Genomic DNA, 72,089 nt, shown 5'->3' with positions numbered 1-72,089 from the left:
TATACAAATGTATTTTCAGGGGTTTGGAATGGTTACCTAGACTAAAATAGGTTCAAAGATGTTGAAATCAGACCTTCCCAGCCAAAATCAGCATCTTCGATTGATTGGAGTTGGGTTCCAATCGATTGAACCCTGCTGAATCGATCCACTGATCGATTCAGTCTTCTTGGATCGATCGGCTGATCGATCCAGCGAGCTTCTGCTCGCTAGAATTGCCTTTTGAATCGATCCACTGATCGATTCAGACACTCCAATCGATCCATGGATCGATCCGAGCTCTGATAGTTGCTGAATTTCAAATTCAGCCAACTTTAGAAACCCCTAGAAAATTCTACAAAAATCTAAAAATCATGAAATTTTGTGTAGACATTATTTAGGGCATACTTTATCATGAAAAAATAGTTTTCTATGAAAATACATCATATTTTCAAAGATTGACACAAACCTGAGAACTTGCAAAAACTTTAGTGTTTTCTTTAAGTTTGTGTATAACTATTCAATGGTGATTACTATCAAAAGATATCCTTCACCAAGGTTTTCCAAAATTATTTTTAAAAATATTTTCAAAACCAATATCCCACCATGTTCCTTGGGCTTAATGCACATGACTTGTACATTAGCTTTCCCAATGATGGGAAACACACATAACTATGTGTTTTGATGAATTTAAAACTCAAAAGAATGCACTAAATCAACATATTGAGTTTTGTTCATCATCCTAACATCTCACTTGTATCTAATGTGCACAAAACACATACAAGTCATCTTATAGGTCTTTGTGAGATGTAAATTTTGGTTTTGCCCTAATCTAGGGATCATGCATATCTTTCTAGGCATTTTGAGTGGTAAACATCCAACAAGGATGTTACTTGTTGATTCCACTTGTTTATAAATGTCATTTGTTTATACCACTTGTTGTAACGACCCGGCCCTTTGGCCTCTTGGGCGGCCCTTATGTCGTCGGCCCATTTGGCGACCTCTCTTGTCGTCGACCGATGACTCTTTGGCCGTGCCGTTACTCACTAGGACTCTCCACCCCTGACAGTGGATTTTTGCCTCTCCCAGGATTCGAACTCTAAACCTCCAGGCTTAAGTATTAGAGTTTATGAATCCTGGTAACCAAGTGAGATCATCTCACTTGGTTACTAGGATTCATAAACTCTAATACTTAAGCCTGGAGGTTTAGAGTTAGAATCCTGGGGGAGGCAAAAATCCACTGCCAGGGGTGGAAAGTCCTAGTGAGGAACGACACGGTCAAAGGGTCGTCGGTCGACGACATTAGAGGTCGCTAAATGAGCCGACGACATAAGGGCCGCCAGTTGGGCTGCCACAAGGGCCGCCCAAGAGGCCAAAGGGCCGGGTCGTTACAATAAAAAGGCGCCTTTTGTTGTAACGACCCGGCCCTTTGGCCAGTTGGGCCGCCACCCGCCTTCTACTAACTAGGCTATAAGGTCGATCGTCACATTATGCTCTGCTAAACTATTCCCTGACCATTACTAAAGACATATGCGGAAGCTGGACTAATTAAAATTTTACTAAACTACTGGCATTTCTTGGTTCTATACATGCTAAGGGAGGTAAACTAACTACTCATAACATGTTTTACCTTCCCCATGGCCAAGGAACTGAACTTAGACACTCCCCCACTGATACCAGACCTCCCAATCGATCCACGGATCGATTGGAATAGTCGGATCGATCCAGTGATCAATCCAGCCGGCTACTGTATGCGGAACATAGGTTGGATCGATCCAATGATCGATCCAGCACGCTACTGTGCTCGGGCAATATTCTGGATCGATCGGCTGATCGATCCAGACTGATCAATCGATCCAGTGATCGATCCCAGAGCCTTCTGTTCGCGACGGAATTGGCTGGATCGATCGACCGATCGATCCAGAAGCCTACTGTTCACGAAACCAGGTGCCCAGTTGATCCTTCGATCGATTGGAAACTCTCGAATCGATCAGCTGATCGATTCGAGTTTCTGATTCCGTGCCAAAGGTCTGATTTCAGCACTGTTTCGTGCCTCAATCACATTACAAGTACTAAAATGACTAGGAAACACTCCAACGACAACAACTAACATTCTGACAACATAAAAGAGGTGTTCTAAGCATAATAAGGTGCATAGTTAACTAATTCATAGCGATTAACATACTAAAGTGCAAGATGACAAAAACACTGAAAAGTTCTAATGTTTGAAACAAAGCTTGCTAAGGTTCCCTAAGATCTCTACTCCAAGTTCCTGCCCACACACATCTTCGTAGCATTGCCCTCCAGCCTCCGCTAATCCATCCTTCCTTTACCTTTATCTGCAGTATAAGGAAAAAGTATCTGTAAGCTTAAAGCTTAGTAAGAAACCATCTACCTCACTAAAACATGCATACGATGCAAATATGTTTTGAAATCATGTTGTTTAAAAGGTTATGCTAAGTATACTGAATAAACTAAACATGGCATGGCATATAAGCATATGAATCAATGAAGATCACTGAACTGAACATATAATAGGCTAAACTATAGCTAAACTGATACTGAATTCCAACTCAACTAACATAACTAATTTGAGCTTTGAAAATTAATTCATAATAAGTGAAAATACATAATCATGCTGTTTGGGCCCGGCAACTGTACTTGCTGTGCGCGCATCCCTAACTAGACCCGGGTTTGCAAGTCCCGAATTTAGTAGGGTTAACTAGGTTATCTAAACCTAGGGACGACTGTGGGAGTCCAATCCAATGGATATCTGATCCAGTACAGTGCCACTGAAAGTAAAATACTGAATATAGCTAACTGTTTTAACTTGCTGTTTCTAGGTTATCTGAACCTGGAGCTAGGTTGTCTGAACCTAGAGGCGACTGTGGGAGCCCACCCATTGGACCGTAGTCCCATATAAACTAAAATAATCTGATTTACTGATTTAAATGCTTCTAATGCATTTAACTGAGCTATTAAAATGCCTAATTTGCATTTTAACTTAACTAGCTATTTTATCGAACACATAGTGTGCCCCAACTCTCCCCTCTATTAGGGAGACCACTTCTAGGCACCCGACAACGTCTAGGAACCCCCACTGAAGAGGGAATATGTGTTCGGCCCATCTAGAAGTACTCACTAAATCCCTAAATCTGCGAGGAGGGTCAAATTCACCCTATGCGTCGATAAAAACAGCATATAGCTAAACTAGTGCGTATAAAACCAAACGGAGCTACTTATACTGCAGGTGAGGGGTTTCTTACCTTGTGTGCTAGATTTCTTACAAATCTAATCGCTAGGAATTCCGGTGGAGACGACTTCTCGACGATTCGCTCGCGTCCACGTGCTCTACTCGCGGAGGGGAACGTCCTTGTGCTGAAATCGTCGCCGGAAAGTGACCTTGAGACCCTAGGGATGGAACCCTAGTTCTCCTTATGGTTGGCGCCGAGAGAGGGAGGAGAGGGAGAGGTGTTCGGCGTGAGGGTTTGGAGGGGAAGAGGTTGCCAAACCAAACTCCAAAATAACCCAAACCAACTTAAGTTTTTAATTTATATTAAGTGGGTAACTAGGCCCAACTCCAATATACATATAAATGTTTCCCTTCTCTTTCAGCATGGCCCTGCTGGGTTCACCGGTTCTAAGGCTAACTAAAGGTTTAGCAGACCCGAGAGGTCCCGAGTTCGATTCCCGCTTAAGCCATTTTACTTTTCTATTTATTTTTGCTACTTCCGATACTCCAAAAATTCCAGAAAAATATCTAATAATTTCAAAAAAAATCATAGAATATTTCTAAAATAGTTTTGAGAATTTTCGGGTGTTACAATCCCCCATACCTTATAAAAAGTTCATCCTCGAACTTAGAATAATTCTGGGTTCTTCTGTCTCATGCTGGCTTCTGTCTCCCAAGTTGCCTCTTCTGCTGTGTGATTGTGCCAAATGACTTTGACTAATGGCACCTCCTTGTTCCGCAATTTCTTAACTGCTCGGTCTATTATCTGAATAGGCCGACTATCATAACTGAGGTCTTCGCGGATCTGTACCGACTGGGGCTCAATCACCTGGGTGGCATATGGGGTATGCTTCTTCAGCATAGAGACATGAAATACGTTGTGGACAGCTGACATTTCCTGGGGTAGCTCTAGCTCATATGCTACCTTGCCCACTCTTCTGCTGATAAGGTATGGTCCCACATATCTGGGACTAAGCTTACCCTTCTTCCCAAAACGCATCACTCCCTTCATGGGAGCTACTCTGAGGAACACTGTATCCCCGACTGAAAACTCTAAGGGTCTGCTGTATAGCTAGCTTTTGTGGCTCTGAGCTCTCTCTATCCTCTGGCGGATCCTGTGGTATCTGCTACTAGATCTGTCTGAAGTTCTAGTTCTTTCTGCTCACCACTCTCATACCAGCAGATTGAGATCTACACCTCCGCCCATAGAGAGCCTCGTAAGGTGCCATACCGATAGTGGCTCGATAGTTGTTGTTGTAAATTCCGCTAGACTCAGATATTTGCACCAACTTCCTTTGAAATCTAGGGCACATGCTCGGAGCATATCTTCGAGTACCTGATTTACTCGCTCCGTCTGACCATCTGTCTGAGGATGGAATGCTGTGCTGAACTTTAACTTAGTGCCCAACGCTGACTGTACACACTCCCAGAAGTGTGATGTGAATCTGCTGTCTCTGTCTGAAATGATGGTTCGTGGGACTCCATGTAGTCTGACGATCTCCTGGAGATACAACTGAGCTAGCTTCTCCATGGAGTAGGATATCTTGATAGCTAAGAAATGGGCTGATTTAGTCAACCTGTCGACTATTACCCAGATGGCGTCAAAACCATTCGTGGTTCTGGGCAGTCCCACTATGAAATCCATAGAGATATCCTCCCACTTCCATTCTGGAATCTGTATAGGCTGCAGAACTCCTCCTGGTCGCTGATGTTCTGCCTTGACCCTCTGACAGGTGAGGCAGATGCTAACATATCTGGCGATGTCTCGCTTCATCCCGGGCCACCAAAAATGGTTCTTCAGGTCTTGATACATTTTGGTGGAACCTGGATGCATCGCATAGGGAGTCTTGTGAGCCTCATCTAAAATCTGTCTCCGTAGCTCCTCCTGATCTGGAACATAGAGTCTGTCACCAAAATACAACACCCCGCTATCGGACACTCTGAATTCTCTACTTTCTGATTCCGCCCTTGCTTGATTTTCTGAATTTGAGGGTCCTGTCCTCAGGTGACTGAATATCACCAAGCAAGGTAGACTCTAAGGTCATAGTAGAGAGCTGTCCAACGATGAGTTCAAGACCGAAATCTACGATCTCCTTCTGTAGGGGCGGTGACATGGCTGTAAGAGATAATAAGGTAGCACTGGATTTTCTGCTAAGTGCGTCGGCTACCTTATTGGCTTTCCCTGGATGGTAGAGGATGTCTATATCGTAGTCTTTGACCAGCTCAAGCCATCTGCGCTGTCGCATGTTCAGATCCTTCTGAGTGAAGAAGTACTTCAGACTCTGATGATCTGTATACACTCTGCACTGAACTCCATATAAGTAATGTCTCCAAATTTTGAGAGCGAACACTACTGCTGCAAGCTCAAGGTCATGAGTAGGGTAATTCTTCTCATAATCCTTGAGTTGTCTGGAGGCATAGGCGATCACCTTGCCGTTTTGCATCAGTACTGCTCCTAGTCCCAACTTAGAGGCATCACTATAGATGTCAAAGCTGCTGGTGTTGTCTGGTAGAGCCAAAATGGGAGCACTGGTCAATCTCCTTTTTAGCTCGCTGAAGCTGTTCTCGCAGTCCTCTGTCCACTGAAATTTCCTGTTCTTTCTGGTGAGAGCTGTCAGTGGGGAGGCTATCCTGGAGAAGTCCTCTACAAACTTTCTGTAATATCCTGCTAATCCCAGAAAGCTCCTGATTTCGCTGGCGTTCTTAGGTCTCTTCCAGTTACTTACTGCTTCTATCTTGCTGGGATCTACCATAATACCATCCTTTGAGATGATGTGACCCAGGAAGGACACCTGATCTAGCCAAAATCCATATTTCGTGAACTTGGCGTATAGCTGGTTTTACTGAAGGGTCTGCAACACTAGTTTCAGGTGCTCTGAGTGTTCTTCCTGAGTTCCTGAGTAGATAAGGATGTCATCGATAAACACAATAACAAACTTATCCAAATACTCTCTGAATACTCTGTTCATGAGATCCATGAATGTAGCTGGAGCATTGGTCACGCCAAAGGGCATGACTACGAACTCGTAGTGTCCGTATCTGGTTCTGAATGCTGTCTTGGGTATATCCCCTTCTTTAACCTTTACCTGATGATAACCTGATCTGAGATCTATCTTAGAGAACACTGCTGCTCCCTTCAGCTGAACAGATCATCAATTCTGGGAAGGGGATACCTGTTCTTGATCGTGACTTGGTTCAGTGATCTGTAGTCTATGCACAGTCGCATGCTTCCATCCTTCTTCTTCACGAACAATACAGGCGCTCCCCACGGTGAGTGACTCGGGCGTATGAAACCCTTGTCAAGCAGCTCCTGTAGTTGCTCCTGAAGTTCCTTCAGTTCTGCTGGAGCCATGCGATAAGGCGCTTTGGAGATAGGATTCGTACCGGGAATGAGCTCTATCTCAAAGTCAATCTCCCTGTCTGATCAGGGAAGACTGTTGGGTAGTCACATACGACTCGAACCTCTGCTAACTGTTGGTTCTTGTCCTGGCTGGCGTTGACTACGTGTGCTAGGAATCCTGTACATCCTGAATCCAGTAGCTTCTGTGCTTTCATAGCTGAGAGAAACTTCTTGGCCTTTCTCTTTGGTTCTCCGCTGTATTCAAACTGCACTGCCGCTTCAGGTTGGAAGATGACTTTCTGTTTACGGCACTCTATGGTAGCATCGTATCTGACCAGAAAGTCCATTCCAAAGATCACGTCATAGTCGGTCATCTCTAGCACTATCAGATCACAAAAGAGCTCTCTGTCTGCTATAATGACCGGCACTGCTCTGAGCCAGTGCGTGGATGTCATGATCTCTCCTGAAGGTAGTGCCGTCAAAAACTGGCCACTGAGTACCTCTGAGGGTCTTTCTAATTTTTCGGAGAACATCCTGGCTATATATGAATGAGTTGCCCCAGTATCAAATAGAACAGTAGCACTATACTGTAAAATGCTAATCTGACCTGTGACAACTGTCGAGGCATTGGCTACGTCCTCTCTGGTGAGTGAGTAGATCCTCGCATTCGCCATAGCTGGAGGGGCTTCTAATCTGCCCTGGCTGATAAGTGGACCTTCTAGAGCGGCCTGCATCTGATATAACTAAGCTGGCTGGCCTGCATACTGAATCTGCTGTGGCTGAGGAAGACCGGTCTTGTTCGGGCACTGCTTGGCCATGTGCCCTTCTTGTCCACATTCAAAGCATCCTCGTGTGCCCTTGCGACAAACCCCTGGGTGGAATTTCCCACAAGTAGCACACTTTGGATAACTGGGTCGCTTGCTAGATGGTCCTCCTTTTGATTCACTCCCTGACTTGCGCTTGCCGCTGGAGTTCCCTTTCCAGTTAGAGCTGTGGCCTTGCTGTTTTTGAGTGTGAGGGTTTCCTTGGCCTTTGGACTCTGAGGAGACTTGCTTCTGCTGTTCTGGTAATGATCTGTGGTCAAGGCACTACTCACTAACTCCTCTGTGGTTTGTGGCCTATGTATGCCACCAGCCACGTTCACTGCTATCTCTGGCCTCAGCATCTTGAGCATCAACCGGATTCGTTCCTTCTCTGTGTTGACTAGCTCTGGGCATAGACGAGCCAACCTGTTGAATTTCTTCACGGCTTCCTTAACTGAAAGGTTGCCCTGACGAAACTCAGTGAACTCGTCGTAGTGGCGGTTCGTAACCCGTATGTGAAAGAACTCCTCGAAGAACTCTTTCTCGAAGTCAGCCCATGACATCTGGTTCACTGGGCGCTTCGTTCTGATTCTTTCCCACCACATGCGTGCGTCTCCTGTCAGGCAGAAGGAGGCACACTTCACCTTCTCGTGTTCTAGCCAGTCCAGAAGCTCCATCGTGCTCTCCAGTGTTTTGAACCAGGCTTGTGCATCCCATGGTTCACTAGTGCCTGAGAAGTTCTCTGGCTTGACTCGCTGCCACTGGATCAGATAGGCTTCCTTTCTTGGCTCAGCTGCTGGGACTGCTGGTGCTGGTACTGGTGCTGGCGCTGGCGCTGTAGGATGGCTATTTCCTGTCGCTGTTCAGCTAGCTGCTGCTGTAACTGAGCCACTAATGCTGTAAGGTCGGGAGGAGGCACTGAACTGCCTGCCTCTTGCTGGGGCTCAGTAGCTAGTGCCCTTCTAGCTGGGCGTCCTCGTGCCATTGCTAAAGACATAGAGGACAGAACATGAATAACTATTACAATCATAATTGTATAACTATCGTTATCATGTTATATACTATCACATACTATCATGCAGCAGTTTATCTATAAACATGAGCTATACAAGAAAGCAAGAAACATAAATAAAGTATAGGTATTCTTACTTGGAAGCTGCAGGTTCAATGCTGATGTGTGTGTAGGAAGTATGGAACCTCGCTCTGATACCACTCTGTAAAGACCCGCCTTCTACTAACTAGGCTATAAGGTCGATCGTCACATTATGCTGTGCTAAACTATTCCCTGACCATTACTAAAGACATATGCGGAAGCTGGACTAATTAAAATTTTACTAAACTACTAACATTTCTTGGTTCTATACATGCTAAGGGAGGTAAACTAACTACTCATAACATGTTTTACCTTCCCCATGGCCAAGGAACTGAACTTAGACACTCCCCCACTGATACCAGACCTCCCAATCGATCCACGGATCGATTGGAATAGTCGGATCGATCCAGTGATCGATCCAGCAGGCTACTGTATGCGGAACATAGGTTGGATCGATCCAGTGATCGATCCAGCACGCTACTGTGCTCGGGCAATATTCTGGATCGATCGGCTGATCGATCCAGACTGATCAATCGATCCAGTGATCGATCTCAGAGCCTTCTGTTCGCGACGGAATTGGCTGGATCAATCGACCGATCGATCCAGAAGCCTACTGTTCGCGAAACCAGGTGCCCAGTCGATCCTTCGATCGATTGGAAACTCTCAAATCGATCAGCTGATCGTTCGAGTTTCTGATTCCGTGCCAAAAGTCTGATTTCAGCACTGTTTCATGCCTCAATCACATTACAAGTACTAAAATGACTAGGAAACACTCCAACGATAACAACTAACATTCTAACAACATAAAAGAGGTGTTCTAAGCATAATAAGGTGCATAGTTAACTAATTCATAGCGATTAACATACTAAAGTGCAAGATGATAAAAACACTGAAAAGTTCTAATGTTTGAAACAAAGCTTGCTAAGGTTCCCTAAGATCTCTACTCCAAGTTCCTGCCCACACACATCTTCGTAGCATTGCCCTCCAGCCTCCGCTAATCCATCCTTCCTTTACCTTTATCTGCAGTATAAGGAAAAAGTATCTGTAAGCTTAAAGCTTAGTAAGAAACCATCTACCTCACTAAAACATGCATACGATGCAAATATGTTTTGAAATCAGCTGTTTAAAAGGTTATGCTAAGTATACTGAATAAACTAAACATGGCATGGCATATAAGCATATGAATCAATGAAGATCACTGAACTGAACATATAATAGGCTAAACTGTAGCTAAACTGATACTGAATTCCAACTCAACTAACATAACTAATTTGAGCTTTGAAAACTAATTCATAATAAGTGAAAATACATAATCATGCTGTTTGGGCCCGGCAACTGTACTTGCTGTGCGCGCATCCCTAACTAGCCCCGGGTTTGCAAGTCCCAAATTTAGTAGGGTTAACTAGGTTATCTAAACCTAGGGACGACTGTGGGAGTCCAACCCAATGGATATCTGATCCAGTACAGTGTCACTGAAAGTAAAATACTGAATATAGCTAACTGTTTTAACTTGCTGTTTCTAGGTTATCTGAACCTGGAGCTAGGTTGTCTGAACCTAGAGGCGACTGTGGGAGCCCACCCATTAGACCGTAGTCTCATATAAACTAAAATAATCTGATTTACTGATTTAAATACTTCTAATGCATTTAACTGAGCTATTAAAATGTCTAATTTGCATTTTAACTTAACTAGCTATTTTATCGAACACCTAGTGTGCCCCAACTCTCCCCTCTATTAGGGAGACCACTTCTAGGCACCCGACAACGTCTAGGAACCCCCACTGAAGAGGGAATATGTGTCTGGCCCATCTAGAAGTACTCACTAAATCCCTAAATCTGCGAGGAGGGTCAAATTCACCCTATGCGTCGATAAAAACAGCATATAGCTAAACTAGTGCGTATAAAACCAAACGGAGCTACTTATACTGCAGGTGAGGGGTTTCTTACCTTGTGTGCTAGATTTCTTACAAATCTAATCGCTAGAAATTCCGGTGGAGACGACTTCTCGACGATTCGCTCGCGTCCACGTGCTCTACTCGCGGAGGGGAACGTCCTTGTGCTGAAATCGTCGCCAGAAAGTGACCTTGGGACCCTAGGGATGGAACCCTAGTTCTCCTTGTGGTTGGCGTCGAGAGAGGGAGGAGAGGGAGAGGTGTTCGGCATGAGGGTTTGGAGGGGAAGAGGTTGCCGAACCAAACTCCAAAATAACCCAAACCAACTTAAGTTTTTAATTTATATTAAGTGGGTAACTAGGCTCAACTCCAATATACATATAAATGTTTCCCTTCTCTTTCAGCACGGCCCTGCTGGGTTCACCGGTTCTAAGGCTAACTAAAGGTTTAGCGGACCCGAGAGGTCCCGGGTTCGATTCCCGCTTAAGCCATTTTACTTTTCTATTTATTTTTGCTACTTCCGATACTCCAAAAATTCCAGAAAAATATCTAATAATTCCAGAAAAATCATAGAATATTCCTAAAATAGTTTTGAGAATTTTCGGGCGTTACACTTGTTGGTAAAACACTTGTCCTTAATTTTAAGGAAATAAACATAATGCATGATAATGTTATGACATACATCAAAAAGAAATAGCTTTCAAAAGAAAGATTCCAATAACTACATGATGTATGTATGACATGACATGGTATTTTTATATTTTTCATAATAAAACATGAATACAAAAATAGACATGATGTCATGGCATATGATGGGCAAACAATCATGGCAAGGTTTAGCATAAATAAAATGTACCTAGATTTCCTTTTTAAGTATCCTTAACCACTTAGCTAACTCAAAATATACCACTTGTTTTAACTTAAAACGTTAAACCTAGATTGCCCTAAATGCTTCAAAGAAATGCCAAAACCTAAATTGACATTTCTATTTCTCTTGATTTGTTTATGCCACTTAAAAATTAAGCATATCCTCAAATGTTTGCATATTCCATTTTTCCTCAAGAGTAATCACATAAATCAAGATCCGGATTGCCTTAAATTTCTAAGAGAATACCAAAATCCCAACTTGGTATTTCTCTAGGTTTTCCCAATTTATGTCATTTTAAGATAAAATCAATTTTTCACCATTAGGCACATTTTACTCTTTCAAGGAGTAAATAATAATTCCATTTCATTTTCAAAGGTTAACAACAACCTTGAAAATTCTCCTTGAGTGTCAATTTCCTCTAAGTTGGGTTAACTACCCTTCTAATCAGAGTTGACACTCTCTAACCCATCTATGGGGTAGAGAAGATGCTCCTAGGAACCCAACACCTATTGGTGCTCCTTGGATGCTTTAGGTACTCACTAGGGATAACTTCCCTAGATACCTTCCTAGTGACCTTGTTGGGCTTCTTAGAAGCCTTGGTCACATTTTCTAGGTCAACTCTAGGGATAGCCTCCCTTGTGACCTTGTTAATGACTTTCTTAGACTTCTTAGAAGTCTTAGTCACTTTGGTTGCAAAGATACTTCTAGGGATATCTTCCCTTGTATCCTTGACTTGACCTCTAGACTTAGGGTTTGTTCCATAACTATATGGAACCCTATGATAACTAGGTACATCATTTTTTACTTTGGTTTTGTATCCCAAACCTCTATGGCCATTTGATGGCTTTTGTACCCCTAAACCTAGGTTATGCTCATTTTGCCCTAATAGAATATTTTCCAATCTTTTTAGGGTCTTTTCTAATTTATCAAGTCTTGACCTCAAGATTTGATTTTCCCTCACTAAGTTCTTAGTATTTGATTTTTCATTTAATCCATGAGCATTTTTATTCTTGGGCTTGTATCTATTATCCTTAGTGTTCTTTCCCAAATGTCTATCTACCTTCCTAATCTTAGGTTGGGTAGTCTTGGCATGTAGGGCCACATGCTTTTCCTTAATGCCTTCATGCTTTCTATTCTTATGGTAAATTGCATTAAAATGATAAAAATTAGAACTATCATGCTTTTTACCATAACGTAAAGGGGTAGGCTCAATAAATGTTACCTTCTTCTTTACCTTGGAGGCTCCCCCTTGACTAGTGCCTCCTTGAGCCTTGACCATCTTCTTCCCCTTGGGGCATTGACTTCGGTAATGCCCTTTTTGTTGACACAAGAAGCACACAATGTGCTCCTTGCTCTTCCTTGTCCCGGGGGTGGTCTCCTTGGGCTTCTCCTTGCCCTTTTGTGTCACTTGACCCTTCTTCTTGGCCAAGTTGGGACATTTGCTCTTGTAGTGCCCACTTTCCCTACACTCAAAACATATTATATAATTTTTATTTTTAATTGAAACATTCATACCTTCTTGTGTAGGGATGGCACTTGCTCCTCCATTTGATATTTCTTGAATTTTGGAGGTGGAACCATCTTCTTCTTCTTCACTTGACCCGGATGTGGAGGCCTCTTCTTGCTCCGGGTTCATTGATCTACACTCCCCCTCAATCCTAGAGGTGGAGGCTTCATCATCTTGTACATGGAACAAGGAGTATGCTCCCTCCTTGTTCTCTTCATTGCACTCCCTTGAAGATGAAGCTTTTTCTTGGACTTCTTCTTCGGAGGTTGAGCATCTCTCAACCTCGGAGTCCTCCTCTTGGTCTTGCTCCAAAGAGTCACCCTCTCTGGATTCTTCTTGCTCTTGTACAGTGGAGGGGATCTCTTTATGAAGCTTGGCCAATTTACTCCATAATTCCTTTGCATCTTCAAATTCTCCAATTTTATAAAGGATGGTGCTTGGCAATAAATTGACCAAAAGCTTGGTCACTTTGTCATTTGCCTCGCACCTTTGGACTTGCTCTTGGCTCCACTTGCTCCTCTTGAGAACTTTGCCCTTTGAGTTTGTTGGAGTCTTGAAGCCTTCCATAAGAGCAAACCATTGCTCTATCTCCATCATAAGAAAATTTTTGATTCTTGATTTCCAAGAATCGAAGCTCGTGGAAGTGTATGGTGGAGACACCCTCGTGTCGAATCCGAGCCCATCTCGGAATTCCATTGTAGAAGTTGAGCTTTTGAATTTCTTTGACTTTGGCAATTTTGCTTCAACTTCTTCACCCTCTAGCTCTTCTTGTTATGCTTGACCCTTCCGGCGATGATTCCGGTGAAGAGCGGCCTCGCTCTGATACCAGTTGTTGGGACCGAAAAATAGCTAGAGGGGGGTGAATAGCTCGTCGCGTGCTTGTTGCTCGGCGTTGCTTGTTTCTTCAAAGATGCGCAGCGGAAAATACAGAAACAAACCACACAACGCTAACACGGTTGGTTTACTTGGTGTCCACCTCACAAGAGGTGACTAGTCCAAGGATCCACACCTACACACACACCCTCCACTAATAAAACTCTCCTTTATGGTAACTACCAAGGGCGGAGAAGCCCTACAAGACTCAATACAAGAAGAAAGGGAAAGGTAATGAAATACAAGCTTACAAGCTTACAATGAGAGCAAAAACCCTAACCCTAGTTTCTTCTTCTTGCTTTGATCCGCCTCTTGACTTGGAAGAACCTCCAAGAGCCTTCAAGAACTAGCGATCTCGAGCTTGGGAAGAGCTGTGGAGAAGCTAGTGAAGATCTGAAATGAATCGGTGAAGAGATGCCGCAACCATCGCACGCCTGCAGCTCAAATACGACGCAACGGTCGGATCCCGATCGATTCGAAAACTCCCAATCGATCGGGGAGGCTTTGGATCGATCCACGAATCAATCCAGAGCGCCTCTGTGCTCTGGGAAAACGCCTGGATCGATCCACGGATCGATCCAGCGCTTATCGCGTGAACCAGCAGCGTCCCAATCGATTGGCTGATCGATTGGGAGCTCTGGATCGATCCACTGATCGATCCAGAGGCTCTCTGTTCGCTGGAAAAGGCCTGGATCGATCCACTGATCGATCCAGAGGCTTTCTGTTCGCTGGGGAAAAGCCTGGATCGATCCACTGATCGATCCAGCTCCTGGATCGATCCACTGATCGATCCATCTCTTGGTTTTTGCCCAAAACCAAGTCCCAAGCCTCTCAAACCAACATTCGGTCAACCTTGACCTGTTGGTACATCATGCCTAGCATCTGGTCAATCCCTTTGACCCACTTGGACTTTTCTTTTCTTGCCAAGTATCCGGTCAATCCCTTGACCTACTTGGATTTTCACCAGATGTCTGGTCAACCTTGACCCCTCTGGATTTCTCCTGCCTGGCTTCACTCACCAGGACTTTTCCAATTGCCTAGCTTCACTCACTAGGTCTTTCACCTGGCTTCACTCACCAGGATTTTCCTCCTACCTAACTTCACTCACTAGGACTTCCCAATTACCTAGCTTCACTCACTAGGTCTTTCACCTGGCTTCACTCACCAGGATTTTCCCTTCTGCCTAGCTTCACTCACTAGGACTTTTACCTGGCTTCACTCACCAGGATTTTTCCTTCTGCCTAGCTTCACTCACTAGGACTTCCTTTCTGCCTAACATCCCAGTTAGGACTTCCCAGTCAAGTATTCGGTCAACCTTGACCTACTTGTCTCTTTTTCATCCAACCTGATCAGAGGGGAATTGCAACAGACAATCTCCCCAAATGCACAACTGCATTGTCAAACATCGAAACTCAAACCAAGACTCAAGCTTGGTTAACCAGGTCAGCCTTGACCTGAGGGATATTACACCAACATATAACACACGAGATTACCGAAGCCTTCCCCTAATCGCCCACCCCGCTCCCCGGAGTGGTCGTCGTCGATCACCATCGTCCGACAGGCGACAACGCCACCATGAAGCCGATCGGAGGATATCCAGAAAGTCTCCCGAGCGGTATCATCCTCAGGGGCACGAGGACAATCCCCGGGTATCTAAGGAGCGGCCTAGGTCGTCCGCCTGGGAGGAAGAAAATAGAAGCAACACGTCCCGGGGCGAAATCAACATCATCTCTGGCGGACCGACCGGAGGCGACTCCAACAGAGCAAGGAAGGCGAGTGTCAGGCAGCTCAAGATCCATGCGGTCGGCTGCAGTCAAGAACGGGCGAGCGGGCCGGAAATCAACTTCAGGCCCAGGGACCTTGAGGGAGTCGAAGTGCCACATGACGACGCCCTCATCATCAAAGCGGTAATAGCTAACTATACTATTCACCGCATTTTCATCGATACAGGCAGCTCGGTCAACATTATATTTAAAAAGGCTTTCGACCAACTGCAAATTGATCGACCTGAGTTGCTTCCCATGACAACCCCCCTATACGGATTTATGGGCAATGAAGTTCTACCGGTCGGACAAGTCCGACTGGCTATTTCGCTTGGAGAAGAGCCGCTTAGAAGGACGCTGACTGCCAACTTCGTCGTGGTCGACTCTCCCTCAGCATACAATGTTATTCTGGGGAGACCAGCGCTCAGTGAGTTCCGAGCAGCCGTCTCCAGCTTCTACCAGAAAATTAAGTTCCCGGTTGAAGATAAAGTTGGAGAAGTGCGAGGAGACCAGCTGGCGGCTCGGCGATGCTACGTCGAAATGGTCCGAGCCGAAGCTAATTCCGCGCGGAAGACGCCACGGATCGATGTGAACGCCATAACCGAAAAACCACCTTCTTTGGTTTATGAAGAAAAAGAGGAGGTGTAGATCCACCTGACCCGATCGGAGGCCACCACATTCATTGCGGCCGATCTGGAGGCAAGCTAGAAAAAGGAGGTGATCATATGTCTCCAGAGAAACTACGACATCTTCGTTTGGTCGACGCATGAGCTGCAGGGAATTTCGCCAAGTATAGCATAGCATGAGCTTCACGTCCGACCGGACGCTCGACCGGTGAAACAAAGGAAGAGGGACTTTAGCGCCGAATAAAACGCCATCATCCGAGTGGAAGTCGAGAAGCTCCTGGAGGCCGGCCATATAAGGGAGGTCCAGTTCCCGAGCTGGCTCGCAAATGTAGTGCTAGTCTCCAAGCCGGGCAACAAGTGGAGGGTTTGCATCGATTTCCGGGATCTCAACAAAGCATGCCCAAAGGATTTCTACCCTCTGCCCCGGATTGATCAACTGGTGGACTCCACAGCCGGGTGCGAGCTGATATACATGCTAGACGCCTATCAGGGCTACCATCAAGTGTCGCTCGCCCGAGAAGATCAAGAGAAGGTCAGCTTCGTCACAGCCGACGACACTTACTGTTACAATATAATGCCGTTCGAACTGAAGAAAGCGGGAGCCACCTACCAGCGCTTAATGAACAAGGTATTCAAGGAGCAGATCGGACATAATTTAGAAGTGTACGTAGATGATATTCTCATTAAGTCTATCCGAGCGGCTGATCTTTTTACGGACATGGAGGAGACCTTCCAAACGCTGAGGAAGTATGGAGTCAAGCTGAACCCTCAGAAATGTTTCTTCGGAGCAAAAGGCGGACGTTTCTTGGGCTATATAGTGACCGAGCGGGGCATAGAGGCAAATCCCAGCAAGGTAAAAGCGTTGCAAGATATGTCGTCCCCAAGAAATATGAGGGAAGTACAGCGCCTGACCGGGCGGATAACTGCATTGTCAAGATTCATCTCTAAGACTGCCGACCGGAGTCTCCCTTTTTTCAAGATCCTACGCAAAGCTACTAAGTTTCATTGGGACGAAGAATGCGATCGAGCGTTTGAGGAGCTGAAGACATACCTAAACTCCTTGCCCGTGTTAGCCAAGCCAGCTGTAGGTGAGCCGCTCTGTATTTATTTATCTTCAACCGAGCGGGCAGTAGGCTCGGCATTAGTGAGGACGAGCGGTGAAAAACAACCCGTGTACTTCTTGAGCCATGCATATTCTAAAAGATGCTGAATCTCGCTACACTGGACTTGAGAAGCTGGCTTTTGCTTTGGTCCTCGCCGCTCGGAGACTACGTCCTTATTTCCTGGCACATACAATCATCATCCGGACAAATAGCCCATTGGGAAGAGTGCTGCTGAATCCAGAAGAGTCCGGACAGCTCATCAAATGGACAACGGAGTTGAGTGAATTTGACATTCAGTATCAACCCCGTTCGGCGATAAAGGCACAGTCCTTAGCAGATTTTGTTACCGAAGTGCAAAATCCTGAACCCGAAGCTATCTGGAAAATATTTGTGGATGGATCGTCCACTCGGCGCGGGAGCGGAATTGGTGTGCTATTACTCTCCCCCAAGAAGAACGGATGCACCTATCTGTCCGGCTGGACTACAAAGCCACAAATAATGAAGCGGAGTATGAGGCCCTCTTAGCCGGCTTGCAGGCAGCCCGGCATGTAGGAGTCGGTCGGGTGACACTCCATTCAGACTCCCAGCTGGCCGCTCAGCAGCTCTCAGGCACTTTTGAGATTAACAACGTTCGGCTCAAGCTCTATGCTGAGGCCTTCGAAAAGCTCAAGGCCCACTTCAGAGAAGTCATTATCCAGAAGATACCCCGAGCAGAGAACCAGGCGGTAGATGAGTTAGCCAAGCTCGCAAGTTCAATATCACCGGTCATCATCCAGCAGCCGATTGAGCAAGTATCCTTGGTGGCTCACATTGACCGGATGGAGGGCCTCGCATTCCCGAGCGATTGGAGGACAGCCATCATGGAGTTTCTGCGCTCGGGTGCAACACCGTCCGATCGGGAAGAAGCCCAGCTATTGAGGAGGAGAGTCGGTCAGTTCACACTCGTTGGAGACCAACTCTACAAGAAGGCTTTCTCCCGCCCACTTTTGAAGTGTGTGAGCTCGGAGGACGCGGAGTACATCCTCCAGGAAGTGCACCAAGGATCATGTGGAGGACATCCGGCCGGACGATCGCTGGCTAGGAAGATCCTGCTGGCCGGGTACTTCTGGCCAACCCTGCAAGCAGATGTCGCTCGGACTGTCGCGACGTGCCTCTCCTGCCAGAAGTACCACAACGTCTCCCACCAACCAGTGGAGGAGATGAAAGCATCTACTGTGTCCTGTCCATTCGTTCAGTGGGGAATGGATATTGTAGGTCCGTTCCCTATGGCGACCGGTCAGCGGAAGTTTCTTCTAGTGGCGGTCGATTACTTTTCCAAATGGGTGGAGGTCGAGCCACTGGCCAAGATCACCGAGCAGATGGTCAAAAGGTTTATCTGGCAGCATATAATTTGTCGGTTCGGCATTCCTCGCCGGCTCATATCTGATAACGGGCGATAGTTCGTCGGAAAGCAGCTCGAAGAATGGTGCAAAAGTTATGGTATCGAACAACACTTTACTTCCGTGGCGTATCCCCAGAGCAACGGTCAAACTGAAGTAACCAACCAAGAAATTCTCAGAATTCTTCGGGCTCGACTTAACCACACAGGAGGAAGCTGGGTGGACGAGCTGCCGGGCATCCTATGGGCTATCCGCACGACCCCAAAGGAGGGAACGGGCGTCACGCCATTCCATTTAGTGTACGGCGGTGAAGCAGTTATCCCAATTGAAGTCGGCGTAGAGTCCGTCCGGATCTAGAACTATGATGATGACAATGCCGAGTGGAGGAAGATGGAGTTGGACCTGATCGACGAAGAGCGACCCAAGGCGTCCGTCCGGCTGATGGCGTACCGGCAGAGAATGAAGCAGAACTACAACCGACGCGTGATCCCTAGAGCATTCCAGGTCGGCGAACTAGTGTGGAAGAAAGTAAAGCCAGTCGGGGGCGTTGGCAAGCTGGAGGCTCCTTGGGCGGGCCCCTTCAAAGTCATCGAAAAGCTCTGCTCGGGTGCCTATTATCTAGAGGATGAAGACGGACGGCAACTGAATCAACTATGGAGCGCGAACCACCTCCAGCTTACCGGGCGGGATGAAAGGTGCGCCAATGTAATGTATGTTGTATACTTTCCGTTCGGTTGTATACTTGAAATGCAGGAGTAAAAAATCAGAAAATTAGCGCAAGTATAGGGCATCGTCAGCCGAATCGGAAGACCGTCGAGCTCCGACGTTAAATATCGAGAGTCGAACCGGTGACTATAAACCCTCCGGTCGGAAGACCGTCAAGCTCCGACGTTAAATATCGAGAGTCGCGCCGACGACTATAAACCCTCCGGTCGGAAGACCGTCGAGCTCCGACGTTAAATATCGAGAGTCGTGCCGGCGACTATAAACCCTCCGGCCGGAAGACCGTCAAGCTCCGACGTTAAATATCGAGAGTTGCGCCGGCGACTATAAACCCTCCGGCCGGAAGACCGTCGAGCTCCGACGTTAAATATCGAGAGTCGCACCGGCGACTATAAACCCTCCGGCCTGATGACCGTCGAGCTCTGATGTTAAATATCGAGAGTCGTACCGGCGACTATAAACCCTGCGGCCGGAAGACCGTCAAGCTCCGACGTTAAATATCGAGAGTCGAACCGGCGACTATAAACCCTCCGGTCGGAAGACCGTCGAGCTCCGACGTTAAATATCAAGAGTCGCGCCGGCGACTATAAACCCTCCGGCCGGAAGACCGTCGAGCTCCGACGTTAAATATCGAGAGTCGCACTAGCGACTATAAACCCTCCGCCCTGAAGACCGTCGAGCTCCGACGTTAAATATCTAGAGTCGCGCCGGCGACTATAAACCCTCCGGTCGGAAGACCGTCGAGCTCCGACGTTAAATATCGAGAGTCGCGCCGGCGACTATACTCCGCGGGGAAGACCGTCGAGCTCCGACGTTAAATATCGAGAGTCGCGCCAGCGACTATAAACCCTCCAACCGGAAGACCGTCGAGCTCCAACGTTAAATATCGAGAGTCGCACCGGCGACTATAAACCCTCCGGCCTGAAGACCGTCGAGCTCCAACGTTAAATATCGAGAGTCGTACCGGCGACTATAAATCCTCCGGCCGGAAGACCGTCGAGCTCCGACGTTAAATATCGAGAGTCGAACCGGCAACTATAAACCCTCCGGTCGGAAGACCGTCGAGCTCCGACGTTAAATATCGAGAGTCGCACCGGCGACTCTAAACCCTCAGGCCTGAACACAGTCGAGCTCGGACGTTAAATATTGAGAGTCGTACCGGCGACTATAAACCCTCCGGCCGGAAGACCGTAGAGCTCCGACGTTAAATATCGAGAGTCAAACCGACAACTATAAACCCTCCGGTCGGAAGACCGTCGAGCTCCGACGTTAAATATCGAGAGTCGCGCCGACGACTATAAACCCTCCGGCCGGAAGACCGTCGAGCTCCGACGTTAAATATCGAGAGTCGAACCGGCGACTATAAACCCTCCGGTCGGATGACCGTCGAGCTCCGACGTTAAATATCGAGAGTCACGCCAGCGACTATAAACCCTCCGGCTGGAAGACCGTCGAGCTCCGACGTTAAATATCGAGTGTCGCACCGGCGACTATAAACCCTCCGGCCTGAAGACCGTCGAGCTCGGACGTTAAATATCGAGAGTCGTACCGGCGACTATAAACCCTCCGGCCGGAAGACCATCGAGCTCCGACGTTAAATATCGAGAGTCGAACCGACAACTATAAACCCTCCGGTCGGAAGACCGTCGAGCTTCGACGTTAAATATCGAGAGTCGAACCGGCGACTATAAACCCTCCGGCCGGAAGACCGTCGAGCTCCGACGTTAAATATCGAGAGTCGTACCGGCGACTATAAACCCTCCGGCCGGAACGAAAGACGCTTGAAGATAAGCGGCAAGGGAAAGTAGTGACAAGTCGTACGCCACCTATGCCCGCTCGGGAGGCCTAGTTGGTTGAGTTGTGTGTCATAGGCCCCGACCAATCACCCACAAGCATGCAAAGTAAAAACGAAATTGCACAAAGATAAATTTTTCATTGAAATTAGAGAAATCAAGGCCGAGCAGCCGAATTACAAAAAAGGAAGATTTTGGCCGAACGGCCGAATTACATAAAGACTTCTATTGCAGAAACTCATAAAGGTCCTTAGGGATGTTGCTAAGGAGCGCTGCATAATCTTGGGCCGGGATGCTGGCGGAGTCACGGAGCTGACCCTGGGACTTCAGATAGTCCGTCGTGGCGGTGATGGCAAGCTCAAAAGAAGTATACATCCGCTCGCATACTTTTTCTGAAAATTCGGTCGAGCGGATGTGCTTCAGCCTCAGGGCTGCGACTCGGCCGGGTTCCGCCTCTTGATATTCTTTGAAGGCAGCTTGGGAAGCTTCGAGAGACTCCTGCAAAGTCTTCAGTTCATCCTTATGTTTAGTCGCCTCGGTCGAGCGGCTCGCCTTCTCGCCGTCCAGCTACTCCATCAGCTCTTTGACTCGTTGCTCCAGGCCCCGGGCCTCGACATTTTTCTTCTCCAGATCGGCGATAGGCGTTTTCTTCCGATCGGTTGCCAGACTTATTTTGCGGTCCAGTGATTTGACCTGTCGTTCGAGTTCGGCCAGAGTATGGGCCTAGCCGACCGTCTTCTTTTGCTCAGCCGCCAACAGATCTTGGATCTTCTTGAGCTCTTTCTGCAGCTCGGCGTATGAAGGACCCTGGGAGGACGCGCCGCCCGAACTCCTTAACCTTTTTAACTCTTCGTCCACCATGGCCAGGCGGTTGGAGACAGCGATCTCTTCTACCCACCTCTGACATAAACAAGATCATTAATAGCCGATCGGAGAAAGTGCGTAGAAGACTTCAAAGAAAACATACTTACCCCAGTGGCCTGCTGCATATGCCTATTGGCCAGATTGCTGAGTGGAATCATTGCGACACGTGCCCAAGCGTCGGTCCACATTTCGGCTAGGGGCCCCTTCATGGTGATCATGTGCTCGGGCGCGGTTGGCCGATCGGACTTGGGCATCAACTCTTCGGTGGGGAGATGCAGGGAGACCCTGATGGTACGGTGCCGACCGGGAGTTATCTGGGCGGAAGCTGGGGAAGGATCGGAGGCTGGTGCAGAAAACTGAGACAAAATGGCCGAGCGTTGGACTCGGCGGGGAGAGGGCGGAAGAGCGCTGACAGGTATGGCCTCGAGGGGATCCGCGGACGCGCCCAGTTGGGATGGGGTCCGATCGGACGAGATTGCCTTAACCGTTGGGGCTTTGCCACGAGAATCGGCGGTGGTCCGCTCAGACGGCTGGACCGCAGAAGTGGCCGATCGAAGTGGTGTCTCCGCTCGGCGCCTCTTTTGTCGAAGAGGGCGCTCTTCCTCCTGAGCGGAGCCTTCCTCCCGGACGGAAGGCCCTCGGCTAGAAGTTATGCCAACCGCCGGCTCCGGGAGAGAAGCCTGAGCGGCCGACTCCCCCGCATTCGTTTCGCTCTCTCCTTCGTTAGAGCCGACCGGGGTGATGCCCAGTTGCTCCATCTCTTTGGCAGCTGCGGCCTCGAGCGCCGCCGTTTTCCTCTTCAAAATTTCGGTCGTCACGGACTCCATGACAATGTCCGCTGCAAAGGAAAAAGGAGAAAATCAGTTAGCAATCAAGGCAAATGTACAAGTAAAATTCTTACCGAAGCCGCTCGGGAGGGGAGTCCAGATCGGACTCAGGCCAAATATGTACATCACCCCTTCAGGTAAGAACTTGTTGATGTCAAACTTCAGACCGGCTAGCATGTTGGCAGCGTGAAGATAGTTCGGTCGGGTCTTGAACCTCTTTAGCTCAGGGGAGGTTGGCGGTCCGATCTGCCACTGGGTTCGGAAAGAAGCCCGTTCGGGAAGACGCAGATAGAAGTAATACTCTTTCCAATATTTATTGGAAGAGGGCAGTTTATTAAAGAAGACTAAATCGGGCCGAGACAGGAACATGTAAGTACCCAGCTCGGATTGTTTAGGATAATAAAAATAATAGAAGACCTCCGGTCGGAGGGGAATGTTGTGGATTTTGAACAAGACAACAACGCCGCATAGAAGGCGGAAGGTGTTAGGGACTAAGCTTCCGAGCGGAATGCCGAAAAAATTACAAACTTCTACGATAAAGGGATGGATTGGAAAGCGCAGACCGACTATGAACTGGTCACGGAAAACACAGAAAGCTCCGTGCGGCGGTTTGTGTGGCCGAGCGGAGGGGGAGGGTAAGATAAGTTCGAAATCAGAAGGGATGTCAAAATTGTCCATCAGAATATCGGCGTCGCGCCGATCGAAGCGAGACTCCATGGTGGTATACCACGGGCTGAGGGCTGGGTCTTGAGGCTGAGAGGAACTGACCATTGTCCGAACGGACGAAACCACAAAAGACGAGGAGAGGCAAATGATAGAAAGAAGAAGATGACAAACAATGCAGCAACCAGAGAGCGAGAACTCGGCAAAAAACACGAGGATAACAGAGAAGGGGTAAGGACCTTACAAAGAAGCTGAGGATCGAAAGGAGGAGGCTGGAGATCGCCGGAAACGGAAAAGCGGGATCATCGGAAGTCTGAAACGCCAGAGGAAGCGATGGAGCACAAGAAGGCACAAATGCGGCGAGAAGGGGGAGAAGGAGAAGGCTTTATAGGGTTGAGTCTGAGCGGCCTCCACCGTCGGATGCAGGTCACGGGAACCGAAGCACCCATCAGGCCGTCCATTTTAAACCGCCTCGGTCTCATCGCCCATGACGCCGCCGCCGTACGATGATGGCAGCAGCGCCACGTGGCATTCGGCCACTGGAGTGCATTTAATGAGCGCCTTCACGAGGCACAGAGCGCATGCCCGACCTTAATGTCGAAGATTGTCGCAAATTTCGAAGAGATCTGAGGAATGTCGGCGTTGACTAAGGTAGCTACCCCCGTGGGGGTCGAGCGAAGGATAGTTTCACAGAGACGCTGCTCGGCGTGACTGGCGGTCCAGTCAGTCGGACTAATTGCCTCATTCGACTAGATTTGAAGGGGAGGCAAGTGATCCGGCAGTAAGGACGGGGGACCCCCTTTGTGGGGAGCCAATGACACGTGAAGGTCAGAAGTCAAAAGGGTCAGCATGAGGTACATCCGATTGGAGAAGGGTCGGGTCAACCGGCCGAACGGGTCCTAGCGGAATCAAAGACAACCCGACGGGGAGTCGGGTTTCCGACTCTCATGGTGAACAAGGTTGCCGGGCCGAGCGGGTAGCCCGCTCGGCCGAAGCGTAAAGCATCAATGTTGTGAAGGAACAGTCTCAGCCGAGCACCCGGTCGGACCGATACCCACGCCCGGTCGGACCGATGCTAGCCGAGCGGATGGACGCTCGGCTCGGGGAAAAAGGAGACAAGGACAAGGGGACATTGGGGAACATCTTCTCATAACAGGCATGTTCGACGACCAAGCCATACACAGAATCCTACGACAGAAGGTTCTGCTGTCCCATCAGAGAGGTGCTCGGACTGTAGCAGTATGGTGTCAGACATGCTCCTCTGGTAAACCCATACTAAGGTATGGTAAAGGACACGTGTACGCCTCGGTAGGTGTGCATAAGCCTCCCCACAGCTCTATATAAGAGCCCTCAGACTCCGCCGGAGGTACGCGATCTCTCATCTTTGGAGCCACTTCATCATTTTCCTCTTGCTTGACTTGAGCGTCAGAGGGTCGTCGCCGGGAACCCCTTCCCGGTTCGACTTCCTTGCAGGTTCGCCGGAGATCCATACGGCCAGTCAGAGATCCACGTCATCATCTGGAAGTGCGCCACGTGCCCAGCGTCCATCGACTCAGCGCTCGGATAGGATCAGTTATCAAACAACTTAATTTAATAATAAACCAAATAGGTTTGGTTTGATTATGAACCAAGATAGTTTGGTTTTGAACCAAACTTATTCTTAATGGTAATGGATCGGTTTGATTTTGCTTATTGTGTTGAGGAGATGATTGCTACCCAAGTCATGTAGAGGTTATAAATACTCCTCTATGAGGAGAAACATATCAACATAGATTCATTGGTTTAGGTTTTGAAAACCCCAAGACACCCTCTCTCTCCTCTCCTCTCCTCTCCTCTCCTTGTCGTCGGCCACCAAGAAGCCAAGGGAGATTTTTCTTCCAAAGCTTCTCCACTTCTTCTTCTCCTCTTGTATTGCATCACCTCCACGCTTGGCTAGTACTGATTGGAGGCGAACCTTATTGCCCATCGGAATTTTCTTGAAGATCTCGACATGGATACGAATAGATGCGAGGTTTGTGAATGTCACTAAAGTAGATGCCCTTTCCTTCGCATCATCCATAAGATACGCGTAGAATAATTGCTATTCTTTTATTTTATTAAATTTTATTTTGCGCTTATGTTTTCACGTGTTGTATCTTGCATACGTGGGTGTGTATTGTAATAAATTAGGAATTTATTATATTTTTATTTTTCCGCTCCGCACGTTTTGTGAAAATATCTAAAGAACACATCCGTGTCAAACTCATAACCCCAACACTCCCGTGTTTGGATCAAGAAGATCAGACACTAGATAAGAAGTCCTAGTGGACAAACAGGCAAAGAAGCCCTAGTTATGGCTAAGAAAAGAAGACCTAATAAGTTAGTTGGACCGAGGGGTAAGGAAGTCTTAGTAGGTTGGTTGGACCGAGAGGCAGGAAAACCTAATGGGTCAAGGATCGAATGTCAAACGGATAGACTTTCCACTTGAGGGGGCCTGTGGTCATTTATTTGAGGGGGAGATTATTAGGGTTACAAGGTTGTAAACAAAGTTTACATTGAAAACACATGAGAAAGATCATGAATTTATAAGAGAAAAATATATCCATTGGTATGAAATGTTTTGAATAGAGCTCAAAAATAAAACTATGAGGGTTTAAACTCTGAGTTGACAATATTATACTGTAACGACCCGACCCCTCGACCCCTTGGGCGACCCAACTGGTGGCCCCTTGGCGGTCCCTTTGGGTGGCCCAACTGGCGGCCCAATTGACGACCCCTTATGTCGTCGACCGACGACCCTCGGCCATACCGTTACTCACTAGGTCTTCCCACCCCTGGCCAGTGGATTTTTGCCTTCCCCAGGATTTGAACTCTAGACCTCCAGGCTAAGTACTAGAGTTTATGAATCCTGGTAGCCAAGTGATCGCCCCAGAGGAGTCCTTGCCAGAGGAAATTCCGGCAACATCTCCCCTGTACGAGTGACAATCTGAACCATTTCTACATACATAATATACCTTAGCCACAGGCGGCTGGAATATACACACAACCACGCAGTTTATATGCAGCCTACTCAGCTGATACAATAAAAACACAACCACACAATTATATGTAAATCTAACAGCCCACTCGGATGTACCAAAACCAAACATAGCGGAATACAATGGACAACATATACAAATTAAAAACAAAGACTGCTAGCTGGCTAGGCTTACACAACACAATAAAACAACACTCCAGAAATAAAACCGGAGCACAAGGCTAAATACACTGATACATAAAAACCCAATAAAACATAAATGGGAACGGCAAGTCTCCTGATGTGACGTGGGAATCGACAGGCAGGATACTCCAAGCGACTCCATAAACAACTTGGTATCTGAAAAGATAGTGTCCACAGGGGTGAGTTCAACAACTCAACAGATACTTAGTTGACATGTATAGTAAACTATAACAAATAGTAATAACTATGGAATACAGTCTCCTGGACAAAAGCTGGAAATGCACAATAGAAAAGGCTGAAAAAAACTGTACTCACCAGGGCCTCCTATCAGAATATTCAGGTCACCAGACAAAGAGTGTCATAAATCCTGTATGCATGTCAAACATATACGTCCATTCAAATGCAGCATATAAGTGCAACAAACACAATTAGTAAATGCATCAATGCATATGATGCCAATGACATGGTCACCCCTGACGCCAGTCAGCCATCTCACACACGATGGTGAGACCAAGTGGGTAGGGATGTGACAACCGTACACTCTACCATCGCTGCTCCTGATAAGTGACCGAGTGGACGGGATGCTGTCGGAGTACACCTATCCTCCTACCCCAAATCATAAGTGGGGGAACACAATGCTCTCATCTCCCGGTACACGATGACGGGGAGGGATCCCTGACGTGCTACCACGCTGCATCACACTACCCATGAGTGGACCAATGGAGCATCGACAGAGCAAAACTGACGTGCTACCACGCTGCGTCACGCTATCCATGAGCGGACCAGCAGAGCACCGACAGAGATGAAACTGGTGATGTGCTCAATAATAATGGAGCAGACTATCGCGCAGCATGCAATCATGCGAATGATGCATGACACTAAACATGACAAAATCCTGAACAGCATAACAACATCCATATATATATAAAATGTGTACCATAGGACAATGAACCAAATCAAAGGTACACAGACCAGATAAGGTATAAAAATCTAGATCTTGAACATAATAAATACATGGTTGTGTCACTACCCCTATAAGCATGTATAATCAAGTATGTACTAACATGAAGTGCATAATAAGTAAACAAAACAAGCACGTAACTTGAGCGTTCAAACGGGTCAACCCATGGCGGGGCGGGTCGGCCCGTGGCGGGCCGACTCGTCAACTTGGCGGGTTGGGAAATTTCCAACCCAACCCAATCTAAGGCGGGTTGCGGGTTTAGCGGGCCAACCCGCGGGCCTATCATTTTTTTTAAAAAAAATTAAAAAATATTTTATATTTTCAACGTTTTACTTCGAAAATATTTCATCAACCAAATGTATCCATAGACATATATTTTACATATAAATGAACACAAACGAGTAGTTATGTGAGATAAAAAGTATTATTTTTATTTCAAAATTATAAAAAGAAAGCTAATAAATTGGCAAAAAAACTTAGCTTACATGTGTTTCTCAACCCCACGGGCCAACCCAAGCCCATCGCGGGCCTAGGCGGGTCGGCCCGTGGTGGGCTTGGGTGATAAAATTTCAACCCAACCCGCTTAAATTATTTGGCGGGGCGGGCCAACCCGACGGGTCCAACCCAAATTGACGGCTCTACATGTAACAGGTATCGGGTAGTGACCAACCAAAGCAAAGACGAACATAATCATTACTAAAGGTTATAACCTACTAAACATATCAACATGATATTATCAAAGATAAGTCAAGGTACTCGCCTCAAATAGCAGGTCCAATCCAGTCAAATTCAACGTCGAGATGCTCGTCTCGTATCAAAGTCCTATGTCACCAATATATATACATCTTTATTTAGCTACAACTCATATGAATTAAACAGCTAAATAAAATACTCACGCCTAATTAGGGAAACCCCTAATCAACATGATCATCTAACTACAATACGTATCCCAATTCCTACAAAATGTATCAAAATCCTACATTTTCACCTCAAATCACAGCCGGAGAAGATCCGCTGTTGGAGCACAGTAGTTAGTCCTAGGCGAAGTTGCTGCCAATAATCCTAACCGGATCGAGGTGGAGTCGTTGCCTAACAGGTCAACCCTTCCAAATCAGCACCTAGAACAAACCAAATGTCTAATTCACAGTGTGTACATCCTCAACCATGCAAGACCAAATCAAAGCTCACCTTGTGGTTTGATCACCTTGCTCACTGTCGGCAACTTCACACCAGACCGAGGCTGAGATCCAGCGCTGGTCTTGAAGTTAGATTGGCGACTTCTTTCGCTTGGCCACAGATCAACCTGTGAAGGGAAAAGTGGCACAGAGGCAGTGGCACGCAAAGGAAGCACTAGGGCAAAGGGAAAAAATCGGACGGATTTGGGGCGATCAGTAGATCCGTGCCGGCGAGGAGGAAATCCTTGCGTCGGTGCTCGACAAGGCGACGACCGACAGAGTAGAGAGCAGTGGGCAGAGGGAAATCTCGGTGGCTGGCCCTGAGGAGATCAGAGAGGGGCGGTGGCGCTGTGCAGAGATGCAGCAGAGAGGAAGAAGTCGGCGTCGGGAAACTAGGACTCAGCGTGGAGAAGGCCGACCAAGACGATGGCTAGGGCACAGACGGCGTCGGGCAGAAGATGAAGCGGAAAGGTTTGGTGTCGCGGGAGCAAAAAGGGTAAGAGGAGAAGGCAGTTTTGCGACGCCGGTTGGGAAGGGTGGTTAGGGCACGACATTGGGGAAAATCGAGAGAAGAGGAGGCGCAAGAGTAAAGAAAACGGCGGAAAATAAAATATGGAAAAAGAAAAACAAAAAGGAAAAGAAATCAAACTTTTCCTCGCTTAAATGGGATAACCTAAACAGGTTTTCCCGGGGTCTAGTTTTTATCCCCATAACCTACATCATACGGTCTCCGAAAAATTCTCAGAAAATTTTCAAAAATTCTAAAAAATTTCCTTATGGTGTTTTGCCTATTTTCGATATTTTACATATATAATTATGAATATATATGAATTCTTTTAATCCTAACAAGATACTATTCTTGTGTGGAGGCTTGTGTGTGAGAGGTGGAAGTGAGGCTACGTGGAAGAGAATAAATTTTAAAAAAAAGATTAGATTTTTTAAAAAAAAAAACCTTAAGAATTAATGCGCTCTTTCTTCCGTTTTTTTCTCTTTGTTAATTTTATTTTGGTGCTTAGCCCACCTGTAATTCCTGATCCATTCTTGTTAATCGAAGTGTTGGAATTTTGAGTTATCCTCTATCCCAAACTCACGTGTCTTCTTGTCCTCTTGTTGATCAGATGATCGTGTCATCTTTAAAATATGTGCAACATCCCTTGTGATGTACACAATATTCTTGGGATGAGATTTGATATGTCCGATCAGTGAGTAGGAATAGTAGGAACACATGAGTTCAGAACAAAGGATCCAAACTCTGAAATTTCCTAATCTTACACGCACATAGATAATTGGAATTTCTATATGAATACACAACTCAATATGAGAGGCACAATGGGGCGGTGATACATATTTTCTTAATCCAAAAGTTACAAGTTATTGATGAAATTATGACTTTGATCTCGCATTTTAACAAAAGGTCTTTGTTAGGCTCACATACAAATTATGATTCAAATGCCAATGTGTCGTTCGATTGTTGACATTTATATTACTTTACTATTAAGGATAATGTAGTGATTGATCATCTATGATGGTCATCTAATACTTTAACTCTCGCTTGACTAACTTGAGAATCATAGAGTTTAGATTCTTTGGTCATAATTCTTAATTCTTTTTTAGTTTTTCTATAATTTACATTGATCATGACTAGAATCTAATTAAAATTGATAAATTGATTATGATTTTTTCTATGTTCATCTTCCTATTTAAATTATAATTTTGAGTTAAGTTAGACGGTCAAAAGTTATCGACGGTGGGCAGGCCGTCTCCTGCTCGATACCATATAATATGTCCATCGTCGATAACTTCCGGCTGTCTGGCTTGACGTGAAATTATAATTTAGATAGGAAAATAAATCTAAAAAAAATCATAATCAATTTTGATTGAATTTTGACTATCATCTAATATGCAAATTATAGAAAAGATCAAGAAAAAATTCGAGATCATAGACCAGAAGATCTTGATAGAAGAACTTGATCGATTATTCTAGGATTTTTCTTCTCTATCTAGGTTGAGGAGGGATCAATCTCCTCTTTCATGATAATTTGAATTTCAAAGATTATTTAATTGAGTTTGAGCTCAAATTGTACGCTTGACTTGGATAACTAACTGTGGCCCGCGGTGTACTGGACCTAAACCGGCTCAAATCAATGCCAATTCCGAAACGAGCTAAAAACCCTAATTAACTACTGCCGCTTTCCCCAAAGTTTCCTCAATCTCTCATGGCTTCAGCTGGATTCCGATCCCTAAGCCGCGCCTCGCTCAGCGGGATCCAGGCTTGCCTTTCGAGTTCGAGGTCGAAAGCAGCGGCCCGTCTTGCTTCCTCGTCTCGCCAGCCGGCCGCTGCTTCAGCGTTTCCTGCTCCTGATCGCCGCTTCCCGCCCTTTTCCAGGTTCGTCAAGCTTCATCCTTTTGTTTCTCGTTCAGCGTTTTATGTTTGCCTCCTTCGTTGGTCTTCTTGGCGCTAAAGATTGGATTTTTTGCGGCCGATTTTGAAGGTTTCCTGCGCAGCTGGGGTGCTGCAGTGGGTCTCTTCTCCCGCTTCACAGCGCGGTGGCGGTGGCAAGATTGTCCTCGTGCCTGAGCTCGACTTCTCGGTGTTGCCGTGCTATTTCACAGGGTATTCCTGGCTATCCTGGAGTTTAAATGTTGTTGACATGTTTTTGTGGTAATCACTACCCTTGCTTATAGTTGTTCCCTATAGATTTTAATACCCTAATTCTGTTTTTGCTTCACTCGAATTCTGAAATGGCTTAGATCTCAATCCAGTCAAGAACATAGTTTATCACATAATTTCTTAAAACTGATTAGCTAGAAAACTAAATACATCGGCAACTTAAGATTCTGCATTGTGAAGAACATCCCGATTTGAATTGCTGCCAGTATCAAGTGCTCATTGAGATGCCAAATTTGACAAAGATAAGTAAAGCTCAGATAGTGGTTTCATGTCATCATTCATGATAGAGGATTGCTTGTCTATGACACATACACTAAGTACTGATTGACAAGGATTTGCTTTTTATTTATCTTTTTTACGTGATATGTTCTTCTTGTTTGAACTATGAAAGAACTAGTTCTTTGTGTGAAGATTCAAGACTTCAAGTTAGATATATGATGAACATCCTATAGATCATAATGTATCAATAGGCAGTATATACTCCGACAAAGCTTCTAACTCCTCTTAATTATTTCTTTAAAAAGTCATTATTGTTGTTGCACCAGACTCAAAATATACTACTATCAATTTTCTGATGAATATGAAGAATAGTTAGCCTTTGTGTTGTGAATGATTATGATGTTCATTGTTAATCCAATGTATTTTTCCATACGATGCTGGTCTATAGTTTTTATAACTTTGAAACATTGAGAAGAATCTGTTAGAGCATAAGTGTGGCAGGAAACTGTTGTTGCATTCGATTGTGCAACCATCTCCCAAACTCTGTGGTTTCACCTTTGTCAAGCTTAAATATAGAACATATGCATTCAGTCTATCTCTATTATAAACACTACTGTCCTCTTGCAGATGGAATCGACGACACATGAAGCACTGATGATCCACTGGCTGTCGAAGTTCAGAACTGGTTTTTCTTGCAACTGCCAATTTTATCAAAATCAGGATGGCTATTTTGTATTTCTTCTTTCTTTCGTTCTTTGTGGAGATGTTAACTGGATCATACCTTAGCAGAACTGTGTTATTATGAATTCTTGCCATGTACGATATTAACCATTAAATGAGTTGAATAAAGCTTCAATTTTTTTCCTTACTTATTATTTATTTTGCTAAATTTATATTGGTCTGAGTTGCTTAGGACTGAATGGATCAAACAGTTGTAATCAAACTACAATTAGAATCCTTTTAAATGAGTTTAAGGGCCGTCTGTTATGTAATTAGATGAATTTAGGAGTGCAAACCAATGATGAATAATATGAAAATATTGATATTTGACTTTGATATTAAAAAATATATATGATATTCGAATTCGTTTCGAATCTCAAACATATAAGGAATTTTGTTGACTATAAAATTCGAATTTGGTTTGAATTTTGATTCAAGCAAAATTGAATTATAATTTAAAGGATTTAAATTCAAATTTGGTTAGAGTTATTTAGATTAAAATTATGTAAAGATAATCCAAATTTAAATTTGATTAATTAAATAAAATATTATAAGTTTAAATTTAGGTTGAAGAAATTATCAAATTTAGTTTGAAAAAATATGAAACATGCTTTAGTCCATTTTAAATTTGATAATTTTAAATATGTATTAAATATTATTTCAAGTAAAAGTTCATAAAGTGAATTGATTCATTTGCTTTCGAAGTAGAAAGTGATATTATTCACTTTAAAGGATTAGTATAGATGGTATGATATAGGTAGATAAATTATAGAGGATATTTTATTTTAACATAATGACTATTTGTATGGAAAGGTTAAATATTCAATGAAATATTTTACACCTATTAAAATTTAAGCTCAAGATTTATTGGAATAAACATCTATAGACATAGGCTAATTTTCGATTCATTTACGCTCCTAGAAAATACGGTATATCAAACCATTAACTCATATACCATTACAGTATTAAAAAATTTGATATAAAAATATTTCATATGTGCCAGAATTTTTATATATAGAATTTTTAATATACTAAAATTTTGATATAGATTATATATAGGAAAATTTTAGTATGAGTATGATATATTAAAAATTTTAGTATAAATTTTATATTAATACTAAAAAAAATTAATACGATATAATATCAAAATTTTCAGAATACTAAAAAAATTGATATATTTTGATACTGTATATTTTTATATTGAATCTAAGCTAAGCTGAGAGGAAGAATGCACTTGTACCAAATCGACCCGGTTCACGGTTCAGGCATATGCTCATTAGCCGGGTCAGGCCTCCAACGATATCTCGACAGCTGCTGCTCCTTCCGCTTCCAGTGGCGACTTCGCTGGCTCGGCGAGGCACCAGCCAAGCCATGGCGTACGTTCTATGCTGATCCGATCTGCATCTCCTTCTTCCTGTCTTGTCGCTCTCCAGTTGCAGAGTGCGGTGGATTCAAGTTGGAGTTTTGGAGTCGGAAAGAGTATAAAGATCCGATCTTTGAGGCTGGGCATGGAGGGGCACAGGTGCGGGCTCTGCTTCCGACGATTCTCCAGTGGACGCGCTCTCGGCGGCCATATGCGATCTCACGTCGTGCAGCGGAGGCTGAGGACAGCGTCGCCGTTCGCTTCCTCGAGGGTCTTCCCGGAAGCGGCGACGTGGGAGAACCGGACCAGGCGCCGAAGCTTCCGCGGCGGATCCTCCCATGTCGGGGAGAGCGAGGAGGAGGAGGAGGAGTCGTTCCAGCGGCGGCTGGATCGTCCTCGCCGAAAAGAAGATCTCTCCGGCGAGACCGAGCCGCGCAGCTCCGTCTCCGATAGCGTCCGGGAGGAGGACGTCGCGTTCTGCCTCATGTTGCTCTCGCGCGACGCTTGGTCCAAGACGGTAACGAAGCGCTGCCAGTCCGTCGACGAGGAGGAGATTCACTACGGAAGCGAGGAAAAAGAGTACGAAAACGACGGCGAACTTCCGCCGCTCGCCGCCAGTAAATCGTGCCCGAAGAGGACCAAGTATCAGTGCGACACTTGCCGGAAGTCCTTCAAATCGTACCAAGCGCTCGGTGGCCATCGTGCGATCCATAAAAGAAAAGGAACAGAGTGCACCACGACCACCGCCGGAGTCGGAATCCACGTCGGCGATCCAAAGCCCGCCACCACTGCCCAGCTCTACCACTGCCCTTACTGCCCCAGGACCTTCATCTCCGGCCAGGCCCTCGGCGGCCATAAAAGATCCCATCTTGCCGCCTCCACCACTTCGCTTGGCGGCTTCGTAGACATCAATCACCCAGCTCCATCGGAGGAAGAAACCGAGCTCTCCGCCGTCTCTGTCGCATCGGAGCTCGCGTCAAAATGCTCGGAGCTCTCCCAAAGACGCCATTTTTAAGGACATTAAAGGTAAAATTCTTCTCTATACAATATAAAAATCTCAGCTTTGGGGGTTAAACAAACTTGAAACAGAGTTTGAATTTTTGCAAGCGAACTGTGTTCTTGCTGCTTCCTTAGAATTGTTCTTTAGTTCTTTTATAAGATTTAAAAGATCATGAACTACTCAACTACTTCCTTGAATTAGTAACGTGTAAGTTCAACTAACTATTTTCTTGTGTCAACAAACATATCGATTGTGATGATACCCGTGATAATCTACGATAAATTAAGAGGTCGGGACATGTGGGCCAGGCTGACCCAGGTCCAGCTAGGTTGGGCCCAAAAGGAGACGGACGGGAGAGGAAATTGGGCTTGGTACTCGAGTTTTAGATTGATATAGGGATAATAAATGAAAACCACGTGGCTAAAGAGGTCAATCATCTTGGCGGTTGGTAAGCATAAGTTAAGGAAGTTGTGCATTAAATCCCGCCTTTAGGCTACCGACTCCTGGTTGTCAGCTCTCAACTCCCGACTTTTGACTACCAACTCCTAGCTGCTAGCTCTTAGTTCTCAACTCTCAACTCCCAACTATCGACTCTGTTTTTGGGCTTCTTCTGATTAAACTAATAATTACCCTAGTTGTCAAGAATTAAAACGACGAACCATTATTCATTGAAAACGTGAGCAACACAACCGTTATGGTGAGAAAGGTGAAAAACACAACTATTTATTCCGGAACAAATGTGCTATAATGATCATTTATTTCAGGAACATGATAATGATCTCAAGAAAAGAGGAAAATGTGGTAGATGACCTCAATCCTATAAAAGGTAGTCGACCCTCATAAGAAGAGGTATTCATTCATCATTCCCAAGGACTCTCATACTGTGCATCTTCATCTTCATCTTCATCTTCACGCCACTTAAATCTTAACTTGAAGGCCGGAGTGACAACACCGGGGAACTCCCGGATTGTCCCTCTAACTCAGTCTTCACCTTCTCTCCTACACAGGCATCGATGGACCTCCTTGTTGTCTTCTGGTAGCTTGATGACTGACGGTCAAATCAACATTGATGCTAACTCATCGGTGATTCATCCATCGACATTCTCGGACAAGATTATCTTGGTATCGTCTGTGGAAAAAACTGAGTTAAGACCTAAGTTAGGAAGTTGAGATGGAAGACACTAGTACGTCAAACGTTATCACCATGGCAATTGAAGATTTCAACAAGTTGGCCTCCACGATGGTATAAGCAGTGTTGCAAGGGCAATCATAGCAATAAGCACCGACCATAACGCCCCCCTAATGGAGTCCCTATTGGATCATCGAAGGTGCCACAAATACCTAACCCTAGGACAACCCTACCAAGGGAAATGCCTTCTGTAGCGATCCCCACCTTCGAGGGCATGTCAGTGGCACGAGAGGGGTCTATGGAATCTTATGGAGAAATCCCACATCAAAATCCATCAAACAAAAGGATCCTCCTATCAAGCAAATCAAAAACTCCTCTGGGTCCTACCTTTTATGTCAGGATCCTTCAAGATGAATTAACTTGGCATTTTCGGGCATTAAGATCGAGGAGTACAATGAAACTACTAATCTGGAAGATCACATCTACAAGTTGAAAAATGCCTATATTACACCCATATACAAATGACATTAAGTGTCGGGTCTTTCTGACAACCATCTCGACCCAGCACAAAAATGATTTAGTTAACTTCCTGCTTCCTACATTTGTACCTTTGAGGAATTTATAACTATGTTCCTATAACATTTCACTACTAGTTGGAGGTATAAAAAGGCAAACAGAGGGTCAAGAAATTGCTAAAAGATTATCAAAAACGGTTCAGTCAGATTAGGAATGGCAATGGGGTGGGACGGGGACGGATTTGTCATTTCCATCCCCGCCCCTGAATTTCATCCCCGTCGCCATCCCCACTTTTTCGGGTTCGGGGAATCCCCAAACCCGAACCATCGGGGATCAAATCCCCATCCTCGGCCCCATCTCCGCTTTCATCCCCAAATTAATTTAATATTATTATTATTTTACTATTAATATTAATATCAGTATTAATAATAATTTTATTATTAATATTTTAAAATTTTTAATATTAATATTATTATCAATATTATTATTAATATTTTAAAAATAATATTATATTAATATTAATATTATTATTATTATTATTTTTGGGGCGAGTTCAGGGATGGGGATAATTTCCCCATACCCACCCCGAACTCGGTCCATCCTTGAAAAAAATCTCCGAACCCATGCCTATCTCCTTTAGTTTTATTTTTAAATTAATTTTATTTATTATTTTTTCATCAATACTTATATTTTTTTTAATTTTTTTTATTTTTAAATTTTATTTATTTTTTATTTAGTTTTATTTTTAAATTAATTTAGCATCAATACTTATATATTTTAAATTTTATTTAATTTTTATTTAGTTTTATTTTTTAATTAATTTTGGTTATTATTTTTAAAATTTTATTTAATTTTATTTTTTTAATCAATTTTGTTTATTATTTTTTTATTTTTTCAAAACACCCTCTCCCTTTAAATTACGCATCTTCATGACATATATCAGAACCTCCATTCTCTTTAAATTATCCCTTCTATGTTTGACACATGTCAAAATCTCTCATCCTTTTGAATTACCCCCCTTCCAAGCCTTGACACATGTCAAAATCTCTTATCCCTTTAAATTACCTCTCTTTTAACCCTTGACATATGTCAAAATCTTTCATCCCTTTAAATTACTCTACTTCCAATCCTTGACACATATCAAAATCTTTTATCTCTTTAAATTATTTCACTTCCAACTCTTGACACATGTCAGAACTTCTCACTCTCTTTAAATTACTTACCCTCAAATCCTTGACACATGTCAAAACACCTCTCTCCCTTAAATTACTCACCCTTCAATCCTTTACACATGTTAAAACACCTCTCTCCCTTTAAATTACCCCCTCCAAATACTTACACACGTCAGAACCTTTCGTCTCCTTAAATTACTCATCCTTCGAGCTTGAGTATTATAACTTCTAAAATTTATAACTAAAAATAAACAACACATTATAAATATATAATAAAAAATTATTTTGAAAAATTGATCAAAATTTAAAAAAGGGATTAAAAAACGAAAAATGAAATAGAAGGTGTATAGGGATTAGTGAAAACACATAAAGTGACTGAGAATAATAGTGAAAAGGATCGATGAAAAAAGATAGAAATAAAAGAAAATTAAAATATAAGGTGGGATCGGACGGAAAGGCATGTCAAAGGGGATGCGAAAAGCAACCCTAGCATAGAAATCACAATTTTCTAGTACAATCCTTGGTGCCGATGACAGTGTGTAGGCACTCCAAAACACATGACTAGAAATCAAAATGTATTTTCTCTATGTAATTTTCAATACATAAAAACGTCAACTTGCTCAACTTGATACTAGAACATATCTGGATTTATAGTATTCAAAACCCTAAGACTTGTTCTAGCCTCAATCAGATTCTCAATCCTCATTTTTTTTTTTTAAATTAGATATTCTCTTTTAGATATTCAATAACGTATCATATATTCTCAATATATTATAATATTATTAATATCTATTTGAATATTACCATAATAATCTAAATTTATAATTATCTCATAATTACGATTAGGATCTATTTGGATATTACCATAATAATGTAAATTTATAATTATCTCATAATTATGATTTATATTAGGATATTATTAATACCTATTTAGATATTACCATAATAATCCAGATTTATAATTATCTCATAATTATGATTAGGATCTATTTGGATATTACCATAATAATCCAAATTTATAATTATCTCATAATTATGATTTAGATTAGGATATTATTAATACGTATTTAGATATTACCATAATAATCCAAATTTATAATTATCGCATAATTGCAATTTCGATCTAATCATATTTAATATATTTATCTACAAGCCTTTGAATATATGGTAATATTTTTTCATTTGATTTATAAATTGTATTTCTAGTCCATCGATTATTAAAAAAGCATACCGTGGACCATAGATCTATAACTAAAAGCTCCAATAAATTAGATAAATGATTAAACTCTTTAATTAATTTATCCAACTTATTAATTCCATTATTACTCCACTAAAAATATAAAATTATATTCTTTTTCATTATGGCATATTTTACTTTTAATCCATTGATTTAATTATTACATATGGATTAATCCTCTATTGACAATTCATAATTTGGAGCTAGAAATATTCCATTTTCCTCTCTAATTACTTTTTATCCTCATCTACCATTAATTCACTAATGAGTGGTTTAATTTATAAAATAATTATAAATTAGTTGAGTCCAACACTCAATTCTAGAATTAACAAATGAGGGAAAGGAATGGATTCCGTGTCTGTGAATTCATATTCCCAGCCAATCATTTCAAATATAAATCTAAAATGCAAGTGTTGAGAATGCATAATTCAAACTTTAAACAAGCAAATTAAGAATCATATTAGAATGAATAGGAGTCTATAATTACATCAGGATTAAGATTTATCCATCTATGATCATCTTATGATTTAATTAAAATTTTATATTAATAACGGAATTAATTATAAAATAAATAATTAAATTGATCCAAGTCCTATATAATCTCATTGCATATGAATGCCCCCATCTAGATGTCTCTACATCAATGGTCTAGATAAGATGGTCATATTCATAATATTCTTGGGCCGCATTAGTAATGCTTTAATTAAAGACCCATACTTTAATTAATTTTATCACAAACTCAGTTTAAGTTTATTATCTATAATTTTAATCCTCTTGTATATATATGACTCTTATATATACTAAAATTATGGTTACATCCAATAAACTAGGGATTTTACTATGATATTCAAGATAATGAATTTCAAGCAAAAATGTTCAATAATAAGCGTCACATTTATTAAAAATAAAAATATAGTACGTTTACAAATCTTTAAGGGCACTATCCCCAACAATCTCCCACTAGCCCTAAAGCACGTGGGACATATCTCTAAGTCTGATATTCATTATATGCCTTTCAAACATTTTTATAAGCAGTGTCTTGGTGAATGGATCGACAAGGTTATCAGCAGACTTAATCTTAAGACTAGAAGTGTCGCCTTTTGCTCTATCTCTCGAATCAAATGGTACTTTCTTTCAATATGCTTTGATCTCTTGTGACTATGAGGTTCCTTCGAATTAGCCACTGCTCCACTATTGTCACACCATAATGTGAGTGGCTTATCTATACTACGAACAACTTCTAGTTCAAATAGGAATTTCTATGTGTCTTGTTCCCATTAGACTGACTATGTCACATCTAGCTAAGTAATACTTCTTCGTTTTACGGATTCAAATTACTTATACATGTGTACAAGAGTCTCACACTCTTAACATGTGATGTTTTGGCCAAAGACTTTGAGTAATAATCCTAACAAGTGGCCATAGGGTATATGTCTCCTCGCAAGGAGCGGTGAATCCTTTGTGGGCTATCCAAACACCTTCGAGCACTTTAACTTATACCCAATTATCCCAGATCCACACCTTAATGAGATGTTTGCTTAAGATGTCAAAGTATAAGTCTCTATGACCAAGATTATTTGTATACCTCAAATCGAAAGAAACTTGCACTTATGCTGCAGTAAGAACTTTACAGACATATTTATATATATGAAGAAAATAATATGAAGTCTTATAGCAGGTCACTCAAATGAACTAATTACCATAACTAGCATCCACGTTTAACTCTCGACACTCACTTTGTCCTGCCAGTGAGAAAACAGTTGATTGGTCAAACCAAAGAGTATAACTCATGCTAATTTATCAGAATCGATGATGTTCGAACTCATCAATTCATCGACTAGGAAATATTCCAATACATTTATAATTACACATGTAGAAATGCTCACAAGTTATGATCCAATCACAAGTTCCCTCATGCTATGAATCGTATCGCGAACATTCAGTACATGAGTTTAAGATCCAATCATATACATAAAGAATGTGCACCCAAATAGTGAATATATATTTATCAAATAAATAGTAAAAACTATAAGACGATTGTGTTAGGACATCTCTCAAAATCCAACAATATTAAGACATGGTCAGCTAGATTCTTATAGGTAGCCCTTATTTGAACTAATGAAGCATTGATAAAACTAGATTTTAAAAACCAGTACCAAGGAATAGACAAAGACCCCACAACCATCACAAGACCAATACCAGGATACAAGCGTTGGCAAGGAAAAGGAAGGCTAAGGATAGGCTGGTAAACATTTAACAATGGGGAGAGAAAGGACTTACTCAAAGACAGAAATGCAGAGAACTTGAATCAAAGACGAAGAAGATCAATGTAAACACAAAACAAGAGTTGCACAAAATGACAGCAATCCTCGTAAGAAAAATCACCGATCGTTCCATCAAAACACAGATTATGACAATACATAATAATCATTACATTGAAATAGATGATCAATCTTCCCTACTGAGGGGCATCTCACATTAATGTAATATAACCTTGGAGTTAATGACACCTTCAGAACTCGGAAGCCAAAGCTAATAAGGCATGCCCCATATTTAAGAGGCGGGGCCACAATTAAGGCCCAGATCTTGGTAAAGATTATGTCTAAGATTTGTTCTTTGCCACATATCCAGATAATCAGGATAAAAGAAAATGCCCTGTCACATCATACTAGTCCAATTAGTCGATCTTTCGCCTCTTTCGACTATACTTAAGAGGAGAGTAGTGATACAAGGGTAATTAACGAAGGCCACGTGGCTAAAAAGGCCAACCATCTTGGCGAGGTGGCAGACACAAGTCAAGGGAGTTGTGCGCTAGCTCCCGACTGCCAGCTCTCAACTCCCGATTACCGACTCCCACTACTAGCTCTTGACTCTCGACTCTCGACTCCCAACTCTCAACTCTCAACTGCCGACTCTTAGCTCTCGATTCAGTTTTAGAGCTCCCTCTGGCTAAACTGAAAATGACTCAAATTGTCAAGAATTAAAACGATGAACTATTATTCATTGAAGACGTGGACAACACAATCGTTATCGGAAGAAAGGAAGAAAACAGAACTATTTACTCTAGAATAAATGAGTTGTAATGGTCATTTATTTTTGGGAACATGATAACGATTGCAAGAAAGGAGGAAAACATGGCGGATGACTTCAATCCTATAAAAGGTAGTCAACCCTCATAAGAAGAGGTATGCATACATCATTACCAAGGACTTTCATATTATTCATCTTCTTCTTCACTTCACCTAAATCCTAACTTGAGCGTCAGAGTGACGACATCAGAGAACTCTTGGGTTATCCCTATAACATCTCAATCTTCGTCTTCTCTCTCACACAGGCATCGGTGGGCCTCCTTATTGTCTTCTAGTAGCTTGACAACTGACGACCAAATCAACATTGACGCCAACTCATCAGTGACTCACCCATCAATATTCTCGGACAAGATCACAAATGCAGGAGAGCTCGAGAGTACGAGGCGCTTGGTGCTCGAATGCAAGAGAGCTCAAGAACATGAGAAATTTGACACTTGGGTTTTGGGAGTTTAAAGGTGTGTGGTGCTTGGTGCCTACAATTCAAGCTTTCCTTGAATCTTGTGGTTGTGGACGATGAGGGTTTAACCTAAAGGTGAATCCTTTTAGGAAGGAGTGGCGAACCATGAAGACTACTAATAGTGATGAGCATTGATGACATATTATCAAATGAGCGACTAGTTAAGGGCAAAGCTATGTTAACGCATACCTGAGATTTAGCCTAGGGGGTCCGACGATGTTGAGAAGAAGACAAGTTCATAGTTATGGTGAGAGTTGAAAGGAAAAACGTGTGAGAAAGAGGAAGACAACTTAGGGGTGATGGCGTTGGCGTCAATGCTCATGGCTCACAACCCTAGATCAACTCGGGTAGATCACCCGGGCTGGCTCTGCCATTGTGACCAGTAATGATGGTCATCGATCATTGTAGACAGAAAATCATAATGTCATAAGGGGTGTCATTACTCGATAAAAGTTATAAAAGAGAATAGACAATCGAACAAATGGAGAGATTTTTCTCACCAACACTTTCTTTCATTCAACAACTGAAATCTCAATTAAGCATGGGGCATATCGGGATAAGATCAACATCGTCAAATTGCATATTGACCTTGGGCAAGAACCTATTCTTTGGTTCTCGGAGCAGTGAGGAGCGCTAAATAGCGAGCATTCAAATTCTACCGCATCAAGTGATAAGTAATGTATAAATCAATGTCGGATGCGACACACAAGTTCCAGGGATGGAGCCACCCTTAGACTAGAGTGAGCTCCAACCCCGCCCCAGTTTAAAATATTACAATTAAAATTTTATTTAAGTCCCATCATAATTTTATTTCAACCTTTATTTCTCCCTATTGCATGGTTGCTTGCCAAAAATTTAAATTAAATCTAAATTTTCCCTTATTTCATAGTTGCTTCACCTCCCCACGACGACTTCACCTCCCCACGCACACTGCTCTATCTGTCGCACGAGCAGTCAACGCTGTGCCTTCCTTGTCTCTCCTCGCAAGCGTCTGATCGCAACTCAATGAGCACAACCGTGGCATCCCTTCTCTTTATAAGCGTGTTATATCCATGGGACCCTCACCGTAGTCGCAGTTGTTGCCCCCAGCCTCGTTGTCGCTACCTTCATCCATGACCACCACTGCATCAAGTTCACTACTATCACCATCAATAGTTTTATCATCATTGTTCTCCCTGCCACAGCGGTGTCGATTCCGCCCTGTCATCACGACTCGGCCGCAACCATCATCGTCGAAACACCAACATCGATTATTTACCCTAGTAATTTTAAATCTTGGCTACGCCCCTGATGAGTTTCAAATAGAAGACTTCATCACTTGGAGTCGATCACTCTTAACAAAGTCTCTCTTCACACTTGCAATTGATTTCGTCTTTCATGAATGTACAAACACATTAAAATTGATTGTTATTATAATGTATCTACTAAGTAGCATATATTGTGGGAGTTGAAAGGAAAAATGTGAGAGAAAGAGGAAGATAGTTCGGGGCTGATGGTGTTGGTGTCAATATTCATGGCTCACACCCTGAGATCAACTTGGGTAGATCACTTAGGTTGGTTCCACCATTGCGACTAGTAATGATGGTCGTCGATCATTACAGAAAGAAAATCATAATGACATAAGAGATGTCGTTACTCGATAAAGGTTATAAAAGGAAACAGGTGACCTACTCGACTATAGCCCGGGGCCCAATGTCGACAACGAAGAGGAGCGACTGAATTTTCTATGGGAAAAAGAAAATATATGTGAGAAAGAGGGGAAAGTAGCCCGAGTAAAAAAGAGAGGAAGTAGTCTGGAGGTTTTTTTTCAAATTAGTCCAAGGGCTACAAATTTTTTGGCTCCGTGGTTGAATTTTGGAGAGACCCCCAAGGTAAAAGTTATCAACTTTTGCCGATTAATTATTGATTGATAAATATTTATGCCAAGGTACTTATGGGTATTTCTTTTCACTTTCAACTAGATAAGTTATAGTTAAGGAAGTATTAGTTAGTAGCCAAATTATAATTAAAAAATAATCAATTAATTTCATTATAGTAAAAGGTGGAATTTACCATCCAACGACCCCACACGGGGTCAACCTTATAATCATTTATGAGAAGGTAAATCGAAAACTACAATTGGCATGGGAGGACATTTTTCTTAGTTTCACCGATATTCGATCTCTTACCTATTATAACAATATCTACCATATGATAACTAACTCAATTGTGTTCCAAGAGCGTCAATTAATTTAATACATTCACATCAATTGTGATCCTATGCCAATATATATCTTTCTATTAAAATGGTAAGTTCTTTTTCAATAATAGATGAGCAAGAACTTTACAGAGTGCCTAGTTAATTAGAGAATGATAAATTTATTATAATGAGATAGAAAATTAGCTCAATAATTTATTTTCCTACATATAATCTAATCTAATCTAGATTATTTTTTTACTATAATAAATATGGGTAAGAGATGATTCTCTTGGAATGGTCCAAAATACCCCATGCATGCCTTTTGTAGAAATTTAATTTGTATTATCTTGAAAAGAAAAAGTATATATAATGTTTTTAAATTTTTTATTCAATCTGATCACGAGAAAATCAATAATTTGCATATAGCTTTTAATGCTTTTTAAAATTTAACACATTTTGGAAACTTATTAATTAAAAATAATTATTTTCTATATATTTATCCTTTCAATTTACTATAAATGAAGCGATCTGATTGGGCAGGTTCGGTCAATCAGCCAAGTGCATTAGTCAACGGGATCCGCTGTGGGCCTACGGCACTCGAAATGTGGAGCCCACGCGATGAGTGGCTCAGAAAGCGTGTGGTGAACGACCCGCTCAAGCAGTGGAGTATCTCTCGCTTTCACATCACAAAGTTCCATTTAAGCCCCTGATATATTTTTATTTCGACCATGGCGTCGGATCGCGAACCGGTTTGCCAAGCGCCTGACGTTAATCCGGGAATTTGTTGAAAAAACAGGGGAAATGGAAGCAAATTAACAAATTGAGGAGAAGGAAAGGGGGGAGAAGGACGCGAGGCGAGGTGTCGGCTGGATCGCCAACGAGGGTTCTGTCTCCTCTTCGCTTCCGTCCTCTCAGATCTGTGCACTCCTGGTTTCTATTCGATTCCGGCATCTTGCTAGGTAAGTTTTGAATTTCTGAAGGCTGATTCGTCTTCCCCGCGCGTTGTTTGTTATGTTTCAGTGCCGTTTTCTGTGCCAGATCGGAGGATTTGTTCGATCTTGCTAGAAGTGTCTTCCTGATATTCTAGTATCACTTTGGAAGCTGTAGTTTTGGGATGATGGAGATCTATTAGAGTTTTGGATACGATTTCTATGGAATCGAATCTGCGGTTACTAGCAAGGATCGCCTGTTAGTTCGATCTTTGGTGTTTTTGCTCTTTTTTTGGGGGATCCGGCTTGAGCGAAGTCCTTGGTAGCTACGCTTTGTTGAGAATCAAATGTCATCTCTTTCTGCTTTCCACGTGGAGGATCAGACCGATGAGGATTTCTTCGACAATCTCGTGGATGACGATTTTGGTAGAGAGGGTTCGCGACCTCGTTCCAATGGAATCGTGAGAGATTTTTCTAATCTCAGCCTCGATGATGATATTGGTACCTCTGTCGAGGATCCTGATGATGCTGGATTGATTTTCGAATCATATGGTCTACAACAAAGTGAGACATTGCAGTCTTCAGATTCTTCAAAGGAACTTTTGGCCTCTGTTGACTGCCCACCTTCGGATTCTTCTATGGACCAGGTAGCTCCAGCGGGGAGTTCAGTTGTGAGTGCTGTTGTAATTGAACCGCAAAGTTCATTGCCCACTCAACATTCTGGATCTAAGGGAACCAGTGTAAAAGAGGTCCAGTGGAGTGCCTTCAGTGTCAGCGATCAGCCATTTGGCAATGTCAGGTTGGAAAGCTATTCCGAGTTCTTTACAGAGAATGTTGATTCATCATCTGATAGATTGATATCCAATTCCGACCTTAATCTTTCCCCCTTGGGAAATCAAGTTGAAAACTTAGATGCACATTCAAATTCCTTGAATTTTCAAGACTCCCAACTCTTCGGTTCAGCTCCTGATGATAACACAAATATTGCTGATGCACAATACTGGGAGAGTCTTTACCCTGGTTGGAAGTATGATGCGGCCACTGGGCAATGGTATCAATTGGATGGCTATGATGCTGGCATGAATGCACAAAATCACTATGATTCATCAAGAGTGGAGTCACTAGGTGACTTTAAAGAAAGTGCGGAAACTACTTCTTTCAACTCAAATGTTGGTAGTTCAGATGATCTGTACCATCAGCAGAGTTCACACCCAGTCTTGGAGACCATAGCTGAAAAAAGTGCAACTGCTACAAATGCAACAACTACCAATTCGAGTGTTGGTTATCCGGAGAACATGGAATTCCCTCCTAACATGGTATTTGATCCTCAGTATCCTGGATGGTACTATGACACCAACACCCAACAGTGGTATGCCCTGGAGTCATATGCTACACAGATACCAACTGGAGTTCAGAATGAGGTTGTAGCTTCGAATGGCTTCTCAGGTGAGAACTTCCATGTATATGATCAAGTTGGCCAGCCTAAACAAAGTTCTAATGGAACCCCGGAGAGCCAAGAGTTTGGACAGCACTGGGTTCCTCTATCAAGCAGCTATTCTCCTCAGCAGAGCATGCTGCAGGCTGCACAAGTTGGTGACAAGCAGGAGATGCAGAGTTTTTATAATCCAAGCATGCCTAATGGTTCTCATGCAGCTAAGAATGTGGGGCTTCAGACATTTAAACCTGATGTTTATCATGATTTTGGCAGCTCTAATGGGACTATGATACCATACAACTCTGTTAATGGGGAATGCAAATATCCAAATTATTCTAAAAATATGCCACATAGCATTCAGGACAATATACCAAGCAGCTTCTTAGGCAATCATAATTCAGTTGACTATCTACAGCATTCATTACAAGATACCAAAGCTGCTTATTCCCAGTTCGCTTATTCATCTGATAAAGGAAGATCATCAGCTGGACGACCTGCACATGCTTTGGTTGCTTTTGGATTTGGTGGGAAGCTCTTAGTTGTGAGAAATGCTACCTCTTCTAGCACAAACATAGACTATGGAAACCAGGTAAGCTTCAAAAATTGATGGTTTTGTGTCAACATTTTAGTTTTGAACATTTTTCAGTGTCATGCATCTGAAAATTTGTTTTCATTTGCAAGGGGACTGCTGCTGGTGTGATTTCTATTCTTACCTTATCTGAAGTTGTGACGAATGAACTTGATGCTTCCAGTATTGGTTCAGGCACTGGATTGGACTACTTCAATTCCTTGTGCCATCATCATTTTCCAGGTCCTCTTGTTGGTGGGAGTGCTTTTACAAAGGATATAAATAAATGGTTAGATGAAAGAATCTCGAGCTATGATGCTCCTGTGATGGAGTTCCAGAAAGGAAAACTTTTGAAGTTGCTCCATTCGTTGCTCAAAATATCATTGCAAAATTATGGCAAACTTCGATCTCCTTTTGGTTCTGATCCATCGCTAGAGGTTTTTATAATATGTTTTATTTCTTGTTACAGTTATATGATTGTTTCTATGATTCACAAGGTAGAAAAGAATGATACCCATATTCCTGCCACTCTTAAGTCCATGACTGCAATTTTTGCTTTCTAATGGTTATATAAATATTATATTCTGAACTCGTCATTTTGGAGGTCTTGCATTTCATTCTTACAGAATTAATATTTGGTTTCGTCCGACTTCTCATATTTAGATAATAACTTCTTTCCACTGTACCATGGTGCAACTTCATTCACAGAATTTGTTTTCTGACCTCATAATTCTCCTACTCCGTGTCATTATTTCACTGACTAATATGGAAAGCTAAATCATCAGCAAACATGGTGTAGGTTGAGCTTATAATGCGCTGGTGATGGCCATTCTTGTGGATGATTATTGCAGGAATATGGATTCCACCTCAAAGGCATCATTGTTACTGTTTTTCCTAATGTGATGCCTTTTCTCATTAAAGAATGTTGTTGTTGGAACAGCAAAGACGATGGCAATCTGTTTATGCATTTCCAGATGTAGATAGAATCAGGAACCAATCTACAAGTTTTAAGATCCTTTGTCAATTTCTCCTAAAGACTAACAAGGGTGCCAATATTGTTTACATTTTGGATTATGATGGTAATATACAAAAACTTGACCAATATTCGTTAGAGATTGTGCTCACTTTTCTAGACAGATTTGTGTAACATATCTTAAGGATGAGGATTTCTACTTGTGCGCTGCATCTCCCCTCTGATTAATTGGCTTTTGCCAATCTGATGGTAATATTACCCTAACATGATTTCATAGTTCTATACATTTTATTATCTTGACCTTTTTTGACTGTGACTAAGAAAAACAAGAAGGAAAGTGAAATCAAGGATGAATTTAGATAACCTAAAATTTGAGAAGATAAATGGAGAGTACAAAGCTTCATTGTGGAGAAGATGAAGTAGAATTTTTCACAGGATCATCTTTGTGAATTTAGATAACCAAAAAGTTTACATGCAGTATCTGCCTAGGAGGAAGAATTTGCTATCATTTGCATCAGGATTTACTAGTTGAAGTAAGATTTGTCCAGTGATTTCAGGTATGGCTAACAGCCCCATGAGCTTACTATCTTGACCAAATTTTATGTTTTTTATATTGGCACGAGTGGAGATGATTTTTCATTCAATCAATAAGCTAAATCAGATATACTGTTTGATAGTATGAAGTAGAGAAAATAGGAAATTAATGATTGTTTTTGTGATACAAAAAGTATCTGCTAAAGAATTTCCCTGTAATTTGTATACACCCATTAAAGGAGTGATGGATAAGTCTTTGACTATTGGGAGGTCTTTTTTTGCTTCTTTGAGTTAGCATCTCCAGCATGTTGGTACAGTTTGTTGTTTTTTTCCTTCTTGACTAAATTACTGGAAAGCGGTCTTCCATCTGCATCTCTAATGCTTTTAATTCAACAGCCACCAGAGCTGATCGGATCATGTGGTGTTTCTAGGATTGAGTGAGCCTAATTTACACAAATTACTGATGCTAATCTGGATTCTACAAGATAGGAATCTGCTCTGAGATTATGATATAGGGATAAATTAGTAGCAGCACTAGATTGGCTGATTTCATATAACTATCACCTTAACCAAAATTTCATTGATTTAGCATTTTTGAATTCATTGGCTAAAGACTACAGCCAACCAGAGCTTCTTGGAATGGTACTCTATTTAAGATACCCTTATGTTATTGTGTAGTAGGATGTTGCCGATAGGTTAATAGGCAAGTGCAAATAGAGGTCTTCATCAAGGAACATATCACTTACTGGCTCTAAATATTAGTTGTCATTTGTTCCTTCTGTAAAGCTGTTTGGTCGTATATGTAAGGCTAGCAGAAAAGTACTTGCTATTAAGGATGAACCTTACTTTCTCATTACTTTTAATCTCAGAATTCTTCAAGTTTTAGCATTTCTCTTGTTCCTTCAGTATAATTCTCTTGCTTGTAGGATGTTAATGGTCCAGAAATGGAAGTATGCAATCTTTTTGCTTCATCAAAAACCAAAGGCGCTCCTTTTGGAGGGTATGATTCATCTGCTTATTGTTTGAATACTATTCCGTCAGAAAGCCAACTTCAGGTACCTTCAGTTATTCAAGTTTTTGTTCATAATTTCATGTAGTCCACTGAACTGCTGTAATAGTCTCTATTCTGTCAACTTCTTTCAGACAACTGCTGCTATGGTGCAAAGCCTTCTTGTTTCTGGTAAAAGGAAGGAGGCTCTCCAATCTGCGCAAGAAGGTCAATTATGGGGCCCTGCTCTTGTTCTTGCTGCACAGCTTGGCGAGAAGGTTTGTATACTTTTCTCTTCTCTGTAATTACATATCTTTATTTAGTTGATCTTGATTTGGATGTATATAATATTTGTTTCTTTTTCATGGTTATGATGCGGGAAATTCTTGTTTCTTCACTTGCTCTGATAGATCTCATATTTTGCTTGCAGTTCTATGTGTGCAACAGTGAAGAAGATGGCTCATGTAGTTGGATTTTGATTTAATTTAGATTATCTATTTTTGTTTCATGTTATAATGGGAAAAAAAAATCTTCTTCTTTAGCTCTGATATATCTCATAATTTTGGTTGCAGTTTTATGTTGACACAGTGAAGAAGATGGCACAGCATCAGTTTGCATTTGGATCACCTTTACGATCACTATGTCTACTTATTGCTGGGCAACCTGCAGATGTGTTTTCTGCAAAGAATGCAGTTAATACCTTACCCGTGCCTTCACCTATGCAGCCTACACAGGTGATTTAACTAAATATATACGTAGGAATTAACTCGTACTTATACTTCAAGATGAATGTTCTCTGTCATTCTTCCTTTGTCAAGGTAAAAGTGACCTCTGATTTGATATGAACAAATTCTTGGTTGAAAGTAAATCACTAGCCTATCAGATGCATGTGTTGTTGCAGATAGGGCCAATGTTTATCTCATGACTTTGATATGAGAAAACATATTTATATCTAAATTTCTCTGATTTCAAACGCATAAGCTTTGATCATATTTATGTTCGTAAAAGCAGAAAGTTCTGGAATCCTACATGTGATCATTGCTTGATTTATATTCATGATTGTAGATTGTTGGTGTATTTTAATTTTCCATAATAACCCCTATAAACACATTACTTACAGTAGCTTCCAATTTCCCCATAGTCTCCCAAATTGGCTTGCAGCAAACCCTCTGTCAAATGTGTTGTTATTTGTGATTCTCCTTGGATGTCATAGGGATCAAATATGATTTCAACATACTCAAGTTATAAATGATTGCAGAAATTTTGATTTCCTAGATTGTTATTCTTTCTCAATTAATTGTTTTTCAAACTTAGTTTATCATCAATTTGTGATATAAAATTCTATTTTGACATGCTTCAGCATTAGGTTTTGATTTTCATTTTCTTCTCTAACACTTGACAGGTTCAGCCCAGTGGGATGTTGGATAAATGGGAAGAGAATTTGGCAATTATAACTGCAAACAGAACAAAAGATGATGAACTGGTAATTATGCATCTTGGAGACTGCCTATGGAAGGACAGAGGGGAGGTTGCTATCCTTTTGCTTATTATTTCTTTTATCTTATTATAGAAGTTGGTTACTTTGGTTTACTCCCCTAATTCATATTGATGCAGGTAGCTGCTGCTCACACTTGTTACTTGGTTGCTGAAGCAAATATTGAGTCATATAACGAGATTGCAAGACTCTGTCTTATTGGTGCTGATCACTTGAAGTACCCAAGGACATATGCTACTCCCGATGCTATTCAGGTTGTTTTTATTCTGTAACTTTCAGTTGTTTTTTATTGTTTGTGATGCTAGCTGGTTTTTTTAATATGATGTTTTAGGTTGAACAGATCATGCTTTTTCTCCCTTGAAGTCTGAAAAATCAATTGCATGTATTTATTCAAATGCGTTATTTTTGTAGCCTGTTAAAGCATGTCTGCTTTCAACCTTTGTGAATCATTATGAGAATGGTCAACCTTTGCTCAGTGTCTGCATATATGCACTCAAGTATGCTTCATTAGTCTACTTGCTTTCTTAATAGTTGAGACATGATGAAGATATCCGTGTAGAGTTTTAGCATGTACTCTTTATTGAAACACCAAAAGGACTAGTTTATGGTTTCTAGAATTGTTGCTATAAATTTTTTATTTATATTTAAAACCTTATGAGTTTTGGTTCATTTTTTTAGGCTGATATTATGAAAGTTAAGTAAAGGCTTGGTTGTTGTTGTTGTATTATGAAAGCCAGGTGCTCATGAACAACCATCATATGTTTACTTGGGATCATATTCTGGTTTCTTTATATCAATAGCTACTAGTAAAATATGATGTTAAAATCAAGGAGACCAATGAGTTGATTGATTCTTAATGTTGTTTTCTGAATTTGTCACTGAAGCACTTATTTTGCATTGTGCTTGTTCAGTTTTTGCTAGTTGGTAGTTCTTTTCTGATGTAGAAATATTAGGAGATTTTTTTTGAGCTTTTAATGATGGCTCTAAAGAGGGGAGCCTTGGTGGAACGACAAAGTTGTTGTCGTGTGACCTTGTGGTCATGAGTTCGAGTTGTGGAAATAGCCTCTTGCAATGTAAGGTAAGACTACGTACAATGAACTTAATGTGGTCCAACCCTTCTCCGGGACCCTGCATTAGTGAGAGCTTCGTGCACCAGGTGTTCTTTTTTAATGATGGCTCTAAAAGATTATTTTTAGATAGTTCAAATCATTTTTTTGATCCCATTACATGATGTTGTTCTTACTGTTAAATGAAAGTTAACTATACATGCTCTAGTTCCTGCCTTCATGGCCGTGTATATGCTGAAGGCAAACAAACAGATAACTTTTTGCAATCCATGTACAGAGAACAGAACTTTACGAGTATTCAAAGGTGCAAGGAAATTCTCAGTTTATCCTACAACCTTTCCAACCGTACAAGATAATTTATGCCTACATGCTGGCAGAAGTTGGAAAGATTTCAGATTCGTTGAAGTGAGTAGTAAGAGTATGTTTTTCTTCCATCCCTATTGCCTAAACATGTTAGATATAATGCAGGTACTGTCAAGCTGCTTCAAAATTGCTCAAGAGTTCTGCTCGTACTTCTGAGCTTGAAATGTGGAAATCGTTGTTATCCTCTTTAGATGATAGACTTCGTACCCACCAACAGGTAGTTTTCTTGGGGAGCCTAATAATTGTCTTCATTTTTCACAGCCTGGACGTTTTCTTTCATCTGATGTCCTTTTCACTTGTCCAGGGTGGTTATGGTTCAAGTTTGGTTCCTGCAAAACTAGTTGGAAAGTTGTTTACTACTTTTGATAGATCTATTTACCGTATGATAGGTGCATCACCAGCACCTCTTTCGCATGTGCCTTCGGGAAATGTAGATAACAAAGAAACCTATTCTAATGTCCCTAAAGTATCAAATAACCAATCAACAATGGTCATGGCTTCTTTAGTTCCATCGGCGTCAGTGGAGACAATGACTGAATGGTCAAACGATAATGATAGCAAAGCGATCAGGCACAATAGAAGTGTTTCAGAGCCTGATTTTGGTCGAACCCCTAAACAGGTGGAGTTTTCCCTTTTGATGAAAATCAAAGCAGTTTTTAGGGAATATGATTCCTTTTAGTTGATTTCATTTCAAGTTATCCATTCGATTTGGTGACTTGTATTTTTCTTCTTAGTATGGTAACTATCTTTGCTTTTTTTACAAACTTTGTTGGAAAATTATCACAGGATTCAAGCCCAGACGATCCACAAAGCAAAGCTACAGCTGGTGGCTCACGCTTTGGACGCATTGGCTCACAATTTCTTCAGAAAACCATGGGGTGGGTGTCAAGATCCCCTCATCAGGTATTTTCCCTGGCATGATTTTGTTTGTGAACATCATAGGTTGTCTTCTACATACCTTTAGTTACTTGAGCTTACTGTATACTTCTATTTCTGGTAATGTGAAGGCAAAACTGGGTGAAAGCAACAAGTTCTACTACGATGAAAAGCTTAAGAGATGGGTGGAAGAAGGAGCTGATCCTCCAGCCGACGAACCCCACCTACCCCCACCTCCGACAACATCATTCCAGAATGGTATGGCAGATTACAAGATTAGTAGTGCTTTCAAGAGTGACAACACAATCAACGATACTTTCAAAACAGATAGTCTCGCCGATAAGGGCAGGCTAACAGATAAACATTTGGCTCCATTGGAACAAAACTCTGCAATTCCACCAACTCCACCCAGCCAAAATCAGTTCTCTGCCCGTGGCAGAATGGGGGTCAGGTCAAGGTAAACACTTCATTTTTCTTATTGTATTTTTCTGTTGCAGATTCTCTAGGGATGTTAATGTAAAGTTTTGATACTTCACAGGTACGTTGATACATTCAACAAAGGCGGCGGCGGTGGTGGTGCCAATGGTGCATCCACAAACACTTTCCACTCACCTACAGTTCCATTGGCAAAGCCATTGATTGGTGCAAATTTTTTTGTGCCTATGGCACCCGCAACCACCGATGAAAAGCCAACTGACGCGGCTGGTGACAACAATAGAGATGTCACCACTGGTGAAGATCCATCTGAACCAGCAAATAGAGAAGCATCCTTTTCCTCACTACCTTCATCAGCTTCATCTTCCATGCAACAACTTCCTAGCATGAACAGTAATACCCCTCAAAACAATAATGCTCATGTCTACGGATCGAGAGCAGCATCTTGGAATGGGACTTATGAATCATTCAATGAAACCATGGCAGGTGCGAGGTTGGGACACGGCCCCACAATATTCTCACCCACCCATAGCAAGCAAAGCAGTTCATCTTTGCAGCAACATGATACTTCCGTGGGGGATGACCTTCAAGAAATAGAACTCTAGCGCATAGCTGCATTGTGAACAAGTAGCTTGAGGTCTACAACTCTTTTCCTGTCCTGCAAACCTAAGACGGCAGAGGCGATGAATTTAAGGGGCAGTTTTAAGGGATAGAAATATGTAGGGACAGTTTTAAGGGATAGAAATATGTAGTCTTACCAAATCTTTTCCTTATGTAACTTGCTGATACCATGGGGATGCTTGAGGTCACGTGATATGCTGTCCTACATGAAAGCATGTAGACGTGGATGTACAGATAATTTGTTGATTTATTCTTCTTATTGTTTTCCGACATTTCCTTGTAAGACAAACATTTTTGATACAGATCAAGTAGCAAAGTTTAAGATCTTTCCTTGTATCGTATTGTTTAATTTAATGTCATTTAACTTTTGGAATCCTTATGGAGTGGCATGTTTGATCACAGTTAGGATTATGATGATCATTCTTGCAGGGAGCTTAGAGATCTTTTAGAATTCTTCTGCAGGACAATGCTACCTTGGTGTTGGATGGATCGATGTTCAACATTGGGGAAAAAGCGATAAATGTTGGTAATATGTCAAAGCCATTTCGACATTTCTCGGGTAGTTCTTGAATATGTCAACCCACTGAGGTCTGAGGTTCAAATCTCGATAAATTCGAGATAAATACCTCCCTTATGTGTTAGTCATTATTCCAAAGGTTAGTAGTCGTTCGTGATTTATCACCTCCGTGTTGACCTTGGCACATTGAGGATTAACATATTCATCTTTGGCCACAATTGAATATGTCAACTGACTCCCAACCCATATTCTTTCAAATCCTTTAGTTCTCAAGATTAAATCTGAGTGTTTTTCGTACTAGAGCCCACTTTTTGGCATGCCTAACACATGGCTCTTTATGATCTCTAAATTTATGAATTCCACCAAGTTAAAATTGTCCAAAAACATCCCCTAAAACCTAAACAAAGTCCCAAATTAAATTCCCAATCCATTCGATGGTTTTTTAAAATTAATTTTTAATTTCTTCCAATCAAAATTTCTAAATTTGCCTCTCAATTACAAACCACAAATAATTTTTTTTAATTGTTAAACGATCATATAGTATAGACGCCATTATTGCCATGTTGACAAATATATAGATTATGAGAAAACTCATAAATTGGATCGTCCATTTATATAAAATAAAAATCTGATATTAAAAAAAATGATAAATTCAAGCTTACACTTAGATAATATTTCCATTTATTTATGCATTTCCACTATTGTCAAAGTCAATCTTGAATGCATTTATCTTATATTTAAATACATCATTTTCGTATTCATATTGATTAAATCTCATTTATTCACCATATATTATAATGTTAGATTAAACTGATATAAAATCGTTTTATAATATTAAAAATTATATTTTTGAAGTTACAGCCTTGGTCTATATTTTATAAATTTATGCTTTTGCCACATAAAAATTGTGTTTTGGATACGAGATAAAGTTAAATTTCTTTCGATAATATATATATAAATATATATATATAATGTGTATGACCAATACACGTGAGAGGAAGAGGGATGAATTACATGATTTAAAAAAAAAAATTTCTTTTGAAATTAAGTACGCAGCAGAATAAATGGAAATAGAATACGAGAAAAAGACAAGACACAAGCGGTTACTTGGTTCGGAGCCTTTGAAAACTCCTACTCTAAAACTCACGATCCTTCTGATTATATCGATGGGTAATCCACTATAAATCTCTTCCGGTACCATCGGAAGAGGAAATCGAATACAAGTACGAAAAATGGGAAAGTGTAACAACTTATATTTTCCTTTTGCAAGTATAAAAGATGTACAACAATATTAAATTGTTACCAACACTTAGAAGTGTAGAGTCTAAACATGCTCGTGTGTCGTGTTGGTCTGCTGGTAACAGTAGGATATCTCGGAGTAGTAATGTTGCAACAATATGCCATATTTGGAGCAGAAGAGTCGTAATAGCTCGAAAATCAATTTTTTTTTCCTTTAATGTTGGCTGAACCTTTCCTTTATTGGCTGTTGAGGGCGTCTCTAATTTTCCTCAGAGCCGCCTCCAACTGCAAATGTAATCCCCTTGTTTTTGAACTTGATAAGCTCTGTTGACTACAACTTCTATTTGCACGAGGGCGCTTCCAAGCACCTCCAATGCACCTCCAATGCTTCCAGGGTGCCTCCATGTCACGAAACCTTGCTCACAAACCTTATCTCCTTAAGGGTGCCTCCATCCTATCCAAGGCACCTTCCATGCAGATTCGAGGTGCCTTCGAGCACCTATGAGGTGCCTCCGATATTGTTCATCCGAAGCTGATTTTTGTCATTTAACTCTACAAAAATGCATTAGTCCAATAATAAAGTGTAACCTTCAAAACGAAGTTAGCGTAATATAGAATAGCATTATTAATTAGATCTTGTCTTACCAAGATCAGGATTTAGTCATGATTTCAGTTTATGCTTCCAAAATGGACCTAACATGAACCAACACCTATAATCTCACTGAAACTCGTCCTCACTGGATCACTATCCTCAGTTACTTACCTGACCTTACCTATCAAGCATCTAGTCATTCAAACCTATTTTGACTTTTTCTGGTCCCGCTTAGTGTTTGAACAATCTGATCTACTAAGATTTATCTGCAATACTGAGTTAGCACAATAAATATAAAACAGTAAGGTAAAACAATGTTAGCAGTACTAAGAATTCACTGGTATGGTCGACAACGGGCTATTGATCGGAAACCAGTCGATCACATATTTTGAAGGTTATGTTGGAGCAATCCCAATGGTCCGTGCGACCATGTGTTTTAGTGTTTGGGCAAAGGGTTTAAGTTAGGTTCACCCTTGTTATTTGATATGTGTATGTGAGTGTGCAAGTATGCAGGATACACATGTGACTCATTTAATGACTTCGGGTCCGGTGAAGGATGGAGCATCCGAGGGACCATGGACAAGGCAATGAGGGCAAGGGTCGAGGGAAGCGACTTCGAGGCATACACGAAGGATGACATTGGGGACGAGCCGCGAGCTTGTATGCATCCGAGGGAAGAGAGCCAAATGAAGTAGGCTTGAAGGGAAGAGGTCAAGGCTGCAAAGAAGCGTCAAGTGAGTCATAAGGGTGAGGGTACGAGTGCACAAGTGCACGAGAGATTGTACTCGGAGTAAAATCCTAGTTTTAGGGTTTTACCATAGCGTTACTGCAGCAGTACCATAACATTACTATAGCGTTTACTGTAGCAGTCGACTGCTTGTTTTAGCAGCCGACTGGTTCAGTTGACTGGCAGTGAACATAATGTTTCTGTTCGCTTGGTTAGTGTGGAGCAGGCGACTGATATCGAGCTGTTGGGATGTAACGGTCGAATTTCCACAGAGGGCAGTCGACTGCATGTTTTGGCAGTCGATTGGTAGGAGGGGTTTTCAACCCGCGACCTATATAACCAAGGCTTGGAAGCTTGGTTATAGTTGACGAAATTAGACTTGGTTAAAGTCTAATTAGTAGTCTACAAGTGCTCAAGAGTTTCCCTTGTGTCCAAGAGGTCTTGGTGAGTTTGTGGTGAGGTTTCTCCACCCACAGGGAGGTTTGAGCTAGCCAGAGTTTACCGGGGACTAATCCACCGACGGATTGAGGGATCGTCCACCTTACGGACAGTCGTGGAGTAGGAACAAGCCATCTCCGAATCACGTTACATCGACGTGTTAGCGGTTTGCTTATTCTTTCTTAATCTTTGTATTTCCTTTAGTGTTTAGCTTGCTTGTTTTGTTTGTATTCCGCTGTGCAAGCTAACATCATAGGAGAAGTGATCGATTTGGGGGCATCGTCTATCCAACCCCCCTTCTAGCTGGCCACCGATCCCCTACAAGTGGTATCAGAGCGAATGTCGCACTTCACCGGACTAACCGCCGAGAAGAGCAACTACAAGAAGATGACCGGCTTAATAGAACCGCCAAAGTTCGAAGGCGGAGGCTTATGGGACATCACATATTGGATGATGAAGATGGAGGTCTTCTTCAATACGGATTGGGACACCATGATGATGATTAAGGAGCCGTTTGAAGACCCAAAAGACAAGAAAGGGAAAAAGCTCCGACCACGACATTGGACGGAGGAGCAAACCACACGGGAAAAGGCAAACTCAAAGGTAATGTCTATTTTGATTGAGATTTTGCCTAATCATGTGATGACTCATGTAGGTGAGTACGAGAATGCTCACAATTTATGGAGCAAGATAAAGAAGGTTCTATGGGAAGAACCTATGCCTACACTAGAAGAAGAAAAAAAAAAGAAAAATCCGAAGAAATGGATGTAGTAGCTCAAGAAGAGGAGGTGGAGCAACCGGAAGTTGAGCCATGCTCAACATCCGAGGAGGAGAAGGAGGAAAAGGAAGATGAAGCATCATCTACATCCTCAAAGGTTGAAGATGAATCCAAGACAAGTGAAGAGGATGAGGAAGAAATCTTGGAAGAAGTCAACCTAGTGAGCATCTCCGCCGAAGTGAAATCAAAAGATCACATTGTGTGCTTCAGGTGCAATGAAAAAGGGCACTATAAGAGTAGATGTCCTGTGGGTAAGAAAGAGATATCTCCTAAACTCAATTCAATTCATTAGAATCTAATTTGAGTTGTAGGAAAAATAAGGAGAAGAAGCACATTAGATGCTTCACGTGTGGAGACATGAGACACTACCACACCAAATGCCTAAAGAAGAAAGAGCTCAAGAAGTTGGCGCATTTGAAGATGTGAGAAAAGAAGTGGAGGAAGAATGGAGGCTCATGTCAAGGGGGAGCTCCAAAGGTAAAGGGTAAGGTAAACCCTAATTTAAATTTAAAGTCAAATTTAAATTCCTCCATGCTAGGAAAAATAATGATAATCATAGTATGCCCATACAAAATTTTGGATTTAAATATTATGATAGGAATAGGGTTAATGTAGATCAAACCCCTAGGAGACCAATACATGATAAACCTAGAAATGGTAGACCTAAGGAGAACCAAGGCATTAATCCCAAGAAGGGGAGACACATGCCTACGAAGGGTAGGTCTAGGAATGTCTAATATGGACAAATTAACTCTAGGGTTAGGAACCTAGAAAAGGATAATCAAGCTTTAAGGGAAAAGCTTGATAAGTTAGAACAATTCCTTAAGAGATTCAATGTTGGATCTAAGGAATTAAGGATGGTGTTGGGTAGCCAAAGACCCAACAATGATAGATCGGGCTTGGGATACCGATCTAGTCCCTCCAAGGCCAATGAGAGTTCATATGCTAGGGTGGCAAATGATCATGGCAAGGGAGAGGTGACTAAGGCTAAGAGCTCTAGGGGGAGCTCAAAGAGTCAATTTGGGATCCATGGCCAATGGATCTCAGGTGGGCTTTACTTGAGAATCTAGATGAGCCATGGAATGTGCCAAGTGGTTTGGAGACGGACTTGAGTCTCAAACCTAGGGATTTGGCACAATTGGTTTATGTTTCATGCTTAGAAATATGACATTGGGGTCATATAGCATGATAATTGACTTTGGATGTATAGATGCCATATAAACCAATGCTAGGGATGCATTGTGGGTTAGTATGGGCAAATACATCAAAAGGAAGCCAAAACTAGGACTTTAGGTCAAAGTTCAATTGAACTTTTTAGCTAGTTTTATATTTTGTGTCAATCTTAGGATTTGTGATAAATATATTTATATATATATTTTTCCCAAGTAGACACTGATAAAATAGACCTCTCCACAAAATTTAAGAATTTTTGGAGGTCTGTGAAATTTCTGGTGCATTTCTGAAGTTGGTCAAATAAGGTTGATTTTTTCAGAAATAACGTACTAGTCAACTGCTACAGTTAGCAGTCGACTGGTAATAGTATTTTTGAGCACAGAATGTCTCTGTAAGCTCATTTCGATAAGGGTAGTCGAATGGTACTTCTTGCAGTCGACTGATACCAGTCTGAAAGTGTTTTCAACACTAGATTTTGATCGGGTCAGCTCGTATAGATGTATAGGATCCATGGGGGATAAATACATGAGTTTATGGTCAGTTGGATGATAAGTTTTCAAAAATTGGGATATTGTTCGAAAACTTTTTGGATGTTAGGCAAAGGGGGAGAAGTAAGGTTTAGTTGGGAAAACCTTAGTACCTTTACGTAGGAGGAGCCTTGGGATAGGTTCTTAAAACCTTAGTGTCTTTGCGTAGGGGAAGCCTTGGGGTAGGTTTTTAAAAATCTCTGTGGGAAAATTCCTAGCTCAATGGGGAGCATAGGTATAGGGGGAGCCTTGGAATATGTTCCAATGCATGTTTGCATTTTTATTTCGGCAGTGAAATTGCAAGTGTGTAGCCTTGACAATGTAAGTCCATTCGGCAGTGTAAGTTCAAGTGTGTAGCCATGGCAATGTAAGTCCATTCAGTGTTGTAAGTCCAAGTGTGTAGTCTTGGCATCGTAAGTCCATTCGGCGGTGTAAGTCCAAGTGTGTAGCCTTGGCAACGTAAGTCCATTCGGCGGTGTAAGTCCAAGTGTGTAGCCTTGGCAACGTAAGTCCATTTGTTTTAGCATATTTATTTGCTATTGTTTTTCCTAACTTAAACATATTGCCAAACATCAAAAAGGGGAGATTGTTGGAGCAATCCCAATGGTCCGTGCGACCATGTATTTTGGTGTTTGGGCAAAGGGTTTAAGTTAGATTCACCCTTGTTATTTGATATGTGTATGTGAGTGTGCAGGTATGCAGGATACACATGTGACTCAGGTTGATGGCTTTGGGTCCGATGAAGGATGGAGCATCCGAGGGACCGTGGACAAGGCAGTGAAGACAAGGGTCGAGGGAAGCGACTTCGAGGCATATGCGAAGAATGACATTGGGGATGAGCCGCGGGCTTGTATGCATCCGAGGGGCGAGAGCCAAAGGAAGTAGGCTTGAAGGCAAGAGGTCAAGGCTGTAAAGAAGCGTCAAGTGAGTCATAAGGGTGAGGGTACGAGTGCACGAGAGATTGTACTCGGAGTAAAATCCTAGTTTTAGGGTTTTACTGTAGCATTACTGCAGCAGTACTGTAGCGTTACTGTAGCAGTCGACTGCATGTTTTAGCAGTCGACTGGTGCAGTCAACTGGTTCAGTCGACTGACAGCGAACAGAATGTTTCTGTTCGTTCGGTCAGTGTGGAGCAGTCGATTGCTAGTTTTAGCAGTCGACTGATATCGAGCCGTTGGGATGTAACGGTCGAATTTCTACAGAGGGCAGTCGACTGCATGTTTTGACTGGCGACTGGTAGGCGGAGTTTTCAACGCGCGACCTGTATAACCAAGGCTTGGAAGCTTGGTTATAGTTGATGAAATTGGACATGGTTAAAGTCTAATTAGTAGTCTATAAGTGCTCAAGAGTTTCCCTTGTGTTCAAGAGGTCTTGGTGAGTTTGTGGTGAGGTTTCTCCACCCACAAGGAGGTTTGAACTAGCCGGAGTTTGCCGGGGACTAATCCACGGACGGATTGAGGGATTGTCCACCTTACGGACAGTCGTGGAGTAGGAGCAAGCCATCTCCGAACCACGTTACATCGACGTGTTAGCGGTTTGCTTATTCTTTCTTAGTCTTTGTATTTCCTTTAGTGTTTAGCTTGTTTGTTTTGTATTCCGTTGTGCAAGCTAACATCGTAGGAGAAGCGATCGATTTGGGGGCGCCGTCTATCCAACCCCCCTTCTACCCTGCCACCGATCCCCTACAGGTTATTCATTCAAGACTTCTCATTACCTAGGATTGCCTAGCTTCACTCACTAGGACTTTCATTGTCTGGCTTCACTCATCATAACTTCCACCACCTAACTTCACTCATTAGGGTCTAGCTTCTGTTGAATCAAAAGTGCTAGGGGGGTGTAAATAACGCTCGTGACTTTTCACTTTTTCGCGTAAAACTATCGAGAGAGAAAACACATCGAAAAGAAAGAGTAAAAGAAAATAAATAGTTGACACAAGTTGGTTTTACTTGGTTCAGGGCCTGTGACGACTCCTACTCTAAGGTCAGCGATCGTTGATCGATTTTGTTGGGCAATTCACTAATAGTTCGAATGAGGTTATAAAATTTAAGTACAAGAACTATAATAATTTAAATGTTGTAAATGAAATAATACCGACAACTTAAAGAATTGAAGTTATGAGCTTTCGATCGTCGGAGACGCTTTTCTGCATCATAGAGTCATTTCTTAAGCAGCGCAGGGGAGAAAAAGTTCTTTGAATTAATGCTCTCAAGGTGTTGGTCAAACCTTCCTTTTTATAGTCCCATCTAGGTGCCTGTACTCCTCCCCAAGAGCCCCCACAGGGCTGACATGACGTGCTCCCGTTGAAACTTCATCCAGCAAGTTTTATCCATCTCCGAGCGCTTGGACCGTTGATGTAGGTCGGCCAACCGACGCGTGACACCGTAACTTGAAGATGAATTTTTCCTAGTCTGGGTGCCTGGACCAGTCCGAGCGCCTGGATTGTCCGAGTGCCCTCGATGATGAAGGTTGGCCACCCGACGTGCTTTATCTCAACCATTGACCCGGGCACCTAGAGCAACTTTGGGCACCTAGAATAGGTCCAAGTGCCTGGATTCCTTATTTTCTAGCTTTCAATCACCTGCACCAAGGAGTTAGAAAGAAATAATAATACGTAAAGTCATATTTAATAGCCTCCAGATTGTCTGGCCATACTTTGAGTTTCGCTAAAACTTTAGGCTAGATCGACACTTACTGTTCCCTCAACGGAGAATGCGTCCCCACCTACTCTTTTCATGAGAGTTTATCTTTTGCCAAACTGGTCCTCCAGATCGTTTGGACTTTTGCTCAGCACCCGAGACCTTAGGACTTTTCACTGGACGTCCGAACCCCAACCCATCCAGTCTTTCGCTTGGTGTCCGCGATCTTCAAGATTTCTACCTAATGTCCTCAACCCTAGGATTTTTGCCCAACGTCCTCGACCTTAGGATTTTTTACCCGATGCCCTCGACCTCCCAAGACTTCTCCCAATCCCACAGACCAGGACTTCCTTGCCTAGCCACAGCTAAGACTTTCCAGTTGCCTAGTGTCCACTAGGACTTTCACCTTGTTTAATATCACTTACGACTTGCTAAGGATCTTGGGCTAGCTAGAAGGGGTTGAATAAACTTTTACTCTAATCGTTTGTTTCCTACATATTCATTATTGCATAGCGGAAAAACACAAACTAATACAAATACGAAAGCTAAACTACAAAGACAAGAAGAGAAAACCACTACACCTTCATTTACGTGTGATCTTGTCCGAGCGCTGAGTCGACGGACGCTGGGGACGTGGCACGCTCCGCTGTCTCCGACTGGTGGTGTAGCTCTCCAGCGAACCTGCAAAGAAGCCGAGCCAGGAGGGGTTTCCCGGCGACGACCCTCCGACGCTCAAGTCAGGCAACGAGAGAGGCAACATAATGTGCCTACAGTAAAGAGTTGCGCATACCTTCGTCGACGTCTGGGGGTCCTTATATAGGACCCCGGGGAGGCGCGAGCACGCTTCTCTATGCGTGCACGCTTCCCCAAATATACCTTAACAAGCCTCTGTCAGAAAAGTACCTCTGGCGCCATTCCGTAATCGTCCGAGCATATCCCGGATGTGACGGTGGAAGCTTCCGCCGTATGATCCTGTGTACGGCTCGACCGCCAACTCTGCTGCTTGTCAGCGGCAGGTGTCTCTGTTGGGTTTTTCGGGCCGCGAAAATCGCTTTTTCGCGTCGCGGAAACCCTGAAACCCCCTAGCCATTGGATCCGTGCGAAGAAAACTTTCGAAAATACGAGTACGAGTTTCAAACTATGATCTACATTAGATCTACAAAGGAAAAACATTTTATACCTTCGATGCGTGCCCTTCGCGAATCCCACTCGTCCAAGGTACGCCGGATCTCGTGATTGTCAACGTAGACAATCCTCTAGAAGTATCCACACGAACAAGATGTGTTCTCTAACACACAATGATGGAGAAGAGAGCACCACAAGTGTGCTAGCACTCTCTAGGGCTCTCGGGTATGATTGGAAGAAGAAGAAAGGAAAAGAAGATAACACACTCCTCTAAAATCTCTATGTGACTTTCACTAACCTTTCTTCTTGGATTAGATTCACTCTCCTTTCTTCTCCCTTGCTTGAAACCCACGACCAAGAGAAGAGAAGGAGCAAGAAGAGAGCTTAGGAGGAGGAAGATCACTTGAATGAGAGTTACACTTGCAAAATGAAACTCTTTTCATCTAATTAAGTGGTTTGTAACCTCCATGGGATACCAAGAGTCACAACTCTTGATAACTCCCATGAGGTGGCACTTCACTTAAGTAACCATGATGATTTGGAGCATCATCATTGGTCCACTTAATGCCAACTCACCAATGAGGTGGCATAAAGTCAAGTCAAACTTGACTCTTCATCTTCCTCTTAAGTCAAGTCAAACTTGACTTAATCTCTCTCAGGTTGATCTAATCCAACCATTTAATTCAAGCCAATTTAATATAATGAATCTAATTCATTTAATTAAATTGATTCAATGAGTCATAATCTAAATTAGACTTATTGAACACATGAATCAACTTGAGTCCAACTCAATTAGCCCAATTAGGATTACTCTTAATCCAATTTGATTCATCAAATGAATCTAATCATCTTGGTTCATCATATGAACCTAATCTCCATCCACTTGTTCTTTGTGTGTGACCCAATAGGTTATTGTAACGTTGGCAATGCCCCTAAACTCATTTAGAAACATAAGTAATGAGCGGTATCTAGCAATACATCATTACTACACAAGTTACAAGAATGTTGAGATCCAACATCACATTGTGACTACTAATTGTAACTCATCACAATATATGACAAATGTCCTTCTATCCTAGACATCTAGATTGATCAATGTAAGGCATAGACCGTGTTATCCTCTAATCAATCTAAATCTTGAACTCCAAGTAGACTCACTCAATCAAATGAACTCAATATCTCATATTGACTCATTTGGGCATGGCCATGCACTTCGTGGTCTCACTCTATCAAGAATACCGATGTCTCTCCCGTCATATAGGAGGGATAGATCCCATCTACATCACTCACATCCCTCCGTAAAATTTGTTACATACCCAGTAATCGCCTTTATAGTCCACCCAGTTACGGGTGACGTTTGACGAAACTAAAGTACATAACTCCTTATGTAGGGAACCATGATGACTTCAAGTCTAAGGACTAGTAGTCATACTAATAGCCACATGAGAAAGTATATGACACTCATATAACGATCCATGATACTTTCTCATGGCGGGTCATTCAGTATACATTCTCCAATGCATACCCATGTGTCAACTTGATATCTCTATATCTATGACTTGTGAGATCAAGTCATCGAGTTGACCTACATGCTAGTCTTATTGCATTAACATTGTCCCTGAATGTTAATACTCGACTAGGAATGATTAAGAGTATTGTTCCCTATATCATCTCACTATCGGTTCAACTAACCGATTGATATAGGTGAGAACCTTCAACTCAAGGACGTTATTATACTTAGTTTATTTGACAACAATACAAGTAAGTATTATAACCGAAAACCAAATGCCTTTATTTATATAGAATATGATACAACAAGTCCAAAATACAATCATCAAATGATTGACTCTAGGACTCTAGCTAACAATCTCCCACTAGCACTAGTGCCAATCAGTGTAGGCTCTAAGCCCCAATGACCTAGTGTGACCATCATGCTTCCTCTGTGCCAAAGCCTTAGTCAAGGGATCTGCGATGTTAGCCTCTATAGGTACTTTGCAAATCTTCACATCTCCTCTCTCGATGATCTCTCGAATGAGATGGAAGCGTCGTAGTATGTGTTTGGTCCGCTAGTGTGAGCGAGGTTCCTTCGCCTGTGCTATAGCTCCATTGTTGTCACAATAGAGCTCAATAGGGTCAGCAATGCTAGGAACCACCCCAAGTTCAGTGATGAACTTACGAATCCAAACTGCCTCCTTTGCTGCCTCTGATGCAGCAATATACTCGGCCTCTGTCGTAGAATCAGCTACTGTATCCTGCTTTGAACTCTTCTAGCTCACAGCACCACCATTAATGCAAAACACGAACCCCGACTGCGATCTATAGTCATCCTGGTTGGTCTGGAAGCTAGCATCACAGTAACCCTTTACAGCTAGCTCATCATTACCTCCATATATCAAGAAATATTCTTTAGTCTTTCTTAAGTACTTAAGAATATTCTTGACCGTTATCTAGTGACTTTCACCTGGATCTGACTGGTATCTGCTCGTCATGCTCAAAGCATACGAGACATCAGGTCGAGTACATAGCATGGTGTACATGATCGATCCTATGGCTGAGGCATAAGGGATCTGATTCATGCGGTCTCTCTCCTCTCTAGAAGAGGGACCTTGAGTCTTCGAAAGACTCATGCCATGTGACATCGGCAGAAATCCCTTCTTGGAGTTCTGCATGGCAAACCGAAGGAGTACCTTGTCAATGTATGTACTCTGACTTAGGCCAATCAATCTCTTAGATCTATCTCTATAGATCTGTATCCCTAGAATACGGGATGCCTCACCTAAGTCCTTCATTGAGAAGCAACTCCCTAGCCATGTCTTGACAGACTGAAGCATAGGGATGTCCTTCCCAATGAGCTGTATGTCATCCACATACAATATGAGGAAGACAACTATGTCCCTTACAACCTTCTTGTAGACACAAGATTCATCTTCGTTCTTGATGAAACCAAACTGTTTGATTGCATCATCGAATCGAAGATTCCAGCTCCGAGAAGCTTGCTTTAGTCCATAAATGGACCTATGCAGCTTGCATACTCTGCTAGTATGTTGTGGATCTACAAAACCCTCAGGTTGTGTCATGTACACTTTCTCGAGTAAGTTTCCATTCAGAAACGCGGTTTTGACATCCATCTGTCATATCTCATAGTTATGGTAGGCTGCAATAGTAAGCATGATCCGAATGAACTTAAACATCGCTACTGGAGAAAAGGTCTCATCATAGTCAATACCATGAATCTGCTTGAAACCTTTAGCTACCAAGCGACCTTTATAGATAAGTCCATCCATGTCAGTCTTTCTCTTAAAGACCCACTTGCACCCAATGGGTTTTACCCCTTCAAGTGGATCAACCAAAGTCCATACTTAGTTGGTGTACATGGATTCCATCTCGGATCTCATGACTTCTAGCCATTTCTCGGAATCTGGTCTCATCACAGCTTCCTGATAGGTGGTAGGCTCATCCTCTATGAGCATAACGTCATCATGGTCAGACAAGAGAAATGAGTATCTCTTAGGCCGACGACGTACCCTATCAGACCTGCGAAGAGGTATGTCTACTTGAACTGGTTGTTGTTCCTCAACTCTTTGTGGAACATCATCATCCACAACACTTTGTGGTTCCAGTTCAATTTCCATCGAGGCATCAGTGCTATTGTTCGCATCTTGAACTTCTTCAAAATCGAACGCGCTCCCACTAGTCTTTCTAGAAACAAAGTCCCTTTCTAGAAAGACTCCAGTCTTTACCACAACTACCTTGTGCTGACTGGGAATATAGAAGTAATATCCCTTAGTTTCCTTGGGATATCCAATAAAGTAGCACTTGTCGGATTTGGGTCCTAATTTGTCTGAGACTTGACGTCGAATGTAAGCCTCACAACCCCAAATTCTCATGAAAGACACCTGGGCATCTCTCCCAGTCCATATCCTATATGGTGTCTTTATCATACCCTTGGATGGAATTCAATTGAGTATAAAAGCTGCCGTGTCTAGAGCATAGCCCCAAAGGTATGTCGGAAGATCTGTGTGACTCATCATAGATCGTACCATATCTAATAGGGTACGATTCCTCCTTTCGGATACACCATTCCACTGTGGTGTTCCAGGAGGAGTGAGTTGGGATAGAATACCACACTCAGCTAGGTAGTCACGAAACTCATGGATAAGGTATTCTCCACCTCGATCGGATCGAAGTATCTTAATACTCTTGCCAAGCTGGTTCTGTACTTCATTCTTGAATTCTTTGAACTTTTCAAAGGATTCAGACTTATGTGTCATCAAGTACACATAACTATATCTACTGAAGTCATCAGTAAATGTGATGAAGTATCTATAACCGCCTCTAGCAGCAACATTGAAAGGGCCACATACATCACTATGTATGAGTCCTAACAAATAAGTTGCTCTCTCGCTATGCCCACTAAAGGGAGTCTTGGTCATCTTGCCTCGTAGGCATGACTCGCATATCTCATATGATTCAAAATCAAATGAGTCCAGCAAACCATCCTTATGGAGCTGGGATAAGCGCTTGTCATTTATATGACCTAAGCGACAGTGCCAGAGATAGGTTTGGTTCAGGTCATTTGACTTGAACCTTTTGGTATTTATGTTATAGATAGAGCTCTCAAGGTCTAGAATATAGAGTCCGTTTATCAGAGGTGCACTACAATAGAACATTTCGTTTAAATAGACGGAACAACATTTGTTCTTTATTATAAACGAAAAACCTTTCTTGTCCAAACAAGAAACAGATATAATGTTCTTAGTTAAAACAGGCACATAACAACAATCATCTAATTCTAGTACAAGCCCAGAGGGCAGAGATAGATGGTAAGTTCCTACAGCAATAACAGCAACCCGTGCTCCATTGCCTACTCGTAGGCCTATCTCACCCTTCGTCAATGCCCTGCTATTTCTCAACGCTTGTACATTAGTACAAATGTGCGAAGCACATCCGGTATCTAATACACACGATGAAGAAATAGAGAGGTTGATTTCTATAACATGTATACCTGAAGTAGAAATCTTATTTCTCTTCTTCGTAAGATCTTCCAGGTATTCTTTGGAGTTCCTCTTCCACTGCCTTGCTTGTCCTTGATATAGGTGACAAAGATGTTCAACCATATCGTAAGCGCCCATCAACTCATGTTGCTTCTGAAGCTCAGAGTTCATGGCCGCGAGCATTAGACAGGACACATCTAATGCGTCATCTTGATGCTTCTTGTAAGCATCTCGGTCTGCTCGCGTGACAGTGGCAGGAGGAGCCTCCGGAATGGGCTGCTCCAGAACGTACAGTTTACGTTCTTGGGTGAGAACTATTCTCAGGTTCCTGTACCAGTCCAGAAAATTTGCTCCGTTAAGCTTGTCCTTCTTAAGGACAGATCGCAGAGAGAAGGTGTTCGTATTCGACGTCATGGTAATCTACAACATAAATAAATGCAGAAATAAATATCATATTCTTAATCATTTAATTAGGCCTTTAACTAAATGATGCTCCCACTAAATTCTATAATTCATGTGGGACAAGATCCACATTATACTAACCCTTGAGTTAGCTTTGGCTAATACGCCCAAGACTTAGTATGATCGGTAGGTAACGATTACCAATTACATCTCTATGCAACTCTTGTTTATAGGATCAAAATATGCATTTATATTAAAACTCGAGTTAGCTTTGGCTAATACTCCCGAGAGTTAATATATATGTGATTTTGACCTATCTTTCCAACCGTTGGAAGAATGCCTATAGTTATACTCGATCCAACCGAGTTAACTAGGAATACTCAATCTAATTGAGTTGTACTCACCCATGTGTTGATAGGCGGGACCAAGATTGTCCCTCCATACCCTACCAAGATAGTATGTGTTGCTCTGCTTTGGCAGATTCAACAACAACATGCGATCGAGGTAGTGGTAGGTATCACGGCATGGTAGGCATTACGAGTTGACGTGATTTAGATCTAATCTAAACGATGATGCGTATCATATACTCGATAGATCTAATCTAATCGAAGGGTGCATCATGTGCACGACTTAGATCTAATCTAATCGTAAGGCACTAATTAATTACTTAATTAACTAGCATGCATCACATACACACAAAACAATTAATTAAATAATTAATCAAATAATTTTGTGATTATGTCATGGCCCTACTACGATCTTCTCAAGCCAATGAGAAGATCGGATGGTCAACCTAAGGTCAATAGCTTCTCAAGCTCCTTCCTTTTGACCACCTTGTGTTGCTCGCGCCTTCCTCGTAACTCCGTCTCGAGTGGATCTTCCACCGCTCCAATTTTTTTTGTACATTACAATTTTAGAAACTCGAGTTACATTCGAGTCTAAATCTAATTTATAACAAGAATAAAATAGAAGGCACGACGCGCAGGTCGCAAATCAAAATACAGCACACACATCACATGACGACACGCAAGCCGTATTATGAATTACAACACAAATCCAATCACATTGGGTCTTTTTGGGCCATGACTATCAAAAAATTAATATATAATTCAAAAATATATATTTTCATAATTTTCTGTAAATTTTTTTATAATTTTTAAAATTTTATGAGTAAATTTTTCTCGGCGGTCCCGTTTAGCGTTTTCGGGCGCAATCGCGGAACAAATCCCCTTGTGGGGCCAGGGGCAGCGCCCCTACCTGCGATCTAACCATCGCGAGGGTTCCTTTGCGATCTAACAGCGCCTAAGCCCGCTGTCCCAAAAAATTTTGGGGCGAAACTTTGCTGTTTTGGAAAATTCTTCTCGGTAGTCGAAGCCTACAAGTGCCGAAACACTTGTGCTTCGCTTCTACGAGAAAAATACCCATAAAAACTCTAAAAACCATAAAATTACAGAATATCACAGAACTGAATTTTTGTCATAAAAACAAAAACTAAACTCGTACAAGCTTCGCACGTGGCTCTGATACCACTGTTGGGTTTTTCGTGCCGCGAAAACCGCTTTTTCGCGTCGCGGAAACCCCGAAACCCCCTAGCCATTGGATCCGTGCGAAGAAAACTTTCGAAAATACGAGTACGAGTTTCAAACTATGATCTACAGTAGATCTACAAAGGAAAAACATTTTATACCTTCGATGCGTGCCCTTCGCGAATCCCGCTCGTCCAAGGTACGCCGGATCTCGTGATTGTCAACGTAGACAATCCTCTAGAAGTATCCACACGAACAAGATGTGTTCTCTAACACACAATGATGGAGAAGAGAGCACCACAAGTGTGCTAGCACTCTCTAGGGCTCTCGGGTAGGATTGGAAGAAGAAGAAAGGAAAAGAAGATAACACACTCCTCTAAAATCTCTATGTGACTTTCACTAACCTTTCTTCTTGGATTAGATTCACTCTCCTTTCTTCAACCTTGCTTGAAACCCACGACCAAGAGAAGAGAAGGAGCAAGAAGAGAGCTTAGGAGGAGGAAGATCACTTGAATGAGAGTTACACTTGCAAAATGAAACTCTTTTCATCTAATTAAGTGGTTTGTAACCTCCATGGGATACCAAGAGTCACAACTCTTGGTAACTCCCATGAGGTGGCACTTCACTTAAGTAACCATGATGATTTGGAGCATCATCATTGGTCCACTTAATGCCAACTCACCAATGAGGTGGCATAAAGTCAAGTCAAACTTGACTCTT

The 72,089-nt window shown here is 42.3% G+C and overlaps 3 protein-coding genes across 4 annotated transcripts; all 3 read left to right on the top strand.

The window, feature by feature from the left end:
• The first annotated feature begins 30,832 nt into the window (after window positions 1-30,832).
• On the top strand, window positions 30,833-32,421 carry LOC122029637 (protein NONRESPONDING TO OXYLIPINS 2, mitochondrial-like). Its single transcript, XM_042588709.1, has 3 exons — window positions 30,833-31,045; window positions 31,152-31,273; window positions 32,177-32,421. The coding sequence occupies exons 1-3, from the start codon at window positions 30,876-30,878 to the stop codon at window positions 32,194-32,196; spliced, it is 312 nt and encodes a 103-aa protein (XP_042444643.1). The 5' UTR covers window positions 30,833-30,875; the 3' UTR covers window positions 32,197-32,421.
• A 1,356-nt stretch (window positions 32,422-33,777) lies between these two features.
• On the top strand, window positions 33,778-34,829 carry LOC122029897 (zinc finger protein ZAT1-like). The gene has a single exon (XM_042589037.1). It carries the CDS (start codon window positions 33,778-33,780, stop codon window positions 34,645-34,647), a length of 870 nt encoding a protein of 289 aa, XP_042444971.1. The 3' UTR covers window positions 34,648-34,829.
• A 10,370-nt stretch (window positions 34,830-45,199) lies between these two features.
• LOC122029410 (protein transport protein SEC16B homolog) lies at window positions 45,200-55,031 on the top strand. 2 transcript variants are annotated; one of them, XM_042588382.1, is made up of 15 exons: window positions 45,200-45,370; window positions 45,450-47,364; window positions 47,457-47,780; window positions 49,777-49,905; window positions 49,994-50,116; window positions 50,411-50,572; window positions 51,241-51,366; window positions 51,453-51,587; window positions 52,678-52,805; window positions 52,869-52,980; window positions 53,068-53,382; window positions 53,550-53,666; window positions 53,771-54,096; window positions 54,178-54,467; window positions 54,561-55,031. In XM_042588382.1, the coding sequence occupies exons 2-15, from the start codon at window positions 45,688-45,690 to the stop codon at window positions 54,677-54,679; spliced, it is 4,083 nt and encodes a 1,360-aa protein (XP_042444316.1). In that variant the 5' UTR covers window positions 45,200-45,370; window positions 45,450-45,687; the 3' UTR covers window positions 54,680-55,031. The 2 variants fall into 2 exon arrangements, with proteins under 2 accessions (XP_042444316.1, XP_042444315.1); XM_042588381.1 differs by having other exon boundaries at window positions 54,178-55,031.
• The last annotated feature ends 17,058 nt before the right edge of the window (window positions 55,032-72,089 follow it).

Source organism: Zingiber officinale, chromosome 10B (genome assembly GCF_018446385.1).
Source record: "Zingiber officinale cultivar Zhangliang chromosome 10B, Zo_v1.1, whole genome shotgun sequence".
NCBI lineage: Eukaryota > Viridiplantae > Streptophyta > Magnoliopsida > Zingiberales > Zingiberaceae > Zingiber > Zingiber officinale.
Note: the sequence above shows the minus strand (reverse complement) of the source record. Positions and strands in the feature narration are given on the sequence as shown.

What these genes read in the sequence shown, in the direction of transcription:
- LOC122029637 (XM_042588709.1), top strand. Translation starts at nt 30,876, where the DNA reads ATGGCTTCAGCTGGATTCCGATCCCTAAGCCGCGCCTCGCTCAGCGGG. An exon ending in CGCTTCCCGCCCTTTTCCAG is followed by an intron (nt 31,046 to 31,151) that starts GTTCGTCAAGCT and finishes CCGATTTTGAAG; the next exon opens with GTTTCCTGCGCAGCTGGGGT. An exon ending in TTGCCGTGCTATTTCACAGG is followed by an intron (nt 31,274 to 32,176) that starts GTATTCCTGGCT and finishes GTCCTCTTGCAG; the next exon opens with ATGGAATCGACGACACATGA.
- LOC122029897 (XM_042589037.1), top strand. Translation starts at nt 33,778, where the DNA reads ATGGAGGGGCACAGGTGCGGGCTCTGCTTCCGACGATTCTCCAGTGGA.
- LOC122029410 (XM_042588381.1), top strand. Translation starts at nt 45,688, where the DNA reads ATGTCATCTCTTTCTGCTTTCCACGTGGAGGATCAGACCGATGAGGAT. An exon ending in TATGGAAGGACAGAGGGGAG is followed by an intron (nt 51,367 to 51,452) that starts GTTGCTATCCTT and finishes ATATTGATGCAG; the next exon opens with GTAGCTGCTGCTCACACTTG. An exon ending in GACTTCGTACCCACCAACAG is followed by an intron (nt 52,981 to 53,067) that starts GTAGTTTTCTTG and finishes TCACTTGTCCAG; the next exon opens with GGTGGTTATGGTTCAAGTTT.